Genomic DNA, 61,042 nt, shown 5'->3' on the forward strand with positions numbered 1-61,042 from the left:
CTATTTTTTGTGGTGCGTCTCCTGATGAATTTCACAAGATTTCTCATATGACCATAGCCAAAGAAGCTTGGGAGATTTTGGAGACTACATATGAAGGTACTAAGAAAGTGAAGGACACAAAACTCCAAATGCTTACCACCAAGTTTAAAGAGCTCAAGATGGGTGAAGATGAATCGTTTGATTCATTCTATGGGAAGCTTAACGAAATTGTCATTACTAAGCTCAATCTTGGTGAGAAGATTGAAGATACTAAGGTGGTGAGAAAAATCTTGAGGTCCTTTCCTGAAATCTTTAGAGCAAAAGTCACAGCCATAGAAGAGAGTAAAGACCTAGATGAGATCAAAATTTAGGAGCTGATTGGGTCTCTCCAAACATATAAGCTTGGACTACCTTCTCACAAAACGAGTAAATCGCTTGCTCTTAAAACCATCACCGAAAGAATGGATGATCCTTCCGAAGAAGATGGAATGGACAAGGAAGTAGCATATCTTGCGAAAAACTTCCGCAAATTTCTGAAAATGAAGAACAGTGGGAAACCATTCAACAGAGGAAAATTTTCATCTTCAAGAGGTGATAGGAAAGAGCTTACGAGGAAAGAAGGGAAGGATTTTCAATCTCCTTCAGACATTGTGTGTTTTGAATGCAATGGCCATAGGCATCTCAAGAAGGAGTGTCCAAATTTCTTGAGAGGGAAAGGCAAGGTGTATGCCACAACGCTAAGTGATATAGACTCTTCAAGTTCTGATTCTGAAGAGAGTTGTGACGGAGAAGGAAACTACTCTGTCTTCATAACCATTGCACATAGGGAGTCATCAGATGATTTGGGTTCGCTTGTGAAAGAACTTGGCAAATATTTTGATTTGGAGTCCATTGGGATTGTTGAAGAATCAAAGGCTGAACAAGAAGAAGATACATCTAGTCTTCAAAAGAATTACGCCTTGCTTCTTGAGAAATCAGGTGAGTATACCAAGGTAGCAAAGGCAGCTGTGAAGAAGATGAAGAGAGCCGAAGAAGACTACAAAAGTTTGCTGGTAAGATACAAGGAGGCAAAGTGTGAGATTGAAGCATTTAATGGTGAGCTATTAGAAGCTTACACAAAAGTGAGGTTTCTTGAGCAAGAGGTAGTGCAAGCTCATGCCAAGGTAGATAGAGTCTCCTCCAGAAAACTGGAAGACATTATTTCATCTCAAAAACATGCCTCAGATAAGTCTAGTTTAGGATACACTAGAGGAAGTAGCTCGTCAGCCAAGGTCACCAAAGAAGTGAAGTTTGTGACGGCTAAGGAGATGACTGTGGAAAGGTCCAGTCCTGAGAAAATTAAGGCTGAGAAGAAGAAGAATGTGGCTGATCAACAGATGATAAATAAGTCTCGTAATAAATCAGAATCCAAATATGGTGCTAGAGGGAGATCAGTTCCAAGATCACAACAGGGTCCGAGAACGGAATATGTTTGTCACTATTGTGGATTGCAAGGACATACCAGACTCAACAGTCAAAAGCTGAGAGCAGACAACAATGCAAGTGCACCTCGGTTATGAGGAAGAAGAAATGACATAAGGTCTTGGGGTGGTTAGCAACCAAGAAGTCAAAACCGTGATCCAAGAATGATGGACGTGATGAAGATGATCGGTGCCTTCACTAATTGCCTCGAAAGCTTCACATGAAGGTTTGACAGTCCCAACTCTCGTATCCGATCTGTCAAGGATATCACCCCAAATGCACGTGACGTGTGGGTGACAAAGGGTACTCATGCATAAGCATTACAATATGTCCATGCATCAATACTTCCCATGTTTGTGAATATGCTTGGTTGTGTGCTTCTTACCAGTTTTTTTTTTTTTTTTTTCTTCGCTTCAAATGTTTTTTACATTTTTTTGCTATTATTTTTATCAATCTTTTACTACTTTTGTGTCAAAAATTCAAAAACACATAAAAAGTAGAAAATCCAAAAAGTTTGATTGACTTTGTTGAGTTTTGTCTCATAGCATGTTTTGCCTTGTACCTTTGTACTAATGGCTTTGTGCATTTAACAAGCTTAACTTGTCTCTCATGCACTCATATCATTGTGAAAGAAATTTTGAAATCTATGTGACTGTTGTAAATAGATCTTCAACCCTGTCATGAATGACTAGTGAATAGTTTTGTTAATCTTGAGACTTGCATAGACTCATGCCTATATATCTTCCCACTTTTTATTTTTATGCTTAAAAGAGCTCTCTAAATGTAAATCTCCAAATGAAAAGAGATATAGAGCTGCAAAACTCTGTCGCACATACTAGTATTTGACTAGGAAAAAGGGAAAGCGACCAAAATAAAATGTTTGATGCCCAAAAAGCCAAAGGCTAACTCATCAATTAAAATATCAAAAATTTCAAGCATCTATCTCAAAAAGAGATTTTCTTTGCTCAAAAAGTGCAAATGATATGTTGAATATGGAGCCAAATGAAAAGTTACAAAGAATTGTTATCAAGTGCTTGTGGGAGGTCATATATGCATATTTCTATAATTGAGATAGGTCACATTATCTAGTGCTAGTTGTATATGTCTTGATTGAATTGATCATTGAAGCTTTACATTAGACTAAGGACTATCTCATTTTTTATATCCACACACAACAAACAAGAATATGTTCAATGAATGCCATATTCATTTGTGTGATTGTACTTGATTAAATGTGTTTTCACAAGCCCAATCTTTGTTGATCAAACACAAAAAGATTTTTGAGTGTTTTAGTTTGTTTTTGGAAAGTATTTTGTTTTACAAAAATGTCAAAATTTTCAAAAATAGTGTTGTCCTGTTTTGGCGACTCAGTCACAAGTAGGTCCAATCGCATGCTCTAGTTACGAAGCTCACTCCGAGAGTTTTTGCGAGTCACTGGCGGGTTAGCACCCCAGTCGCGAAAAAGATTTAGAAAATTTTTCAAAATCTGAGTTGTTGTTTGTTTCGCGGCTCAGTGTGGCGACTTGTTCATGGGTGGAAGGTCCAGTCGCGAGGGACATACAGAGATTTTCGTGGCTCATCTCGCGACTTCCTCGCGGGTAGATCTTCCAGTCGCGAAAAACACTTATAAATTTCTTAAGAATCTTTGTTTCACAGTATTTCGCAGCTTACCTTGGCGACTTACTAGCGACTTGTTCCAGTCGCGAAAAACGCATGTTTTGCATTTTAAAGTCAGTTTTCAAAAACTTTTCAATTTTTTCCTCGAATTTCAGTGACTGTTCATTGTCTTCTTCATTTCTCTCACTCAAACACTCCGTGTCTCACTAAAAAAGATTCCATTTTTTCATTATGTCTTCATCAAATATCAAGAAAAAGGTATGGGTCTTCTTTCCCTCATTTCAAATTTCTTATTTTGAGTATCTTTTTCCTGAAAATGAGTATGTGTTGTTGTTATTATGCTCTGTGAAATGTTGGGTTCGAACTTTTTTGTCTAAATATGCTGGGTTTGTTGACTGGGTTCTTGTTACCAATGTTTTGTTCAGTGTGGCTTCATATGATGTTTTAACTTATCTGAGTATTCTTACCGTGGTTGACTCTATCTGTGCATATCACTTTCATGATATTGTGTTGAAGTACTTGTTGCCTGTGACACATTGCTACTCATTTTTTGTCAGATTGTGTTATAATGCCTATTACTCTATGTATATTAGGCATCTGTTCCTTGTTTCATATGTTTCTGATCTTTGAAAATGCTTATTCTGTCTCTTTATTGATTTAGTTTCTCTGATTCTATGCCTTCTAAATCTGGTTAATCTATGCTCTCTCACCTTTTTCTAGATCTAATAAAATGAGTGGGTTGTGGATTTGGCACTTTGATGTGTGTTCACTCTTTTACAAATGTCTCGACGATCCTCCAAAGGAAAAGAGGTTATGAAAAAAGAGGGAACATCACCTGTTGCAAAAAGAACACGTTCTTCATCACAACCATCTACTGAACTCAATGTTGAGCTGTTCTGAACTCCTCAGCATCTTGATGCCTACTCAAGCATCTTTGACTAGGGAACTCCTATAGTGGAACGGGAGGTCAGATTTGATACCTTGGAAACCAAGTTTGTCCCTCAGATCTTCGAGGCAAAAGATTGGGCAGAATTATTTGGAAATTTTGTTGATCCTATGTTGGAACTAGTGAAGGAGTGTTTCGCCAATACAGTTGATCTTGAAACTGAACTACACTATCTGGTCAGAGGAACGAAGTTCATCGTTAGTCCAGACACCATATCCGAACTTCTCAAAATCACTCGACCTACGAATGCCGACCTAACTCCTTATGATGATCGCGCTCCAGTGATTCAGGACATTCTCCAAGTTCTTGGTCCTGACCATGACATCTCCAGTGTCGACACATCCATAAGTACTACCAAGTTTTCACCTGAGTTGACAACTATGAAGCTGATTATGTTTTCCAACCTTTATCCGTTGACTAACACGATGTATATCAACCTTGGAAGGGCTTAATTTCTATGTGATCTTATCACAGGCACCACCATTGACATCTATGCCCATATTTTTCATATCATAAGGAAGACAGCAACCCAAACAGTAGCATGAGGGTGTCTTCCATTCTGCAGTCTTGTTATGAAATTCATTCTAAGTGAAGGTGTCACTCCTCCTTCAATTGGGAACATGATTGCTCGTCCTTGACCAATCTCTATGTTCACTTTACAAGCCAGCAGAAGTCATTCATCCAAAACTCCAAAGTGTGCACATCTCTTTCCTACGACTTCTTCTGCTCCTGAGCCAGATTCACCTGTACATGCCACCCATGTTTCACAGCAACCCAGCCCTACACAAGCACAGTCTGCCCCTTAGCCTAATAGGTTGGATATGCTCTTTGAGAACCTTTACAAGCATCTTGGGGAAGTAGAAAAGACTCTCAGTGATGGCCAGAGGGAGCAGTCAGAGAGATTGGTAGTCATGCGAGACCAGATCGATGTTTTGGCCGCTCAAGTTGATGGCATTTTCACCAAGTTGCAACAGTGACCCTTTGGCCATTTCGGTCAAAAAGGGGGAGAATTTTTGTTGGGCCAACACTTGAGGGGGAGTGCTTATTTAAGGGGGAGTTTCATAATCCCTATTTTTTGGTTATAGTTGTGTTACCTTGGGTTGATTAACTATTGTTGTTTTTATTGGTTTAAACTCATAACTCCTGAATGTTTGGTTTACATTTCTACTGTTGATATTATTCAGCTGCATATGTTCTGTTCTGATAAGATGGTTTGTACCTATGTTGCTTATGTAAGCTTTAAGGGTTTGTTTATGCACTCCTGTAGGCTTTTGTGGTTTGCGCCATGCTTTATGCAACTTTTCTGCTTTGTTAAATCAGTACTTCTAATCTAATGCTATGCATTCCTTTTCAAGTACTATCACTCTTGTGCCTGTGTAGGAGTTTTTCTAGATGCACATACTTTCTGATTTGTGCATTGGTTGAGTGTTTGTCATTCAAGTGATTTGCCTTGAGTTAGTCAACTTGAATGTCCGGATGTCCATTCCAAGTGTGAACGAGCATAGTGATCACTTGGTTATAATGATTGCATGTTTTGGTCTTGCCATGGTTTATTGCTTTATTCCATTGTGCTTGATCACATTATGCTTGCTCCATTTGCATTACAAGTTTTTCTGCATACAATGAACTTATTGTATTGTTATGTTTCAAGAGTTCTTGTTCTTATGGTTCTAAAGCTTCACAGATTCTAGAGTTAGGTGTGAGTGAGTTCTCCAACTGTTCCCAACTCATGCGTTAAGCCTAGAGTTTGTTTTAGGGTTTTGTCACGGAATAGCCAAAGGGGGAGATTGTAAGGTTGAAATTTATCAACCATCTTGTTGGCTTTATTCCATGCCAATTTACTTGTAATTTAAGCACTTAGTAACCTTGTATTTAGGTGGGATCATTGTAAGGGTAGTATGTGAGAAGATGTGAAGAAAAGCTCAAGTATGTGTAAGAGGGCAGAGTTTCGCAGCTAGGACTCGTGGCTAACTCGCGGCTTGTAAGCCATCAAATGCTGGCACGTGAGATGGACACAGGGAAGCTGAAGGGTCGCACCAGCTGTCGCACTATAGGACAAAAGTTCCAGGCTGGCTAGGCCGTTACGTCATGACTTGAACTCGCGACTTGGACAAGCCGCAAAGTCAAGCCGCCAATCAGCCCTGTTTGGCGAAAACTGACTCTTCGTATTTCAAACACACACCACTATATATAGACCCTTATACCCACTAAATTGATAGAGCTTCTAGAGAGAATTTTTGTGAGAGAAACCCTAGAGAAAAATAAGATTGCCTCATCCCCAATCTTTACCTTAGAGACTCTTTAAATTCCTCTACTCTTTTCCTCTCCATTGTCACATCCTTGAGAGGTCATTGACCAAATCCTTATCTCACCACACCCACGTCTGTGAGAAGGTTCATTTGGTGCTAAGGGAAGTAGTTTGGAAGGAACCAATATACATTGGTTAATGCTATGGTATAGTAGCGGAATCCGAGAAGCTAAAGAAGAAATAGGTTCGGCATAACCTCGTTGGAGTAAGAAGCTTGGAGGGCTTAGGTACTTGGATAGATTAGACTTGAAGGGTCTTCTACTGTTCATGTATCCTAACTACATTCTTTATGGATTATTTACCGCTTAGAGGGTGGCGGAGAGGTTTTACGCCGAGGACTTCGGTTTCCTCTTCGATAACACATCGTGTGTTGTCCGTGTGTTTGCATCTTTCCTTCCTTTATCTTTGCCTTATATTTACTACTGTGGATGTGTTTATATTTGGCTTAGATTGTTTATCAATTCTGTTGTAAGCTTGTTATCATGCTCTTCACATTAACTGTTTGATATAAAGCTTGAATTGGTAATTTTGTAATTGGGGGTCCAAACGTTCAAAGGTGTTTTACACATTTTTGAACTTTCAAGGATAAATATCCCGTTAATAAGAATGACAAGATTAAAATCCAAATTTAAGTGATAAAAATTCTAAGTTTAAATCACAAAGATAAAAATCCCGTCAATAAGAATGACGAGATTAAAATCCAAAGTCAAGTGGTAAAAACTTAGAGTTTAAATCACAAGGATAAAAATCCCATCAATAAGAATGACGAGATTAAAATCCAAATTTAAGTGATAAAAACTCTAAGTTTAAATCACAAAGATAAAAATCCAGTCAATAAGAATGATGAGATTAAAATCCAAAATCAATTGATAAAAACTTAAAGTTTAAATCATAAGGATAAAAATCTCGTCAATAAGAATGACGAGATTGAAATCCAAATTTAAGTGATAACAACTCTAAGTTTAAATCACAAGGATGAAAGTTCCGTCAATAAGAATGACGAAATTATAATCCAAATTTCGATAAAAACCTTAAGTTTAAATCGCAAGTATAAGAGATCTCACTACTGTGATTGGCAAGGTTAAATATTGACTTAAGCAATAAAAGCTACACATGTGAGTCATGAGAGCAAAAATCTCATCAAAGCTAACTAGAAAAATGCAAAGTCCAAAACGAAAGAACAAATACTCCGTCAACACAAACAAGAATCAGATTGATGAAGACAAACATAGTTTATGAGAAACTTCAGAAATGTCATCAATAGAGGGTAATTCTAAACATAAAAGTTATAAGCAGTTTGTAAGACGGCCCCAAAACCAAGGGGAAAGCCGTCATCAAAAATATAAAACCCCAAAACAAGGGGGTAACCATTGTTTTCCGAATGAAAGAGAAAAGAAGAAAATGATGACAAATTAAGAAGGAAGAGCAGAGGATTCACTATCAGTTACTTTATCTTTTTCTGGAACGTCAGACTCATCCTTCTCTAATCCCTTAGACTCGTCCTCAAGAATCTCAGTATCAATCTTCTCAAAGTCTAAGTTGGAAAAGTTTACCACTGCGCTGTGATGCTTCATCGTCCATCTCCACAAAAGCTCAAACCCTTTGAAGTACTGTATGAATTGAAGATCTGAAAATTCTTCTGACTCTTTTAAATTCTTGATGACCTTGACTCTTTCCTTGTCAGTCTTCAAGAGAGCTGCCTAAATTTCTTCATCTTTCTGGACTACCAAAGCCTTCTCCACTCGAAGGGCTTTAGTTAACTCCTTTATCTTCTGGTTTGCCTCATTCTTCTCATTCATAGTAGTGATTAAATCCTTCTTTAATTGAGAGCATTCAACCTCCACAGATTTCGCCTTCGATGTGGCCACAATGACCTTCTCCTCTATGTTCAGATAATCTGTGGTAATGCGCAACGATTCCCCAAGGACCTAATTGGAGTAATCAGAAAAAAGAAAAAGTTTCACTCACATACAAGACAAAACCCAAGAGCATCAATAAAGAAGCAAAGCTGCTTACTTGCACTAATTTGTGTATATGACGACTGACGAGCTCATGAGAGGGGATAGACGACAAATCCTTAAGCTCATCATTAGTGATAACATTGTGCGCCCGACCCAAGGCAATAATAGGGTCATCCCACACACTCACCCCAATCTTGCTCTTCCCTTTTGGGCAAGTAATTGGGGGAGTTATAGTAGTCACCTCCAGCGATGGGGGTTGGAGAAGGAGGAGCTACATTAACAGTTGTAGAAGGGGTAGCATCAACCTTTTCATCACCAAACTTCCTTTTCTTTGAATCAGATGTCAACTTGGCCAAAGGTTCGTTCTTTAGGTCCTTAATACGGGCATATTTATCTTTACTATATCTAGTTGCCATTTTTTTTTTCTTTTTTTTTTTTTTTTTTAAAAAGTCAAAGGGCAACCAAGGCCAAGCAGATCACACACGAAGTCAAGGAAAGCGACGAAATTGAAAAGGTTAAGGACAAACAAGATCTTACTCTTTTCCTCTCAACGAATCTTCTCCAACACGTATGTCGAAGGTTCCGGACCTAAGCAGCAGGCGTATAACTAACGAGGATCAACAAAATCGTCCACTTTACGAGCGTAAGCAAGCATAACATGAACACGATAATGGTACTAGTCTTCTAAGTCGGGTCAATCAAGCACTACCAAAAAAAAAATCATCATACGAAGAACCCAAACAATGAAAAGAAGCAAAGAAGAACGACGGAGATACGCACAAGGGCTGGGATTTCCCATTTTTGCAGTAATTTGGGGACATCTCCCCAGAAGTTGTCAGACAGAGTTTCCCAACCCTTACCTGAGACAAAGAAATATCGAGATTTCCAATCACGAAAAGAAGAGGGAAAACCCTTAACTACCCTAGATTTTCTATCCCACAGCAGGAGTTCAAAATAGCCATAGTGGGTCAAAGATTTTAAATGATACAAATACAAAAACTCATTCAGGGTTATCATCTCCCCGTCACAGGCATACAACCAAATAGACATGCAACTAATAATCGTCTTCCAAGCATTGGGAACGAGTTGACCTGGAGCGATCTGAAACTCGTCCAACACTTGCATAATGAAGGGATGAATAGGAAAACGAAGACCGCACAAGAAGTCAGCCTCATAAAAATACACTTCATCATGGGAGAAATTACAAGCCTTCTCACCCAAACAAGGTAATCTGATGGAAGTCCCTTTAGGGAACTGAAATCTCTTTCTATAACCCTTCAAATGGCTTTCTTTGAGGGAACAAGACTCACAAAGGGCATGTAAAGGCTGTGAGGTTGAAGTTGAAGACAATTTAGAGATAGTGGTGTCAATGACTTGGTTTAAAGACTCAACATTGGAAGACAAACCTGTCTCCAATTCACTGGACCTGACATCACCCATCCTATACTCAACAGGGTCCATCTCTAAGTGATACCTAACTAAAGATTGATGGATTAGGGGATAGAGAGTGAGCAAAATGGGCCTAAGAGCAGAACTACGAGACACAAATAAACCTAAATGGGGACGCCGACCAGAAGAATGCTCAAGGAAGACTCCCAACCTGGCAAAGAAAAAAGAGACCCAGGGGCACCTTTGACTGAGATGCTCAAAACCAACCATTAAAATGAAAAGTAAAGAAACCTTACCAAAGATTTTGAAGATGAAGACCACTTGGCGCTTCGAAATGCAGGCAAAATAGGGCGAAGGTAGGGGAACGGTTTTCTCTAAAAAGGAAAACCCAAAATTAAAGCACGCCAAAACCGATGTAGCTTCTCATGCACCCCTAATCAAGGACCAACACGTGCCTATTTCCTGAAGGAGCAGTCACTTCACATTTAAACCAAAATCATGGATTTCAAAAATTGCAAAAAAACTAAATTGTTGCGTCCAGTCACATTCCTATGATCATCCAAACCCATGACAACCACAGAATGGGAGGGCAACTAACAAATATCCTTGATAGGTCATCTGTAATAGCGACGATCACAACTGCGTCCTTTGTAGAGACAATCATAAGGGCAAGACCCTGTCAACATGATTGGCAAGGCATGCATGTGCACATTGATAGCACAAATAAATGCCAGCTGGGCAGTTAGCAATCCATAACTACACCGAAACAATTATGAAAGTAGTAACGGCACAACAGTCATCCGTTGTGCCTTAATTGAGACTATCATTGCCTATTAAATGCAACGGTCAGGAGAAAAACGCTCAACCCAGCATTTAACAAACATAATTGCACCAACCTAAAGAAAGCTATGAAAGGTGAACCTAGCACTAAGGAAGGGTAAGTAAAAAAATTTACAAGAGAAAGTTTATCCTAGAGTGCGTAATCTGACTTAAGCATCGGAGTATTTTAATCTGGCCTCATGCTGGTGAAGACGCTCTTTTGTTTTCTTCTTGTCTTGACAACAGGTCTCGAGGATCATCCATCACACTAACAAGGAACATTCGAGGATCGTCCATCACACTAACAAGGAACATACTGACGAGACATATTTTCGACTCTATCAAACATAATATCAAAAAACTGAACCAAACACACCCTAAATTATACGCACTCAATAGTCACCACAACACATCACTTTCTTTCAACCAAATGACAAGCATTGTAGGCACAATCATGCATTCCACAATTCTTTTGACTTTTATTTTTGCTTTTGGAATATAAACACTGGTCCCTATCAAAATGGAAAAATATCACGTCTCTTTTTTCTTGCTTTTGGAATTGCCCTTGGCCCCTTTGGTCACGTCGTGTCTGCTAAAAAGCATGACTGAATACTATATGCGAGAATTATCGTTATACATTTGCTATCTTTTTCTCTCTCTCCCTTTCTTTTACCTGTATTTATTTAAAAACAGTTTATTTAATATTTTATTGAAAAAATAGTAAAATATATTTGTGCTTTAAAATTTTTGAAAAAGTGAAAAATATATAATAATATTTTGCTAATAATATAGTAAAATATACTTTTGCTTTGAAATTTTAAAAAAGTAAAAAATATATTTTAAAAAATAAGATTTTAAAAAGTTATATATAAAAATTAAATTTACAAGGTAAAAAAGAGAATAGTTTATATGATTTTTCTCAAGCTAATACTGTTGCCACATTGATGCGTTGCGGAACAAATTATTCCACAAATTATGGGACCTGCATAGCTCTTTTTCTCAGTCACAGTCCATATGCTTAAAGAACGTCAGCAAGTATTAAAACACTCAATTATAAGGTCGTCAGCAATGACTTCATGCTAGACTTCAAGTCCTTTTTCTTTTCTTTTACGAGGCGGGGGAGTCGAGGTCTTCATTTGCAGAAAAAGTCATTAATCCTATGTATCTTTTTTCATTTTTTCTTTTTTTATGACTAATCAATCCTATGTTGTACACTTATAATTCTTGTTTATACATTCAGCAACAAAAGAAAAAAGGGTTAATTGTAGAAATACACCTTACAGAAGTATGGGGTCATTGTATTTTGCTATCTAAAAAATGCTAATATACTCCAAACAGATATTTAAAATCCTAAACCGTGTTTTTCTGAAGAAAAAAATCCTAAACCGTGCTTTTTTACAGCTTAATCACTTTTAAGCTAAACTAACAATTTAATCTAATATAAATTATTAGTCAATTTACATAAAAACAATAACTAAGCTATAACAAGCATAATATATAAAGGAAATATGAAAATAAGGGAAAAGTATGCAAACCAAAGATAAACATAAAAAGATTAACATCAAGAAGTGTTGAGGAAAACTCAAATCTCAAAGCAGAAAAACCTCTCTCCCAACCATATTGTTGGAAATCTCCACTAGACAATATAGTTGCAGTACATAGGACACAATGAATCTTCCAAGCCCATAAACCTAGTGTACTTGAACCTTCTAAACTCCAGCTAGCAAACAGCCTTACCGAGTCCTTTCTCTTTCTAATTTAATAGAGACCCTGTGTATTGGCGAAATCATAAAATAAATTGGATTTTGAATGTGGTTTCCTAAATTTCCAAAAACTTCATTCATAGTTCACAAGGCATTGTGTATTGGTGTGAAATGAAGGGAATACAAATCTCAATTAAAGATTGGAAGAGATGGAAAAGAGATGTAGAGTGTTTTTGCTCAAAAACTAAAAGCTCTCTCTCTTTTATTAAAAATGTGGCCCCTTGGATATTCAATTTATGTTCTAGAGTTTGCTATAACGCTTATCTAAAGGCCCAACCATACACAACAGCCCATAGTGTGTGTATTGGTAGAATTATAGTGGATAGAAAAAGTTCAGAGAACAAAGTACACTAATTGTGGAACTCGTGACCTTGTCGTGGCCAGGCTAGTCGTGAGATGATCACGACTTGCCTAATTAGCACTCTAATCCTGGCTTTTTGTCACGTGTCATTCATGTTTAGATCAGGTCGCCTGATGTCATAAGATAACTTTGAATGTAGCTTTCACAAAAGTAAAGGGAATCAAGTACAATCTACCTCATATACAATTAAGTCCCGAAAAGATATATTAAAATAATTAAACAAAATACATACAAATTTGTCACTAAATAAAGTCAATTAACATAGACTTTTCACTATCTAAACTCTAAGAACTTGCAATCAAGACCTTAAATAATAAAATTGATTAAATAGGGGTATGAAGGAATTGTTCTCATCCAAATTATAATTGATATGAGCGTCGTTAAGGTATTAAGTTGTTGTCTAAAAACAAAAGTTCTCTTGTTGGTTTATGATGTCTTTATTGATGTCTTTGGGTTAATTGATGATCTTTATAAATTATATTAACTACTTAAGAAATCTTCTCAATATGTTTGGTACAATAGCAGGAGAAACTATGTATTGAAACCTAGATGCATGAAGGGAGATAAATAGTTAATTCATCGTAATGCATTTGCATTAATTGAGAGTAATGTATATATTGTTTAGCTTTGACCATATAGACTATATGACAGAATTGGAGTTATTTTAGCATGTTGCAGACAAGTTCATTCTGTTAAAACGTACCGTTTACTCTCTCTTTTTCCCCTTTTAATTCAATTAAGCTAATAAAAGGAAAGGATAGACATCTGGCAGACTGGCACATAGACAAAGGAAGATGCATCGCTAGAGACAATGTTTAGTAAGTCAGATAATTCATGCTACTTGAAATTCTACTTTCAGAGATTGAGGCAGACCATCGAAGGCCCTGCATAGGTGAGAAATCATGTTTCCTGGAGTTGTCATATTTTAAAGAGAATTAGATATCCGACTTTAAACTTCTTTGAGAGTCATGCAAATAAATTCAACTTTTAAACTAAAAAAATAGAAAAAACTGATATCGTGTGAAAATTTTGGAAAATAACTTGCACATATGCCTTTTTAACTAATATCGTGACTTTAAGTCACGATTTTATTCTAAAACGTGCGCATATGTTTGTTTCAAGTTTGTATGTATTTAGTGTGTAAACACACCTGACACCCCATAAGAATTCACCCTGAATCGTGTGAAAATTGAACAGGCGTTGTCGGTTAAAAGTCCGCGTCTCATTGCTGCCAAACTAAACTTTGACCCTCATCAGTGAGAATATCAATTACATGGCATGGTATTATTTTTTATATCAATAAAAGAACAATTTTTAAAATGTTAATGGATTCCAACTTAATAAAGACTACCTATATCAAAAGTATCCGAATGACACTGTTGTCAGTGTTGTGTAGACTTTAATTTTTGCGACATACTGCTTTGATTGAAAAAGTCTTCGGTATTTTGAACGTTTTTAAAAATATAGTGAATAATGTTTAAAGCTCTAGATTTATAGACTATGAACAATAAATTTTAGATTTTTTTATTTTAAAAAAATTCAAATTTTAACTTATATTAAGGGTGTATTTGTTTGGAGGTTAAATGAAATAGATGGAAAACTTTAAAGAGAAAGAAAAAAGAAAAAAAAAAAAAATTTTTTGGAGCGTGTTTGGTTGGGTAGAGAATAAGAAAAATAAATTGTGAGATCTAAATGTTTTCTCCCCGGGCCTACCAAAAAGTTTTCTCTCTAAAATATTGAGAAAACTAAAAGGAGAATATAGGGCTATTTAATGGATGAAAATGCTCATGTACACTAGCACAAGAGCAATTCATCCAATTACTCTCTTCTTCTTCTTCTTCTTCTTCTTTCTTTTTCTTTTTTTTTTTTTTCTTTTTTCTTTTTCCTTTCCTGAATATTGCCTTTTCTTTTTTTTCTCTTTTTTAATTTCTTGGGCTGTGATAGTTGTTGTTTTTTTTTTTTTTTAAACTAGACATGATTTTTATTTTTTAATAAATTGGGTGATGGCTTTTTTTTTTGTCACTTTTTTTGTTTTAATTAGCCAACATTTTTTAACAAGAGTATATGAGTAAATTTATACAACCTTACATTTTTCATCCCTTCACTTTTCCACTCCCAACCAAACAAAAATGTGAGAAATTAAAATATTTTCTATCCTCTCACTTTTCCATCTTCCCACTATTTACTATCCTTCCACTTTTCTGCACCTCCAACCAAATACAAAAGAATTTTATGGGACATAGAAAGCTCTACATGTTCTTGCGAGCAGACGCCCTCTTTTATTTTCTTTTTTTTTTTCTTTTCCAAAAAATACTTTATTGCTCCTAACACTGTGTTTGGTTGGGGTGATTTTAGGGAGGATTGAAAACATAAGGAGGAAAAGTGGGTGGAAAACAGTGTTTTTCACTGTTTGGCAAAAGAAGGAAAACATTGAGGATGGAAAACCCGAGAGAAAATTTTCTCTCCTGGGCCCACAAATCTCATCCTCCCAAATCGGGAGGAAAATTTTGGGGAGAAAAGTGGACTTATGGAATTTTTACACAAATGCCCTCTAGAATCAAGTTTAAAAAAAAAAAAAAAAAAAAAAAAAAAAAAAAAAAAAAAAAAAGAGAGAGAGAGCGCTGGAGAATGAGAGTTGCGCTTATTAGTGCTGGAAGCTTAGAATGTTCTTGAATAAGGGAGAAAAAGCAAATAAAAGAAGGGGATAGAGATAAGGACAACGTGTGGAGGAGAAAAACAAACAAATAAACAAACAAACAAACGTATTGATGAAATGAAGGCTAAGAAAGGACAAATAATATAAAGAATAAAAAATTTTGAAAAATGTTATCACAATATTTTCATAATAAATGTTAAGTAACAAATTGTTATTAGTTAATATTGGTGAGTAAAAAAATAATTTCGATAGTGGGTTCAAATTAGAATTAGTAACAACTTTCCACATAAATTTTGTTGTGAAAGTATTGCGAAAAATATTGTAAACATAACACTTCTCACTGAAAAATATAATTGTTGGTAAATTTTATATTATTTAATGAGTATAAATAAATCTATTTCTTACCTATTATATAACAATGGTATAATAGTCAATTTATATAAACTACATTTTCTATCCTTTCACTTTTCTTTTTAACCAAACAAAAGAGTTTTCTACCCTCTCACTTTTACATCCCTCCAACCAAACACACACGAGAAAACTAAATATTTTCTATCCTCTAACTTTTCCATTCTCTCACTAATTTTTCATCTTCTCAATTTTCCACTCCTCCATCCAAACGGACCCTAAAGCTATTTTTGGATTGTGTTAAACGAGCTCCAAATTGAATTGAAAAGGTAAACTTAGTAATTTAGCACGAGCTTCTCAATAATTCTATCACTATTCGGGATAACATAGGATCCTCTAATTCCTATTCCTTATGCCTCTCTCTCTCTCTCTCTCTCTCTCGATTTTGGCCAATAATTGATCACCCAAGCGACCCATGTATACACCTACATTCAGTGCCAGCTAATCTCCTCAAAGAGGTACTTGCCTTCTATAAAGTTGGCCATTCTAGACTGTCTATAGCACAAATTAAGAGAGTCTAAATTTTACAAAAGAACAGAGACACTGAAAAAGGCAAAACCATGGCTTTACATAGACTGCTTTTGCACCAACAATTGCTACTTTTGTTGATAATTTTTGCAGTAAGAGTAGCATCTCAATCCAATTCGAACTGTGTAAGGAAGTGTGGAAATGTTGAAATCCCCTACCCGTTTGGAACAAGCGTGCCTAATTGCTCCCTTGATGAATCTTTTCTTATCTCTTGTGACAACATATCTGGGACTCCAAAACCATTTCTGTCCCATGGTTACATAGAAATCCTCAACATATCACTGAATGATGGTGAGCTGCTAGTTTCAACCCCTTTAACCCGTTATTGTTCCAACAATCGTTCTCAACAGAGCATATGGTCAAAGTTTCCCATCTCAGATAGGAAGAACAAATTCATTGCTGTTGGTTGTGGCATTATTGCGTATGTTAGAGATTCATCGGGTATCTATGCGAGTGCATGCATATCAAGCTGTGTCAGAAGTAATAGCAGTGTGAATAACAGCAGGCCTTGCTCTGGCTGTTGTGAGACTACTGTCCCACCAGGAGTAGTGGAATTTACAGTGGACACTATGTTCAATTTTGGCAATTCATGTGTTTTCAGTTTTGTAGTGGAAAAAAAGGCATTTAACTTCAGCTCTTCAGATCTTCAAAATTTACGAAGTAGATCAACTGTTCCCGTGGTGCTCGATTGGGCAATTGCAAATAAAACATGCGAAGATGCTAGAAATTCAACAGACTATGCATGTAGGGCAGAAAAAAGTGAATGTCACAATTCAACTAACGGTTTGGGGTATCTTTGCAAGTGCTCCTCAGGTTTTGAAGGGAACGCATACGACTTCGATCATGGTTGCAAAGGTACTAGCTAATATATATTGGTTTTGGTTTTTTTTTAGAAGAGTTTCAACTTGTGGTTTTGTGTTTGGTTGATAAGTATGAAATTAATTGAAAATATAAAAGTTGGTTCTAAAATTCGTGACTGCATCAATTGATTAATTAGGATATATTATTATTAATTAGGATATACATACATACATACATACATATATATATAGTTCAATTATAGTTAAATTTAGGTAAAACTCTATTAGCTAAGTTTTAAAAAGTTTAAAATTTTACTCCAACTAAAATTATTTTTTTTTTTTTTTTAAATTCAAGAATTTTAAAATGAAATTTAAAATTTATTTCAATTATTTTGAACAATTATAATTTTGTATTTTAATATAGTAAAATTTACACATTGCTTACCATATGGCAAGTGGTTCAATATATTTTTTCATTTTGGTAATTTAATTTAGATGAAACTCTATTAAAGTTTCAAATGGTTCACTAAAGTTTCGATAATATTTTCGAAATATATTTTTATATTATATAAAAAATTTAATTAATTTGTGCTATTTTAATATAATAAAATTTACAGATATATGTTTCCATTTCGATAATTTATCTTTTATTTCTTTAATCTCATTTTAATTTTGGTTTGTTATAAATTTTGAAATACTTTTCTTTATTTTGGATATTAGAGTGAAATTTTGGATTTTGATGTGATTTGGTTTTTTCATTTTGATTTTGAATCATGTTTATTAGATTTTGTGTCAAAGTGTTTGTTTCATTTTTCCCCCCTTAATTTATAAAATTTTTGATATGCAACATGTTTTTTGGTTATAGATTGAAAAAGTTTGGCTTTTAAGAAAGTTTGTTTTGGGTAATAATTATAATTTTCAAATGTACTTTGATGACGCACTTAATTCCGTAATTAAATATTGTTTGGGAATGAGTATTTATCTCTTTCTCTTTTAGAGTTCTTGAGAAAAAAAAAAATTTCATATTGATAATAGAGAAAATAATTTTAGTTATAATGTATATATAAGTGTTAACTTTAAGGAAAAAAAAATTATACATCACAGAGGTTCGCGACTAGTGTGTATAAAACTGAAAGCATTTGAATTTTTTGATTGAATTTATAATAGTTTGTCACATCATCTTTTAATTTTTTATAATTTTACATATCATTATTCTGATATACATTTTTAATTAAGTGTTGAATTTTATTTTATATTTAAGTACTAACACATCAGAATCTTGTCACATCATATTTTTAAAAAATATTATATTATATAGTTTCATAAAAACATAATCATAATAAAAACATATTAACAAAAAAGAGAAAAAGTTGATAATATTCCCAATTCTCCATGCATAACACTAGTTATTGACTAACTATGAATATTGCAATTTGTTAAAAGTATGTGGTTAATTGATTACATTAACTATATCCCAATAATTTAATTTTTTGAGACAATTAACTATTTAATATTGTATCAGAATAAGGAGCAATATTTTCCATTTCTTCCCTAAAGAAAAACCTAAATGAGCACAAAGGTTGTTCATGCTCTGATACATGGTCTGCAACTGTGTTTCAGATATTAATGAATGCGAAAGATCAAATCCATGCAACCACAAATGCAATAACTTTGAAGGCGGTTACAATTGCACTTGTCCGAAGGGGTACGAACTAATCTTCGAAGGGAACCGAACAGTAAAAACAGGCTGTCATCGCATCCCTGGCAACCAACTTATTAAGACATCTATCATTGCACTGTGTAAGTATAATAGTATATATAAGAATTGTACTATTATTATTATTTTATTATTATTGTTATTATTATTATTATTATTAACTTACCCTCAAATTTAGATTAATACGAATCTGATTCAATACATTTCGAAAGTGATTAATTTGGTTTCTAAAATTAACTTAGTTTCTAAAAAAAAAAAAAAACCTAGTTCCTAAACATTTGTTAGTCATTTTTTTATTCTCTATCTTAAGGACTAAGGTAATGAATTTACTCTTATACTGTTGTTATTATTATTATTATTAGTATTATTAACAGAATACTCAATTTTATATAGTCAAACTCATCCTTCAACTTTTAAAATAAATTCAATTTTATGCATATAAGTTGTTTTAGTTAAAAGATAAATTGGAAATCAATTAATTAAAAATTGAGATAATATAAAAGAAACAAATTGAAACTGACAAAAAGTATAATTTGGCCAACAAAATATCGATCCTTTTTTTTTTCTCTCTCTCTCTCTCTACTTTCCCATGCTCTCTCACTTTTTCTTTCTGATAACGCACTATGACTACATGTCACTTTCTTTCAAGTTTCAACCAAAGGAGAAACACAGACTTCCCTAGTCCCTACCAGCTACAATACCCGACAATATGTCACTTATCGCTTCTTTAAACAAAACAACATATTTACACAAGTCAGAGTCTCTTATGTATCGATCCAAAGATTCCGAACGGAGAAATATCACGAAACTTTTTTATTTCTTATCATGGATTGCCATTGCCCGTTGGCCTCTTTCTCTGGTCACGTAACTCACGTTGTCTGCTGGACCCCAGAATCATAGTTATCAACTCTCTATTTTTTTTTTTTTTTTAAAGTAAAGTTATACTCTGCTATGTAATGATTTAATCTACCCTAAAACATTCTATATGATTTTCCTCAGCCAGGCCATTAAATAAATAAAGAAAACTTTTAAGAATGAATGAAGTGTAAGAGCATGCCATTGCAAATTATATCATATTTTATCCTCTAAAAAGATACTCTATCTCTTATAACCTTGATTTTGAAACTCGGACAGTTTAATAAACTAAAAAAATGAGAGTTTGAAGTTTTTGAGGTTAGATCGAAGTTCAACTGAAGTCAAACTGTAACATGTTATTTAAATTTTTAATATATTTAATACTTAAATTGATTTATATTTATTAATTTTTCATTCCTAACCAATAAGATATGCGTGGCCCAATAGTTTATATGCAGGACATGTTATTTCACTTACTGAGAGGAGGTTCAAGTCCTGCTAGCAGATCTGGGTTCTTATAGAACCAGTTCCTAGTTAACCACTGCCTCATTGCCCATCACCCACCACCACCAACATAAAACCCACAAATGACCAACAAAACCCAAGCTACTGCCACTAATCCAACAACATCACTGAAATCAGAACCACCAAAATCAAAAACCACTTGGAACCACTGAAACCCAGATAGATGCCCAGATAATGATGCTCTAACAGAAATATTTTATATTTCCATGAGAATATCTGGGTAGAGTGAGAAATGATGTAAATGCAAATGTCCCAAATTTTACTCACCAGACATAGTCGTTAGTGTGAAAAATGACTTAGATCTCTATGTTAGAGGGGATTAGGAGGTTTCAACTAAATTAAATGTTGAGATTCAAGTAATAGTTCAATAATAATTATATCTTTTATTGTGTTTTATCTATGTGGTTATAAACACCAATATTGAAATTCAGGGCTTTAACGTTTAAAACTCTTTATTTCAAATGAATATGATGAATGATGATGATATTCATAATATTAACAGTGATTAAATAAATTTTAGCACTAGATTAAATTAATTGAGTTCATGAAAATACAAAACTTTTGTATTATGTCCTTTGACATCATCTCTTACAATTTTTTTTTTTCAATCGGTTACCTAAATGAGGTATCAACTTCAAAGCATTTTATCTTATAATTTGTCAAACGCTCTAAAAGCTAAAACTATTTTTAGTTATTTATTTGTTATTAAAAATAAATAAATAAACCTTAAACTCTACTATCAAACAGACCCTTAATGTTAGACTTGAGATTTGGTTTTTTGTTTTTCAATTGACTTGGTGAGGAGTTGAGGTCTTCACCGACAGATGTTATCAATCCGATGTTCTTCTTCTTGTTTATTATGTTTTTTTTTTCCCCCTATTTTTTTGAATTCACTGTAATAGACTATGCAAAAATAAGATATTTTGAAGAAAATAAGAAATTTAGACATTCAAAAAAAAAGTTCCTGCATTTCGTTATATAAACGATACTTTTGATTCTCAACTAGCTAGGTTCGCTATCCAAACAAGTTCAAAAACCATACGGATTACCTGTTAATACTTGCTTGTGGGAGGTCCAATCTTTGATATATATGCCATGAGTTTTTTGAAGAAAAAATTATGCATTCTTAGCTTCGCTAATGTCTTCTTCATAATTAACAAAGGAACTCAACGTGGTTTTATAAAAGGATGTCAATTCAAAACCTGGTTCACCAGTTCTCTTTCAATTGTATATTTTTAATTTTGATATAATTTGTCATTACCAGATTTGAGAGCCGCTCATAGTGGAGTATATGTTTTTGTGGCAGTAGTTAACTATTATAATTCCAATCTTGATTGCGTCTTCATATGATACGTATGTTAAATATACTTCTCTACTGTATCAAAATTTGTGCCATTACAGAGACAGTGGTATTAACAAATTTAAAGAAGTTAAAATGTTCTACTTGGTGAAAATGCACGTTTGAATATGTGCAGGTGTCAGCGTAAGCCTCTTAATATTGCTTTTGGGAGGTTCTTGGATATATTGGGGTCTAAAAAGAAGAAAGAACCTGAAGCTCAAAGAAAAATTCTTCCAGAAAAATGGTGGTTTATTGTTGAAACAACAAGTCTCTAATCACGAAAGTTCTATGACAACCAAAATCTTTACAGCAGAAGAGTTAAAAAAGGCCACCAACAACTACGACGAGAGTAGAGTCCTTGGCCATGGAGGCTATGGAACAGTATATAAAGGAATATTATCTGATAACAAAGTTGTTGCCATTAAGAAGTCTAAAATTGGTGATCAGAGTCAAATTGAGCAATTCATAAATGAAGTGATTGTGCTTACCCAAATTAACCATAGGAATGTGGTTAAGTTGTTTGGTTGTTGTCTAGAAACAGAAGTGCCTTTACTTGTTTATGAATTCATCACAAACGGAACTCTTTGTGACCACATACATGATAAAGGCCGATCATCCTTACTTTCATGGGAAAAACGTTTGAAGATTGCTACAGAAACTGCTGAAGCACTTGCATATTTGCATTCTGCAACTTCTATGCCAATTATACATAGAGATATTAAAACTGCAAATATATTGTTAGATGATAACTATACTGCAAAAGTAGCTGACTTTGGAGCTTCAAGGCTAGTTCCTCTTGATCAAACACAATTGACCACTTTGGTGCAAGGAACTTTGGGGTATTTGGACCCAGAATACTTACAAACTAGCAATCTAACAGAAAAAAGCGATGTCTATAGTTTTGGTGTTGTTATGGCAGAGCTACTGACAGGTAAGAAGGCACTTTCTTTTGATAGGCCTGAAATTGATAGAAATTTAGCAACATCCTTTGTTTCCGCCGTAAAAGAGGACCGCTTACTTCAAATTGTTGAAGTTCACATTGTTAATGATGGTAATATTGAGCAACTAAAGGAAGTTGCTAATCTTGCAAAAAGGTGCCTAAGGTTGAGAGGGGATGATAGGCCTTCTATGAAAGTGGTGGCAGGGGAGCTGGAGAGATTGAAAAAAATGGAAAAAAAGCCGTCGGAAAACACTGATGTCTATGCGAGCAAGACTGAATACTTGCTCAGTGCAACTAGTCAGTCTTTCGATATTGATGTTGGCACCGGTGGTTCTACCAGTACAACTGCTGAATATGATAGCATGAATGACCAGTTACTGAAACTAGTGGATAATGGGAGATAATTACTTGCTCCTTGGTAATATATTGGTATCGATTGACAATCGAATTTGACATGGTGCTATGATGGGCAAAATAATTTCCAAGTAAGCAATCAACTAACAATCTTGGAAGTTAAAAATTGTTTCGAAAGTTTGACTCCATTTGGGTCTGTCTTGAAATAATATTTGTATTTATCAAATACTATCGTGTGTGTATTGTCAACTGTATTTGTCTTGTAAATTATATTTTGAATATTGGAAGATGTAATTAAGAGTGTGATTGTATTTAAGTTTATATATATGATGAAGATGTAGGAGTCCGACCAAGATCAAGTCTTTTGTATTGATTTCTTATTGATTGTGATCATTTGGTTTAGTGTAGTTTCCATTTATCTATTTCTTTCTATTGCTAAACCAGTAAACCTATGAGTTTTCTAATTCTCTCTTCCTCCTTCTTTCACAGACATTATAGTTATTGATATATCTCTTTTGGATGCCAATAATTAGTTGGACTTAAGACTAGATGATCGAAGTGGAAGTGCAAATGAACTTTTTTGTATGACACTAAATTGCTTTTGAACATGTTTTAAACTAGTACTTATTGTTCAGGAGGTACACTTTTTTACCCCTACTTAATTTTATTATGTTAATGAGGTTGAAAATAACTAGAATATGGCAAATTATCAGTTACCCCAATAGTTTTAATGTTTTAAATGCACTATAAACTAACGCTATAAAATGAGTTCCAATTAATTCAACTAATAAAATTTATTGTCATCTAATAAAAAATATGAGGATCAAATTAATCATGCCTACACTAAAAATTAATTAATATTTTAAAAAAATTATTATATAATAGAAAAAAAAAAACATATATTTAATTAATATTCTAACAGTATACGGAAAAGGGAACGTGCTTGCCAAAGTCAATTTTGTTGACTTTTTTTCTAAATAACAATAAATATTAAAAATTTTAGTTAGTTGTCATGGTGGAAAAGGAAGTTGAAAAGTAGTATCTCGAGTATCTAAAACTCGAGTTCCAAGATAAAACTCAAGTTTTTAAGTCTCAATTTGTAAGCAGATGGGTTTGACGTGGAAAAAAAATCCAAGAGAAAATCGAGTTTTAAAAGACTCGAGTTCAATAAATTACAAGAAAACGCCGCTATAGGGTTTTAAAATGTCACTATAAGACTTAAAAATGCCACTATAGGGCTCTCTGAAATTTTGCATGGAACTCAAGTCTTAAAGACTCGAGATCTATATGGCATTTTCAGTCCAAGTCATCTAGCCAACACTCGCAAAGCGAGTCTTTGGGACTCGAGTTTTAATATGGATCTCGAGTTTCTAAAACTCGAGATACTATTTTTCTTAAAACTTTGAAACGTTGCCCAACTTACTACATTGAATCTCTATTAACTCATACTCTGCAAATTCCCTCCAATTTTGTTGGATATGATCTTAAAAAAAATTTAAAACCCAAGGGCCTTGCACGAAGGAGGATTGGTGGCAGTAAAGCCCACCAGTTCTTCTCCTTCCTTAGGCAACAGATAGGCCCACCTGTGACTTACCGAGTTACGAGACCAAAGGGATGAAAAATCCCTTCAACTATCCTCTTTCCTTCTTGACGTAAATCACATTCTAATCATTGCTATATTTAATTTTTAATCCTCCTGAATCCTGATAAGATGAATAATATTACGTACATAACATTTTCATAATAGTTTCACAATAAATCTTAGGTAATAAGTTAGTTAGTTAAAAAATAATGTCAATAGTAGACTCAAATTATAACTAATAATAACTTAACATTTAAAACTTGTTGTAAAAATATTATAAGTATAGTATCACTCAGATAAAATTATAATTTCCAAACCCTCTGAAATAGTAACATTTCAATTTGGAGATTCTTCAATTGAAAGCACGCCTTGATTCAAGCCACGGCTGAAAACATAAGTCAATTTTTTCTTTTGTTATATGTGCACGGATTTTCCAAATAACATTAGCCTTAAAGATGAAAATAAATACAACTCTCATTTTTTTTTCTTTGCTTTTCATCATCAAGCTACTGTTTAGGCATCCAATGATGAGTTTATGACTTTGTTGGTGAGTGCTATGACCGCCTGAGCCCACGAATGCCAACTTACACTTAGGGTCTGTTTGGATAGCACTTATTGTTGCTGAAAGTTGATAAAAACTGATTGTTGCTGAAAACACTGTAGCAAAATAATTTTTAAATGTGTGAATAGTATTGTGGGACCTACTTTTAATATTTTTTAATTGTAAACAGTACATGAACAGTACGTGAACAGTATACATACTGTTCATGCACAGTGATTTTTGTCTCCAAATAGTCAACAAGTCCGGCTTGAGAACAAAAAAAAAAAAAAAACCACAAAACGCAACTCTACAATGAGTGAGAAGAAGTGGTATCCAAACCCTCTCTTAAATTTGGGAATACATCACTAAGAGCATTCACATCAGCTCTTCTAAATTTTCTGTCTATTTTATACGAAAAAACCTCATCTTTTTATTTTACACTATCACTTTTACAAAACACCCACATCAGTTTATTTATTTTACAAGATATTTCAATAAAATATTCATTCGTCTCCATTTTTTTTTTATTTCCCTCAACTGCTATCCCTATATACGCGCGGTATCTCTCTCTCTCTCTCTCTCTCTCTCTCTCTCTCTCTCTCAAAAACTACAACCCAGATCAATTCTTCACCAGGTCCTTACTTCACCGGCCGAGCCAGAACCTTTCTTCACCGGCCGATCCACAATCGAAGCTCTGGCAACCCAGATCGCGTTTCACCCGCTGATCCACGAACCAAGCTCCACGACCCAGATCCTTTCTTCACCGGCCGATCCACGAACCAAGCTCCACAAGCACCGATCTATCTCTCTGTTGGTTTGTCTATGTGGGTTTGTTTGTGTGTGGGTGTGTTTGTGTGGATATGTTTGTGTTTGGGTGTATTTGTGTGCATTTGAGGAAAAGATGATGAGTTTCTGAGGTAGTTGTGCATCGGAGAAGAAAGAGAAAAATTGATGCGAACGGAAATCATTAAAATAATAAATACACGAGCTATAGTACCCATGTATATTTACACGGGTACTGTAGCTCATAGAAATATATACATAATTTTACACATTTTTACACCCACTGATGTGGATGATTTTTTACTCAAAATGTGTAAAATTTGCACTGTAGATCTATTTTAGAAGAGTTTAGCTGATCTGATGTGAATGTTCTAACTCAGGATTAAGACGGGGAATAAAGTCGTATAAAAAAAGAAAAAAAAAAAAAAGAAAAGACGGAGATAGAATAAAGTCATGTCAATCACACTCTTGACAAGTGAGATTCAATGTTCCATAAAAGAACTAAGCACGTAGAGGTAGATTGTCATGCGGTCAGAGATAAGATACAAGACAACATTGACAGGTTGTTCTATACACCAACAGATTCTCAGTTAGCAGATTTTCTTACAAAAGCACTTAGTTCTCAACAACTTTTTTCTCTACTTTCCAAGATGAGCATTGTAAACATTCAGAGTACTAGTTCTCATCTTGAGGGGAGTGTCAAAGTTCTAAAGATCAAAAAGGGAAGAAAAGAAAAGAAGAAGCTGAAGATCAACACAGCAGTTAAACGACAGAAGAGTTAGCTAAATTGCAAGTAGTTTAAGTAGTCTAATTATTCACGTATAAAACACACATGGCTTTATCACGTGTTGTAACTAACTTAGCATATGGTTTGGAAAAAGAGAGGGAAAGTTAGTTTTTCTGTTTTCTTAGTGTATATAACAGAGATGCTTGTATAGATTCATTATTGCAACATACAATAGAAGAAAATTCCCAAAACTCTTTATTTTCTCTATAATTTTCTGTAAGAATTCTTACAAAGGCTAGTAAATTTGTGAAAATAATCAGCTATGGAGAGGTTCTCTTTCTTTAAGGAGGCAAGCTGATATCAAATCTGCATAGTTGGAGCATTTTTTTTTTTCTTTCAAAGAAACATATTGCATTTTACATTCAATTATTATATAGGCGAGATATTTTATAAATAATGTAATGTGTGGCTAGAATTTATTTCTAATGTTCCTTACAAACAATTTATCCTCTATATATCTTAAATGTCCTAAAAAAAAGAAGCATATATAAGTAAATTCACCATTTATCTAAGGAAAAAAAATACAAGACTTTTAATAACATAAGAAAAATGTAATTTTATCAAGAACCTACTAACCTCATTATAAAAATGTGACATAATTGTCAATGAAGCAATTCCTCTTTTTACACAAACCTCTACTCCCAAAGCATCACCAAAGTGAACGAAAATGATCGAAGTGGACTGAAATGAATTAAAGTGGACCGAAATTGGCTAAATGGACCAAAGTGGACTGAAATGTACCAAATTAACTGAAATGGAACGAAACACTACACTGATATGGCTCAATAGGATGCATTAATAATAAATACTACACTTTAGCTTTTAGATATTATATTGAATCACAATAACGTTTTTTGAATGAGATGAGATGAGTGCAATTAGGACGATTTGGTCTTGTAGGTACCGTTTTGTGAAGGTATGATTGAGGATATATGGCATTGGTTTCACTATTTGATTGAATGGTGATAACCTGTTGTGGACTCGGGTTTGAACTATCAACAAATCCATAAAGATGTTGATCCTTTGGTTATGGAACACTAGCGCTTTCCACCAGAGATAATTGTCTCTTGTGAACTAAATAGTTATCAAATGGTGTATGAAGGTGATGGTTGTGAATGAAGTGTTAAGAAGATTTTGTCAGAATCAATCATGTTGACTGAAGTAGATGAGGAGGAGGCCATTTTGGTTGAGACAGATATTTGTCAGTTTGGCTCTGATAGCGTGTAAAGTTTACTACTACTGAATTGAACTTTCCACCTCACTTTAACATGGTGAAGGAATACATCATTGGATTACTTAGAGGCTGTTGATAGGTATGTACAAAACGTGTAAGAATCCAAATTACAATCAACTGCCATCACCTAAGATGAATTTCATCTACTGTAGCTCATCAGAATATATTTTGATGAGATTTATCACTTCCGTCACTTCCTGGTCTATCTTCCAGCTTTATATTGGCATGATTATCGTACAACATACTTGTCAAGGTCATGATGTAACAAAAACTTTTGGAAACACATCATAGGTGTTGGGCATCAGTTTTCCACAAATTCATATTATTATTACATATTGCTATGCTCTTATGAGAGTTTGGAAAATTGTAACTACCGCAAGAAATCCGATATAGATAATCTAAAACACTACAGGGACACAAAAAGGTGGGAAAATGAAATTCAAGACAGTACACTTTGTTAACTATTATATCATTATTTTTTGAGGAAAATAAAGATTCTAAGAGACATTACATTGAAGAATAATAATGATTATCACCATGGTAAGGTGATTTAGTTTCATCATTTCGAGCAATGTCTCTCAAGGAAGGAGAAGTAAATCGATTAAAATCTGGCTGTTTTATCCTCCCCATCCTGAAATTATCTTCTGTAAACTGGTTCTGTTCATGAGGACTCCAATTCAACTATCTTTACAAGAGACTATACTATACCCGCTGACCAAGTGAAACAAATCTACAGGAGTGTGAGTCTGTTGATGATAAGCACATCAGATCGATTCAAAATCGCTGTAAAAGGCTAGTATACAAAACTCTGCATGCTTCCTTCTCATCAGTGCAACTCTAAAATTGCGTTTCTTACAACTAAGAGTGAAGTGCCGAATTTGAGTTCTTCAAATCACAACTAGACCTTTCCATCTGATGAAGGAAGGTTTCTGTTGGCCTTCAAGGCTTTGGAAGATGATTTAGATAGAGAATTGGTGCCTTTGGAGGGAGAGGAGGAAGGGCATGGGAGCTTCTTAGGTAGAAATATTATCAAACGCAATGTGTTATACCATGTTGTGTATGCTAGAGTGAATGCGGAAGAGGAAGCATAGAATAGGTACATCAAGAACACGAGGGTTACGTGGTTCAGCCTTGACGGCCTACATCCACGGAGGAATCCCTTAAGGGCTACATCTTTATTGTGTAGGAGTGTAGTACAATAACCTGTGTTACAATGAACCCTAACATGAGTATATATAGGCGACTAAACCCTAGACTACTAGTACAAGTAGGACTGGGCTTGGGCCTATTACATTGGGCTAATATATGTCTAATATATATCTCTAACAGATGAGCTTTATCACTTCTGTCACTTCCTGGTCTATCTTCCAGCTTTATATTGGCATGATTATCCTACAACATACTTGTCAAGGTCATGATGTAACAAAAAATTTTGGAAACACATCATAGGTGTTGGGCATCAGTTTTCCACAAATTCATATTATTATTACATATTGCTATGCTCTTATGAGAGTTTGGAAAATCGTAACTACCGCTAGAAATCCGATATAGATCATCTAAAACATTACAGGGACACAAAAAGGTGGGAAAATGAAAATCAAGACAGTACACTTTTGTTAACTATTATATCATTATTTTTTGAGGAAAATACAGATTCTAAGAGACATTACATTGAAGAATAATAATGATTATCACCATGGTAAGGTGATTTAGTTTCATCATTTCGAGCAATGTCTCTCAAGGAAGGAGAAGTAAATCGATTAAAATCTGGCTGTTTTATCCTCCCCATCCTGAAATTATCTTCTGTAAACTGGTTCTGTTCATGAGGACTCCAATTCAACTATCTTTACAAGAGACTATACTATACCCGCTGACCAAGTGAAACAAATCTACAGGAGTGTGAGTCTGTTGATGATAAGCACATCAGATCGATTCAAAATCGCTGTAAAAGGCTAGTATACAAAACTCTGCATGCTTCCTTCTCATCAGTGCAACTCTAAAATTGCGTTTCTTACAACTAAGAGTGAAGTGCCGAATTTGAGTTCTTCAAATCACAACTAGACCTTTCCATCTGATGAAGGAAGGTTTCTGTTGGCCTTCAAGGCTTTGGAAGATGATTTAGATAGAGAATTGGTGCCTTTGGAGGGAGAGGAGGAAGGGCATGGGAGCTTCTTAGGTAGCATCTGTTCCCAGTATTCCTTAGGCAATCTTGATGCTTCTGAAAGAACAATGAAAGCAAGAAGAGTAAAGAGCAAGCACTTGTGCCTCCAAGAACCTAACATGTTGAATACTCAGGAAATGAACAGAGCTCTGCTTTAACTTTCAAAGCTTGCAGCTTTAGATAGACTGTTGCAGCAGACATGTTGAGTAATGTATGGAGACTGCCAACTTGTGTGTTTGAGAAAAGATGACTTAATGGCAGACAATGGGGTATTTGATAATGCTAATCTTTTGAGCAGCTCATGTTGTTGCTCTCATTGTCTAATATAGAAATAGGATCTGTGTGTGTGAGATTGAGGAATTTGAGGGAGTTTAATATTTCGTACCCCAAATTGGTTGAGTACTACTACAATTGTTTAATCTTCTGTCTGGTAAGAAATCTTTGCTGTCAGACTTATTCAAGCAATATAATTAGTAATGCCACTTAGACAATATGTGACATTAATGAAACAGTATTTTACCATTTTGGTTTGCACTTTTTTGTAAGCATACATATTCCCTATATATAATGCATGCCATGAGATCGATTTCATGTCGCGCATGAAAATACAAAGCATTGGTTAGCATGCTCATAATATGTTTAGTATCAGAGTTTTTAAAACTCAATCAAAATCGCCTTGAAGCTATGTCTGAGTCTCGAAATATACAAGGTTAATCATTTCAATACATTGCAAATGCATCCTCTTTGGTTTTACATGACTGCATTGAATCCTGCATTGGTAAATATCCACTTCTACGCTAGAATTGATGAAGCATGTGTCAATAATAAAAAATGTTCCCTAAAGCCCTATAAGCCTTCAGTTTAGAAAATAGAAACCCCACCTAACTCTGGTATTATTATTATCTCTCAATCATGCAAACATGAGGAGAGTACCTTTTTCACTAATTTTAGATAGTTCAAAAGCCAAGCAAGCCTCAGTAAGAAAAGGTTTAAAGGAGTCGAAAGAAGCATCTAGGCACTTTTGTATGCTATTTTGCGAACAAAGAAATGCTTTTACCTCAAAAGAATAATGGTCATCACTTACCAGCATTGTCACTGGGAAATCAATTAATACTTTGTGTAAAGACCATTGATCGGGGCACCCCAAAGCTAAGTAGAGTCAGTGAAGCAACAAAATTTAATTAAGATACAAGGTATATGGTCCTTTTCTCTTCTTCAGGAAAAACATAGGTCAGTTATAATAGACAAAATCAAAACCCCCGCTCTCTTACAACATATTAAAAAAAAAAAAATTACTTCTGAATTTATTCATGAAGGACTTATAGTTCAATTGACATATTTTCCTTTTGTTTGTTTCCAACAAAGATATCCAAGGATCAAATCTCCCTCCCAACTTAAGATGTAAGAAATAATAATTAAATCAATCCTTGAGAATATTTATTCTACCCCTGAAGAAGATCAAACCAGAATTTAGCCATTGAAAATGATATAACATTACCATGCTGTCAAAAGGGGCTATTTGAGCTTTTTCAATATATTAAAGAAGAAGCCTGCTGCACCAAACTTTGAAGTGCTCGTGAGCTCACAATTTTTAATTGCAGTAAGCTGAAGGAATGTCGGATGAAAGACTATATTTAACATTTGTGCGGGCTAATCTGGGACAAAAGGAGTTGGAATGTGTACAATGCACTTCTTTCTTAAAGTGGTAGGGTCCATTCTTGCTCAAAGTGCTCCATGTCTTACTAACTACTAATTCAGTAATCAAAATGCTTTAATGTCCATATAAAATATTTAATCTTAAACTGAAAAATGTAGAGTTAATTTGTCATCTGCCCCTAGTTTGAATTCTCAGTTATGCATTGCTGTTCTAGAACTCGACCACACAAAAAACTAATTTTTATCTTTTTTTCAAGTGGATCTATGAGAAAGCTCCCATTAAAGTCTTCAATTATATTAGAATGTTTGAGAAACAACATTTTCACCTTTTAAAAACATCTTACGCTTATTGTGATGTAGAATCTGTTATGCCTCAACTTGTACTCTTATGTCCTTGCATCAGAGCTAGTGATCATCATTAACTAGAACAATTCTTGTACTATTTATCTCAATGCACATGCTCTTGTGATTTCAATATTCATGGAATCTTGTGCAAGCCACACAAGTGTTGAAATAACAAGAACAGATGCATGCATACAACCCAACTATCCTAGAATTTGTAACACTAAAGGAACCTGCAGTAAGACTTTGCTCTGTAAATTTTCTTGCACAGGAAAAAACTGTGCTGTTCTAGGTTAAAGAACTGAATGTCTAAGCAGTTTACTTCTTCCCAAAAAATTATAGAATCCTCTCAATTCATTTGAAATAGGAATAACCTATTTTACAGTTAAGATTTTATTTCTTAAATCTAACATTTTATTAATTACCACTTTTTAATGAAGTAGTGCTAGGTAAATATTTATATTTGTAACATTTAATTTAAACCAAGAAAAAATCCATTTCAAATGGAAATATTTACTTTCCACCAAAAGTCACTACTGTCTCCATCAACAAGTCCCTTGGTCCACCTAGGATCTTCCAAAATCAAGGACTCAAAATGAACAAGTACAATTATTCCAACATTCCAAGTAACAGAGACAAGGTAAAGGATGAGAATGATGGGGAAGTTGTGAATGAAGTAATTTAAGATTATTTTGTCAGCCTGGGTATGGGAATGCTCACTTAATAAAAATATAAGATATGCTCATATCTTCCTTGAAAGTCTTGCTGTCGGAAAATTTTACACGGGCTCATACACCATAATTATGTGCACAACTGCTACATTATCAAAGGTGGGATTGTTCTGCTAAGAAATTGACATTGGCTACATTCGTAGTATATATTAAAATAAAGTTAGATAGGCCTGCACAGTACACGTATGACTATGCTTATGCTGCAAGACCTTATAAAAATAAAATTATATTAAAAAAATCGATAGTGTCAACAATGGGTAAGAGAGACTAGAATCCTTGTTCTTCTCATAAAGAAAAGCAAGAAATCCTACTAAGCTGCGAGACTTTGGGTGTCCTTAATACACATTTAAGAAAATTGAAAAACAACTTCAAGTTAAAGCTGTAATTCCAAGTTTCAACATTAAAGCTCTTCGATGTACTATTCTAGGTTTTTGAAAGAAAATGTCAGAGAGTCCAAACGCTATATAATTATTTTGTAACGTGATGTATATTTAAATTTATTCACAAACTTTTATTGAAGAAAATATATTATGATTAACTTGTTTATATATGTATATATTATGATTAACTGTTTTTGAAAGAAATATACTGGATTGAAATCATGTGCAATATCTAAGGTATTGCATCTAATGCAATTCTTATTAATGGTTGAAATTGATTGTTGCAAAAAGTAATTTTTAATCTTAAAAAGTTAAGTAAAAAGTAAAAAGTTTTTTTTTTTTTACTAGAATCCTTGTTCTTCTCATAAAGAAAAGCAAGAAATCCTACTAAGCTGCGAGACTTTGGGTGTCCTTAATACACATTTAAGAAAATTGAAAAACAACTTCAAGTTAAAGCTGTAATTCCAAGTTTCAACATTAAAGCTCTTCGATGTACTATTCTAGGTTTTTGAAAGAAAATGACAGAGTCCAAACGCTATATAATTATTTTGTAACGTGATGTATATTAAAACTTATTCACAAACTTTTATTGAAGAAAATATATTATGATTAACTTTTTTTATATATGTATATATTATGATTAACTGTTTTTGAAAGAAATATACTAGATTGAAATCACGTGCAATATCTAGGGTATTGCACCTAATGCAATTTCTATTAATGGTTGAAATTGATTGTTGCAAAAAGCAATTTTTAATCTCAACCATTGATTAAAAAATTTAAGTAAAAAGTAAAAAGTTTTTTTTTTTTTTTGAGAGATGGTAGGGTGAATTGCACCCGGTGCAATACCGGATCTTAATCCAAATATACTCACTTAGCAAATAGATATTTTAATAATTAACAATTTTCAATTCCTATTAATGGTTGAAATTGATTGTTGCAAAAAGTAATTTTCAATCTCAACCATTGATTAAAAAAGTTAAGAAAAAAAAAGTAAAAATTAAAAAAGTAAAAAGTAAAAAGTAAAAAAAAAAAAAATTTGTGAGAGACGGTAGGGTGAATTGCACCCAGTGCAATACCCTAAGTATTTTAATAATTAACAATTTTCGATTATTTAAAAGCCATAAGGAGGAGAAATTATATAGTCTTCTGGTAGACCACGCCACTTGTCTACCATTCCACTAAAAGACTTCCACTTGTTTAAAATTGCTGAGTCAGTAATCAGTTTCCTCCATAAAGAGACACAGTAGCAAAAATCTAAAACACATATTATAGATAGTATAGATAATGATTTGACACGAGAAATGCTACCTCTATAACCTTTTGTGGAAGGTTGTGGACCTAGCATTTCTCTTTGAAATAAATATTAATTCTTTTTATTTTTTTAATTTGACACTCAATGCCCACCTACTTTTAGAGGGATGGAGAGTTAATAATAATAATAACAAAATGAATCTTAGCATTTTTTATTAAAGTATGAAAATACAAAACATTTTTATTAAGTCATCTCTTGTCATTTCTCACATTTAAAAACTTCTTATCTATATTCCTCAACCCAAAAACAAAAACAAAAAAACAAAACAAAACAAAACAAAACAAAACTTTTTTTTTTTTTTTTTTTTTTCATAAACAAAAACTTCTTATCTATATGGTAACCAATAACCAAATTATAGGGATAACAATTTTAAAACACTTTATCACTGTAATTTGCCAAACATAATAAATACTAACTTCGCCTTTGGCATTATTATAGAAAGTAAAGTTTTAAAGCTTCGGCTATAACGATAGAGTTTTAGAAATTGAGCTTTTGGGATATAAAGCTTTAATGGAAAAGCTCTTTAGGGTTTTGAGTGTTTGGCAAAGTATGGTGAATAAGTGGATGATTGGTTAGGGTATTTGCAGTCCTTGAGGAGAAGTTTGTAACGGTAAAATGAGGGAGTGTCTTTCTTTCTCTCTCTCTCTCTTGAAATAAAATTAAATAATTTTTATTGTATATGTCAGCTTTAAAAAAAATATATATATATATATATATATCAAACATACAATTATGTTTTTTCACATTTTAAACTATGTTATTTGCAATATGATACCAAACACATTTTTTGCATTATGAATACTTTAAACACATTTTTACAATACTTTTTAAAGAACAAAGTTTAGTTACAAAATTGGTTGTAGCCTTAGGCTACAAACTCACTTAATAAAATAAATATTACTGCATATTTTGAAAATCTAACCGTTGAATTACATGTGTCAATCGGATATCATTTACTATATAATTTATAATCTTATATTTTATGCATAATTTTCAATTACAAAAACTTGCAATTTAAAATTTTATTGATGACATAGCTATTAATCTTCAATTTTCTTGAAATTTTGCAAGCATGGAGGATATAAGAAGAAGATGCAATCCAATGGTGGATTTGTCAAAATTCACCTCCAATAAAGAGATATTGAGTTAGTTGTAATCTAAAGCTACAATCGATTTTTTAGCTAAACTTTGTCCCTTTTTAAATCATAATTTTCAGATTATTTTGAACAACGACGCTTGAAATCTACTACTAAACAGGCCCTAATACTTTTAAGTTGTAGAGTTATAAAATATGAATAATGAGTTGTATAATTTTTCCCCACCCTCCTAAAAACTCCAAATTTAAGCTTTAGCCTTCAAGTTGTTTTCAGCTTAAAGGACACCACCCACCCTCCTAAAGCAATTTTTTAGTGGCTTTCTACACATTGCAATTTATTTTCGGCTACTTTTCGGTACAAAAAGCACTGTATGGCTCTGCAACGGAGTGAACGGACCCCTAAGCTTGGCCTTAAAAGTCGTTTTCAGCTTTAAGAATCCCCTTAAAATTTAACCCCCACCCCTCTCCCCATAAAGCACTTTTCAATCACTCCAAAGAAAAACTAGTAGAATCCCCTAAATCTCTTGCACTTAAAAAACTCTTTATCACAAAAACTCTACTTAGATCTACTTTCTATTATTTTGAAAATTTCAGAAAAGAGAGCTTTAACCCCCCCTTAAAGCATTTTTAGACCATTAAAAACCCTAAATCCCTTTCAATTAAAGTTCTTTATCGCAAAAACTCAACAACTAAAATTCTACTTTGCTCTACTTTAATACCAAACAAACCCATGAGTATATTGAAGTGGACCCCGACCTACACAAATGAGAAGGCTCTATGTTCAAGAACTGAAGGGATCTAAGCTGCAGAGTCCAAACAACGCTAAATTTTCTTGTATAACATTAAATTTGATTCTCATCAAAAGAAAATTCAGCCGATTTGGTTTTGGCACCCACATTTAGCTTCAACACATGATAGTTATCAAATTCTGGCACACCTATTTTGCCAATGAAAAAAGCAACTAAAATAGAGAATAGGTTGATTTCAGATGCCACAGCAATCTTAGGACAAGACGAAGATGCAAAGTCTTTGGGGATATATAATCCACAAAATGGTATTTAAGAACCCAGAAAATTTTTAACAAGGAACATTATGAAATTTTTCTTACTTTTTACTTTTATGACATAAAACCAAACCTCACCAAAGCTCCCCTTTGGACCCATCCTTGGGGATTAAATCCAGGATACATGACCTCAGATGCCAAACCATGTATCAAGTAATCTAAGAAAATTCCTAGCGAGGATTCAAAACCAAGATGTTTGGGTCAACAGCTCATCTCAAGCCTCCCAACACAATGCTGCACCCTGACGAGTGCAGATTTTGTATTAATACCAATCTATTGAATGCAAATCATCTATACCATTTTTTATATCCCATTCTATATTCTACTAATCACTACTTACCATGTATATGATTACTTTTCATTTTAAACTTTAGTTATTCTATACGAAAGTAAAATAAAAACATAGCAAGTAGTGATCAGTTTCTAAAACACGTGCCTCATAACCATTAAAAAGTATTAAATTTTCATTTATATCAAAGATAATATGCAGATATCAAAAATTAAGGTCCGATCTTGTCTATAATTGACGAAGGAATAAATAGAGTAAATATAGTAAAGTACATTACTGGGACTAAAAGAATAATCAACCGTATATATATAATTTACATCTAAATATAGAACTGCAGGTATGGCCTCATTGACTTAAAAAGCTTGAGGACGAATAATAATACCTAAATGGGCTAGAGTGCTAGTAGTATCAGCACCACAGCAGCCTTGGACAGACTAAACTTAAGTATCATGCTTAAGAAATAGCTGACTTAATTGTTTCGACCTCCGCGGGACGCCACATTGTCTTCCGGGCACAGAGCAATCCCTCCTTGTCATTTGAATAAATTAATCTTATTTCCCACTGTAAAGATTTGGCCATGTTCTCAACTTCACGTATGGTTTCAACACTGTCCCGTACGATCAGCTTTCCTTCTGGCCTGAGGATCCTATCAACTTCTGCAACCACTGCCTTTAAGTTGCACCTGTGACCAGATAATTATAAACACATTGAGTGCGTTTGGACTCAGCGTTTTGCTGAGTCCACGTTTCACGTTTTGCAATTTTTCTTTTTTTTTTTCTTTTTTCCCGGAAAGTGAACAGTAAAATCACATGATTTTACTGTTCATGAGACAAAAAACACTGTTCATGTACTGTTTGACACTGTTCACGCACTAAAAAATATTAAAAATAAGTCCCACGGTATTATTTACACATTTAAAAATTATTTTACTACAGTATTTTCAGTTTTCAGTTTTCAGTTTCAGCAACAATAAGTTCAATCCAAACTCACCCATTAAGTCAAACTAATCATTGGAGGTTAGTGCTGAGGACTAAAACAGCAAGAAATGTAACATATAAGATAACAAACCTCTTTTTGAGACCGGAGAAGAGATGATCTGCATGGAGAAGATCATAGGATCTGGGGTAGGTATTAAATGATTCGCACCAGTCGTGATATATTCCAAATAAACCACGCTCATATATTATTGGGAGTGTGTCTGGAGAGTCAATTGGGACTACATTCATTACCCACACTTTCAAGTTTTTTAGTGCCGCAGCAAACCTAAAAGAAGCATCCATTATATAAATTATAAAGAACTAATCAAAAAGATACAGAAAACAAAAGGAAAATGAGCCTCGCTTAGCTCCTTACGACATAAGAAAAAGGGAATGTTAAGGCAGTGCCAGGAAATTTTCTCAAGGGGGTGAAAACATTTTTGTGTCATTTTTAGATTTATTACCAAATGTAAAAGAAGATTAATGGAAAATTTCAAAAGCTAGTGGGGGCCATGGCCCCACTTGACCCCCCCTAGCTCCGCCTACTTATCATTAACCCAACAATAATCACATTTTGCTCAAATTAATGAGAGATGATCAGATATTTAGTACCAAAAGGATATCTACCCATTTTCAAGGGCCTGCCAAGGTTTTTTTTTTTTTTTTTTTTTTTTAAAGTTAAATATGCAACAGAGAATATGCTATTTTTTTTTTTTTTTTTTTTTTAATTGATAAGTTAAATATGCAACAGAGAGTAGGCTTCAAACGGAATAGAATGACAAAAAATACATGTGTCACACCTAACTACTTTGTTGAGGATCCATAACTGACCCCAAAATTTTGAAACCAATGCTTGGTTGTTTTTGTATAAATTAAACATGCACCAAGTAGTTAGAATGCGGAAGAAGAATATATGTGACCCCAATAAATCTGTTGAGATACAACCCCATAGTTTGGGGATTAAGGCTTTGTTGTTGTTACACATGCCCCCCAATGGGTTTTGAATTTGTGACCTTACCCTCCACTATTCTTATAGGAGAAAAAGTGTCATTTGAGCTAGAGCTCATTAGCACCAACCATGGAAAGAAAGTATTCAAAAGCCAATGCGCTCTAACTCAACTATGTGAATGTGGTGCTAGGTTTAGGATGAGTTCATGGGAATAAGACCTACTATATTTGTGTGTAACTTACCAATCAGGGAAAAAAAAAGTACTAAAAAATGTAGGATTTCTTACCCTCCATATACAGCTCTCATGTCCATAACATTCCTCACGGAAGACCAGTCGATTCCCATCCCATTCAAATATGAGTGGGAGACAACATTTTTCCAGTGCTGGTAGTCAGCAGTGAAATCCTCCACAGCACCTTTGCCATAGACTCCAACTTGAGAATTAAGCCAATAAGGTGGCTTCTCCAACCTTTGTGGCCATTGCTCAGGCCACTGAGACCCTCGCTCTGATTTTTCAACTGGTACTTTGTGCATGCATGCTTGCAGTGGTACATTCCTGAACAAAAACACTCACAGAAACACTTAATGAAAATTTTCACTAATATCTGATCATAGTGAAGTCAAGAAATTCTGAAGCAGGTGAACTTGCTTAGAAGAAGATAAGTTATAAATAAAGATATTCATTTTTGAAGATAAAATTACACCCATGCTTCAGCTATTTCCTATTGTCATTTTTCTGTTTTTCCCATTACCAATACAAAGAAAATGCATATTTGTCGCACAATATGATGGACGCTTAATTCGAAAATCTGCAACTTCCAAAACTCCAGAACAGATGCAGAGAGTAAAGAATTCGAGGAAAAAAAAGAATTAAATCCAAAGATAGTTTTAATGAAGCATCTTCTTGGCACCTTTCATAAGCTACTTTGATTATTACAGAGTCTAGTATTAAGTTTCTTTAGGATAGAAAGTTGCTGGTTCATTTTTAATTGAGTTAATTTAGATTAAGTGCAATTTGGTAAATTCCAAATGTTCTAAAGTGGTCTGTCCTTGGCCGTACCAAAGGCCCATGAGTCTTATTTTGTCTTTTGAATCCTTTTCCTATGTGGTTTCGAAGTTCGTAAAACACTTTTGCTTTGCTATTAGTAATTAGTTTGAGTCTTTGTCTCTTCTTGGTAAAACTTTAGCAATATCCTAGATAAAGGCTTTATTGTAATAAATAAAATTGATAGTGATAATTTTAATAGAATTCCAACCACTTATTTAAGCTTTGAGAGTGTGATTGCCATCTCTTACCTGTGTGATTGTTTAGGAAAAGCTATTTTTTTTATTACTTGTTCTATAGCTTCTATCCACTGTTTTAACATCAAGCATATTCAAGATTCCATCCATCCATTCATTACCTAAACCCTCAAACATCAATTACTTATTCAAGAATCCTTCAAGATCTCATGAAGAAATAAAATTTAGTGGTAAATTCCTAAATAATTTTTATCAGAGCCCATTCAAGCTTTTGTCCTGCGTCACTATATTATCTCCATGTAAAGCTAATGAAAGAATATTAGTTTCCCTAAGAAACTGAAGGTTACTTCAAGGAAATAGAAACTCTCTTCTAAGGTGCACCATGATCTTATTTTACCTCACATAGGAAATTCAAGACTTCTTTAATTTGCATGCGTTAATACTTCTAAGACTAAAGCAGAAAATGATAGTCAGTAAAGCATCTCATATTTTGTGAACTCCTTGAGACAATGGCCTTTGAGCCAAATGGGGCTTCTACCCCCCTGAAGTATGGGGTGTCAGGTGAATAGGGTGGTTCAAATCCCATAGGGTATGTGAGTATGTACGTGAGTATTACCTAGTGAAAAGATAATTAAAACTGCTTTATAACAGTAACAAATGTCTTTAATCCCACTAAATGTGACAGATCTATCCTATATGGCTATCTATTAATGAACTTGTCAATTGGATTTGTGCACAGTAAACCTTACATTTTATAGCCCAATATTCAGTTAAGTGGCTATTTTAACTCATAACAGCCAATATTTGTACCAGACACCACTGATACCATCATTAAACCACTATATTAAACCATGGAGAAAGTAGAAAATACCAGGCTGCATTTGGGTCATCAGATTCTTTGCAGAGGGGAGGCTCATTTTTTGGTCTTTTGTCATAGCACTCATTGGAAGTTGGTTTCCTGTATATTGCTGCACCCACTTCATTCAATTTGTCCTTTTTAATCACCACCAGATCCCAGCACATTGACTTTGTTAGCTCAGACATTGCTGCCATCAATTACAACAAAAAGAAAAATGGAAGGGCATCTAAAAGTCAACTTCAAGTCCATTTTTTTTTAGAGGAAGCTAAATGAAAACAGTTCTACCTTTCCAAATGCCAGAATCTTCTGGATTCTTTCGATAAACCGGAGTGGCAGACCAGACAAAATAACCTCCAGGTCGCAAGACACGATTTAGCTCCAAGAGAAGTTTACCACCTGCAATGTACCTCAAATTTTATCTCTAACAAAAATTAACTGGGGGAAGTAGGAGGAGAGGAGGGATTGTGGAGAGGGGTAGAAGAGGATGTAAACATTACCTTCAACATGCCAAGGGACCCTACAGCGTGCACAGTGGACAACATCAAATACAGCCCCAGGGAAGGGAAGTCTTTTGGTGCCCATAACTGATGATATGGCTGGGATTCCTCGTTCAAGTGCAAATTGTACTTGAGCTTCATGCTCATCCTTGGGAGCAAATGACATTGCAAGAACATCTCTATCAAAAAGAAAACCTCCAAAGCTAGCCACTCCACACCCAACATCCAATAATACACGACTTCTTTTTCCCCATGCAATATCAGGAAGAGTCTGCATTGTCCATAGAAATATAATGAATTATACTTGTCAGAGAAGGAATAGAATCCCACAAGCAGATCATCCTTGCAAATCAGAATGCCAAACTAAAAATAATAATAAAAATATAGGAAAACTAAAGATAAGTAGATTGTGTTTGGAAAATTTTCTGGATAACAGAAGTATGATCATGTCAACATTATATAAAATTGGTGAAATGTGAATAAAGAACAGGACATGACATGACATGAATAGGGAAAATGAGGTTGATGATAAGCAAAAGTAGCAAGAACAGAAAATCAAGAGAAGAGACCAGCGCATTTGACAAATTCAACAGAAGCTTTGTTCGGTTAACAAAAATGGAAAATTCAAAATTAAGACAATCCTGGTAAGTTCAGAAGAGGACACAGAAGAACCTTCCAGCTTGTTCATCAAGAAATCAAGTAAATTTATGAGTCTTTTCACCAATCACAAAAGGAAAGGGGAAAAACTAATAATAACTACAGGAATATTCATTCTCCTTTTATTCATTCTGCTGTGATTCATTTACAGTCAAAAGCAGATCTGTACTTCCTGCAGTAGACCAGTGTATGCATAGAAATAAGAATTGCCCCAGTGAGCACTCACCACTCAGGTGCAGTGTAGAATAAAAGACATAGTTCCAGTTCATGTTTAATCCAGTCCTGAGCTTAGAGAACTGAACTAGTTTAAAATCAGCGAAAAACACGAAATCTTTTCACATGAAATGCAAATATAAATAGACAAAGGAAGGAGCATTTGGATATGTTGAAATGAGATACAAAAGTAGCTCATTCACAGTATATTAAAATGCTTTCTACTTCCCTGAACCTAATATTGTTGGTGCACCTATATAAGTACTAATATGAAATCAGAATAAACAAATCTGCTTTATTCACAGGATGGACAGAGTGGAACATATAAGTGACAAGGGCTCACTTTTTGAACAAAATCAATGTAATGAAGAGCGCCCTTCACGAACTGAGTTCCACCTCCAGGAAAAGTGAGGTATTCACCAGTAACTTTAACCCAATTTTGGTGCCCCTTAATCTCTGCAAGCTTGGTGTGGGGAACGTTATAATACCATATCTGCATAACACACCAGAAAAACAATATTCAACACCAAGTAAACTTTAAATAGTTTTTCATTGATCAACTAGATATTGGGTATACCTTTTCCCTGCTTTTAGGCCACTGAATTGGGATTTTATATCCTTTAGGTAGAGGAACAAGACAAGTGGGAGCTTCATCCGGACAGTGCCTCTCTCGATGCTCATAGTGGCCTGTACTTGGAAGCTTTCTAATTGCTTTCAAATTGTCGAGGCAAGGTATGTAGTCTGGCCCAGCAGTGACATTACAGACTTTCCAGCTATAGCCACTTTGGTCCTTAGTTATTGAAGCTAGTTGTGATTCCTTCTCATTCTGTGACTCTGTTGCTTGGGTTGAAAATGCCCCATTTTGAGTAGTAGCTTCATTCAATAGTTCTGACTGGGCACCAGCAGGGAAGATCTCAGGCTGATCAACTTTCTTCTCCTCAGTCAGATTACTTTCCTCTGTTTCCAATTTTTTCTCACCCTCAACCAACTCTGATTTATTATCATCAAATTCTGTCTGCTTAGCATCCATCACTTCACCAGCTCCTCCGTCTATTTCCCCATCTCCAGTTTTTCCCTCCCCATCATTTTCAACCTGTCTCTTAGGCTCCTCTTCAGACTCAGACTTATCATCAGAGTTCACCTTCACCCCTTCTTCCTGATTTTCCTCAGCTCTATTCCCAGACTCCCTCTCAACTATGTTTTGCTCATTCCCAGTGTTCCCATCTTCATTAGTTGAATCCTCCAGCAAATCATCTGAACTGCCCTTGAAATTCCTAGAACCATTTTCAGGTACCATTTGTTTCACCTCATTTCCAGTGTCCTCGGTAGCCAAGTCTGGATTTTGATCCGGAACAATGGATGACATTAAAGTCCAAATCGCAACTAAACAAAATGCAACAAACACCACTATAGATATAGTCGAACAGTAACTTGAAGACTTCCTCCCATCAATTCGGGAGTACTTTGCCTGAGCCATGTTTTCTAGGTGTAGACTTCCTTATGATATAGACCTGGAAGGGGCAATAACAAAATAAATAAATAAATAAGCAAACCCACAAAACAAACCTCCTGAAATTCAATTTCAACTTAGCTCTTTAATTGTTTCAAAATCCCCCCCCCCCCCAAAAAAAAAAAAAGAAACCGAAGCTCAACATAATTCTGATGGTTAGATCCAAGTACGCAGAACAACCAGTCTTACCAAAAAGACCAAGAATTTTTTTATCATAAATTTCAAGAATCCATCCAAATGTGAATCAATATAAGTTGTGTAAATACTATTTTTTTTTTTAAATGCTGAAACCTCATAGTGGAAAAGAAAACCACAGATTTGGTTCAAGATGGTAATATGCTAATGGATAAACAACTTCCATAGTATGACTAGTGAGATTCAAAACATAAATTGAAACAGTAAGAGGGAAGACTCCAAAGCAAAAATGCTCACAACTTTAACAAAAGAGAGCAATACCCATCAACGCAAGAATCAATCTTTCATAAAAATAAAATATAAAAAGACCAAACTTTTACCACCCAAGATCAGTACTTCAGAGCAAGCAAACAAAATCAGAAGCACAAAACATAAAGAAAAAGTTAAACCCAGAAAAGATCTCAAACACTATACTACTACAACACTCCAAATAGTTCAAGAAATATATGAAGCAAAATCAAAACAGAAATATAGTAGAGTAGGATTTGAAGTGTACCCTTTTTCCCTGAGAGTGATCTGAGTGAAGAAAAAATAAATTTAAGGATGTTGGGTCATTTTTATTGATCTATTTTATAGTAGAGAGTAGAGAGAGAGTTGGGTGCTTTGGCACTGAGAGAGTTATGAGAGCTTTCGTTTATCTTTGTCTTTAATTATTATTTTATTCCTTTTTTTGGAGTAAGATTTGCAAGAGTCAAAAAAGGAAACAGAAACAGTGTTGAAATATCATCAAGATGATATTATTATTATTGGTATTAGTAAAATAGTTATTTTATTATTGTGAGATCTGGTTTTTTTTTTTTTTTTTTTTTGAGAAACTGTGAGATCTGGTAGGCATGGGATATATGATGGGTCTTACTGTTAGCTTAGCTGGAAAAAGGGGATGAATTTAAGAGAGCATGAAGCAGCAAATCCGACAAAAAGCTAAAGCTGAAAAAACCTTTTTTCTTTCTTTTTTTTTTTTCTTTTTTTGCTTGGAGATTGAACTTCGAGCAACAGGTCACTGCAGAACCCAGGTACCAACTCGCCTTGACCAACTCGCCTTGATAGGCGGTGGTGTTTCAGCTAATTGGACAATGACTTGTTCATTACATGATTATCACTTCTTCTTTTTTTGTAAGGTTACGAGAATTATCATTTTAATTCACTTAAAAATTATGACTTCAATATATGATATTTACCCTTTTGTACCACTGTTATTATTATTGGAGTATCGTATAATATTTTTATCAAATTTTATTACTTATACTTTTATGAAATGTTGTGACAAAATAAAAGATAATGTCGGTTCATAGGATTGTTCTCATATACTCTATATTTCCATCACATAATTTATTAAATCATGTAATAAAAACAAAATAAAAAACAAGTTGCATGACTATTAAGAAAGTTACATAATTAAAAATAAACATTTATAGTTTTTTTTTTTTTTTTTAACCGTGATGGATTGAGAGGAACTTCCTTCCAAAGTAGTATATATGGTGTATTTCACTCCTACTCCAATTTGTATCTAAACTAAATGATAAAAAATTATCATTATAAAGTGAGTTAAAATTTTATCTCTTCAAATTAATTAATTAAAAATAAATAAAAATTCAGCATAAATTTTTCCTTGTTGGATGGTTTACTTATTAATTCATATGGCATCATTCTATCCAAATTTGAAACAGTATGCATGCTTAGTTCCAAATTGAATACTATTAAGTTTTAGGACCCCACCCCCCCCCCAAAAAAAAAATACTAGAGCTATTGTTACAGTATTTTACCCTAAGCATCAAATGTTGGCTAAGTTGTACTTAATTTACAAAACTCACACTTTTGTGGGATTTAGGATAGATTATGGTAGGCAATCTTATGGATTTTACCCCCAAAATTTTTTTATTAAGATACTAAATCCTGCACTCAAACCTAAAATTTCCTGCTTTTTATGGAAGGCACTTGTCAAATGAATAATTTTTTCTTAACTATTAATAAGATATGATATAATTGGTGATAGATTCAAACAAAAGTATTTTTTTAAAATTACAATAAATCAGGATAACAATTATGAAAAATATTGTGTAACATTAATACATTACCCATTTTATCAGTTGCCAAAAATAAAATGTAGACTTTTGACTTTGATGATGGATGCCAATTACTGTGCGACTGTGTGAGGTAGTAAGCAATTTAACGTGAACAGGAGTCTTGTTAGTTGTCAACTCACCTCCCTAACAATAGTGGAGCAAGGGTATATGTACAGTAAAAATGGATAACATTGGGAAATTTTCATTGGTTCTTATTTGAGTTATTATTAATATCTCTTTATTTTTTTATCTACCACTAAAATAATATAAACATTATAATAAAATAATATTTCATTCAACTACTAAAACACAACCACAATCAAAAGTAATGGTGGACAATGAGAGATACACGAAGAGGTCATAAGGAGAGAGACAAAAGCAATGTGAACATAAAATAAAAATAAAAAAATTTACTTTTCAACTACAGTGCATAGTTAAAAGTAGTTGTGCACTGTAACTATAGAGCCAAAAAATATAACTTTGTCCTCTACTATTACATGGTGCATTTTGATATTTAGTGGTGCTAAAAATAGCTATATAGCTATTTAGCGGTTAGCGCCACTATTATTTAACACCACTATTATTAATAGCTATTTAGCACCACTATCTTATTTGATTTATTATTAATATCACTTTATTTTTTTTATCTGCTACTAAAATAATATAAACATTATAATAAAATAATATTTCATTCAACTACCAAGACAGAACCACAATAAAAAGTAATGGTGGACATTGGGAGATACACGAAGAGGTAGTAAGAGAGAGACAAAAGCAATGTGAAAACAAAATAAAAAATAAAATAAAAATTTACCTTTTAGCTACAGTTCACAGTTAAAAGTAGTTATGCACTGTAACTATAGAACCAAAAAATATAGTCTTGCCTCCACTACTATATGGTACATGTTGATATTTAGTGGTACTAAAAATAGTGAATAATTATTTAGCACCAATATTGTTAGTGCTCTAACAACCCATCGCATTAATCCAATATCAAATTCTTTTTACCAATTTTTTTTTTTGTTTCTCTGAACTTTCTCACAATAATGGCTCACTAGTCAATACCGAGTCACCGACAGTAAAGGGAGGAAGCCAACGCGGGCACACTAAATGCGATGGCACATTGGCAATGTTATGAAGCACATGCAATTGCAATGCACAGAGTCGTTCATTCACCGACGCACAAAACGTCTTTTTCCTTTTCTCTCACTCAAAAAGTTAGTTTAAGGGTCAAATTGGGCAATCAAATAGGACGTGGTCACCGGACCCACATCAGCCAATTTGCATTTCCTTTTTTTTTTTCTTTGGGTTGGCCAATTTGCATTTCTATTTTCTAGTAGTAGTGGTGGACTTGATACTCATGTATGGTAGATAATCATTCTCCGGTGACGATGATGACGATGTGAAAGAAGGCCTCAAATGAAATCTCAATGTTATTTTATGGCCAGGTAAGGTTAAAGACTACTTTACTATTTGTCGATGACATCTTTCTTTTCTTTTTTTTTTTTTTGAGAAGAATTTGTCGATGACATCTGGAATCTAGATCTAGGCAACAAAGAATGATACAATTAATTACAACCTTAGATTCAAGGAATATTGTAGTATAGAACAACACAAAATAGTACAAGTAGAGTAACGTGACTGGTGCTCTTGAGAACGCCTAATTAATATGATGATTGTGATTCACTCAACGTGGATTTGACACATCAAAAAAAAAAAAAACGTGGATTTGACCAATACAATTAGATTTTGAGTTATGCTAAATTAAAATACTAAAATCAATACATTTTTTAAAATTTTAATATAAAAAACTTATAAATTGGTGTGTTCAAAATATTATTAGCACCACTTTTTTTTTATTAGTACATATAAAATTTTATTAGTACCACTAATAATATTGCTCACAAAATATTATTAGTACCACTTAAATAATATATAATAAATGAATGTATATATAGATTACTAGTCGTTAATTCATACTATGCATAAGAACTTACTATTTGTGAGGTGGACTAAAATAATTTTATAAAATCTTAAATTAAATAAAAAAACTGCACCATTGCATGATTTACTCTTGTATGACTTCAATTTGTGTTACAATTTGATGAAGAAGTCATTGCTTAAATGTGTAATGGCTTACAAAAAGTTTGTCAGACGGTTTCAAATATTGCAAAAAAATAACTTAAAAATTCAAATATTAAAACTTTTGAAAGACCAAAAAATATTAAAGAATCAAATGATTCACTGTTTAAAAATTATTGAAACAAAACAAAATATATATATGACTAAATAATAGAGAAATATAAAAGAAAAATGGGTTACATTCAAAAAAATAATCCATGGCTATTGTAAGAACGCGTTTGGATCTTTGGGCCCAAGGAATGATTGGATCTGATGAAGAACAGAATCAGTAGGCTGCACAACTCGGCTTTGATGGGCTGAAAGTGGTAGTGAAGGCCTGAAAGATAAACAAAATATCAAAGGAGACCGGGGTGGACCGGCCTAAGACCCTCCGATGACTAAGTTAGTATCTTCTCTTGAATGGAGTTCTAACTGTATTGGGAGTAAAAATCTCAGAATTTCATACCTTTGTTTAGTTCAGACCGATCGGAAACTTTGGGGCGGTTTATTGGTTCAATAACTTCCCCCAAATTTGTGGAATTCGGACATAACTTCCTCAACGGCTAGAGAAATCATAACCGCCGCTGGAAGTTACATACTCGGGAGGAATTGGCGGCAATGAACACAGGTTGATTAACCGCTCTAGAATTTGCTAAGTGTTGCATGGTCGTCCATGTGCAATGCCTATGGACGACTCTTTGTTATGTCGTTGTGTGGTCGTCCATGTGCAATGCACATGGACGACTCTTTCGACTTGATTACGAGTTTTATTCAATTGGTAAATACTCAGGGACGACATCTCTGGACGAATCCGAGATGGCCTGGTTGTTTGGCTAACTGGTCATTATGGACGACTCCTCTGGATGAACCATAGATGTAATTTTTTGTTATCCCATCAGTTGCCCCCTTGTCCATGGTGTCGTCCAAGGATATTGTGGGGATTTAATTTTCTTTTCACAGCCACATGTCATGATTTCATTGGTTGACCCTTCATGCTCATTGCGTTTTTCAAAGCGATAGTCACGTGGCATGATTACACTGGTTGACGTCGCTTCGTTGACCTGCGTCTGGGCCCTATAAATAGGTACATTCTCTTTCCTGCCCTTCATTTTTCTCACAATCTCCCTTCTGCCATCTCGTCCAAGTGTCTCGTCTAGCTCTTCATCCTAGTCCTCAGGTATTTCTTCTTCCTTCCTTAGGTTTTTTGTCTCTCAATCTTTATTTTAAGCATGTCTTCATCTAGTAGTATGGAGAGGGAAATAGATGAGTATCAGGACACTTCCTCTGGAAGCTATGAGAGTGGTGAGGGAAGTACAAGCTACAGTAGTTCCTCGGACGAGCAATACTCGTCTGGGGTTCCTGGCATTCCCCTTGAGGAACTCTAGGAAATGCAACGCAGGATGGCATCTGGATCTGGGCTAGCTCGTCCAGGGAGCCACCTAGCGTTTCCCAAGACGAGGATGAAGAAGAGAATGTCATATATAGTTGTGCTCCTGAGGTAACGTCCACTTTAGACGCCCCAAAGTTGAAAACTCTTGTAGATAGATATCAGATTCCTGCTGAATTTAACCCTCGTCTACCTAAGGAAGGAGAGTGGTGTTGTTCTCCCTCTTCTAGTTTAGGAGTTTATACTTCGTATCTTTTAGCAGGTCTTAGGTTCCCCCTGAATTCTTTTTGTAGAGGTCTTCTCCATAGGTTGGGTATTGGACCTAATCAGCTCAACCCTAATGAATGGAGGACGATAGTAGCCATGCAAGTGCTATGGCATGAGGCGTTGGAAGGGAATTGTCCTATCACAGTGGACGAATTCCTTTACTGTTATAAGCCCTCAGAGATAAAGAAGTCTGCTAGTTTCTATCAGTTCTCGTCTAGGGGATCGTATTATAGTTTAATTAAGGGTCGTAGCTCGTCTAACAGGCTATGGAAAAAGGAATTTTTCATTATTTCTGGAAATTGGGCTGGGGACCCAGCTGATGTGGGTAATGCCCCCTTCCCACCTTTTACTAGCCCTCTAGGTCGCCTTCGTCCTGAGGGTATGTTTCCTTCCATTTTTATTTCATTTTTCTTAAAGAAAATTTCCACTCTTGGTCGTCTAATTCCATTTTTTATTGATGTAGCTGTTGCTCGTCCACGTTTGGACAAATTTTACTTGGACCGGATCGACCAAGTACGTGCCTTCCCTGGGAGAACCTTCCACGATCTAGTTACTTTTAGTAGTCTAGCCACGTGGAGACTTGGCCTAGAACCTACCGCCGAGAATTTAGGTCACGAGGAAACCACTCAACGAAGTAAGTGTCGTCCATCCCTCTTTACTTCTTTCTATTCTTCTTTTTTTTTTTCTTTTTTTTTTTCTTTTTTTTAACTGATTTTCCTCGTCATAGGAATAATTACAATGAGAGAAAATAAGGAAAAAATAGTAACCAGTGGGGACGAGGATGCTCCCGTGCCTCTTGTCGTCTAGAAAACTACCGTCCAGGCTGGGAAGAGAAAACCTAAGAAAATTTCAAGTGTTGTGGACCTGGACGACCTTCCCAGTCGTCGAGGCTCCAAAAAACAAAAGACCACTCAGACTTCTCTTCCCAAGGTCCCCAAATTTACTCCTCCGATGGTGAATCTGGACAACCCTCCTACCGACGTGGAGCCCGTCCAGATAATTCATCCTGTTCAGACAAATCCTACTCCCCCTCCAGCTAAGACTCCTCAAAAGTCTCATCCGTTAGAGCAATTAGATCGTCCTTCTAACTTGGTGCTAGACGAGGGGTATGCATGGAGGACATTCAAAGGAATCGTCACTGACAATGAAGTTAACCAATGTTACAACATGTCAATGAAGGAATTTGAACGTTCTGGCATCCATGACCTCTTTAAGGTAGGACCTTAATTTGTCCTTGTGTGCCTTTTCTTCTCCTTTTTTTTTTTTTAATTTATATATAGAATCTCTAACTCTCCTTCGTCCATGCACAGGTATGTCAAAGTTTTATACAGTGATGTGCCAGGCCAAGGAACTTGTTAAGAAGGCCAAGACGGCAAAAGAGAAGGCTAAGGAGCTGAGTAATGAAATTTTGTTGAAAAAGGGGGAGGTGATTAGGCTGACTGATGAAGTCAACCGTTTGCTAGCATGTGAGACGAAGTTAAAGGAAGAGGTGGAAGAACGCAAAGCAGATGGTGTCGAGAAGGACACTCGTATTGCTTACTTGGAGGGAGAAGTTTCAGGGTTTGCTTCGTCCTTGGAGAAAGCACGCGAGGAAGCCATTTTAGCCTTCAAGAAATCTGACGAGTTTAAGAATCGTCTAGACAGTCACTATGCTGCTGGCTATGAGGACTTCTGTGCTGATGCCAAAGAAGTCTTCCCTGATCTAAACTTTGACTCCTTCAAGCTTCCTCTTGCTACAGAGAGTTCCTTGCTAGCGACGAGTTCTGAGGACGTCAATGTGGTGGACGATGCTAATAACGAGGTGACACAAGACAATCCAAAGAATGCTCCCAGTGGTCAATCCAAGTGATTTCATCTTTCCTTTAGAAAGTTTATATTTTAATTTTATTTGGAGGTGCCCAGTGTTTTGGGCTTTTACTTATTTCTAGAATTTATTCAAGTACAATTTCTTCGTCCAAGTTTATGGATGAGTTTTATGAATAAGCACTCATTACTCTTTAAGAGTTTTTGGATGGTGGTTGTCTACCCTTTGAATTTTATGAATGCTTTTCCTTTTCATTGTTCATTGTGTTTGAATATTCCTTAAGCTTTGTAAACAAATTTCATTTATATCGTCCATACCATTTTTGTTGTTGTGGGATTTTCCCTTTTATGGAGGTTTTATCTCGTCTTGAACATATGGACGAATTCCTTCCTGTATAACATCATGAAATGTTCATTTTCAAGTAATGTTCGTCCATGAATGATGTCTTTTTGCCAGATTTAATCATTGCTCAAATTTAGGATGATTATTTACTCGTCCTTAATAAAATTTTCCCAACAAATGCTCATCCATGGGCTGGATTGTTAAGTTGGTTAGATTCGTCTATGGGCCTGTGGTGTTTTCACATGCACATTGTTCGTCCATAGTGTAGACGATTGCATTTCAGGTTTGTCTCGTCTTGAGCTTAGACGGACATACCTTGTTTATTTTTCTTGCTTTATCCTTATCTAAAGGAAAGCTTTTAGACGATACTTTCTTGCGTCCAAGGATTTTACTCGTCTTTGGCCTTTCGCCTTCTGTGGATCATTTTGAATCATAGAAAATGGAGGATTTCCATACAATCATACATATACTTAAAACACATCATATATATATTCAGAAATCCATACTATGTAATCATTCGTCTACAATCATGGCACACGCTTGAGAGCTTGTGCTTTTAGGGAATTAAAAATACATAATACAACATAACTTCGTCCATGAGCAGCATAAAATACTTATTCACTTAAAACACAATAGTAATAAGCACATACTGGAAAATAATATTTAAACACATTACTTCAAACGTCCAAGGATCTCGTCCATCTCATGGCTCGTCCATGATCACCCTTCATTGATAGTACCTCCTTAGGTGTTCAACGTTCCACGGGTGCTTTAACTTTCGTCCATCCAGGGCTTCCAAATAGTAGAATCCTTGTCTCTTGGAGTTGATAACTCTGTAAGGTCTTTCCCGGTTTGGTCCTAGCTTCCCATGGGCCGGGTTTTTGGTGGCCAAAGAAACCCTTTTAAGGACGAGATCTCCAACGCTGAAGTGCCTGGGTTTTACCATGGCATCATGTTGCTTCGCCATGAGATTTTTGTACCTTGCTGTTCTTTGTTCTGCGTCCATTCTTACCTTGTCTATGAGATCGAGGTTAAGATGAAGCTATTCGTTGTTTTCCTCATCCTGATACTTCATCACCCTATGACTGGCTATATGCACTTCTGTAGGTATGACTGCTTCGCTCCCATAAGCCAGTTTGAAAGGAGTCTTTCCTGTGGGAGTTCTCACTATTGTTCTGTAAGCTCACAAAACACCTGGTAACTCATCCGACCATATTCCCTTTACCCCATCCAGCCGAATCTTGATGATTTTCAACAAGGATCGGTTTGCTATTTATAGGGCCTAGACGCAGGTCAACGAAGCGATGTCAACCAGTGTAATCATGACACGTGACTGTTGCTTTGAAAAACGCAATGAGCATGAAGGGTCAACCAATGAAATCATGACACGTGGCTGTGAAAAGAAAATTAAATCCCCACAATATCCTTGGACGACACCATGAAACTGTAAGCTCACAAAACACCTGGTAACTCATCCGACCATATTCCCTTTACCCCATCCAGCCGAATCTTGATGATTTTCAACAAGGATCGGTTTGCTATTTATAGGGCCTAGACGCAGGTCAACGAAGCGATGTCAACCAGTGTAATCATGACACGTGACTGTTGCTTTGAAAAACGCAATGAGCATGAAGGGTCAACCAATGAAATCATGACACGTGGCTGTGAAAAGAAAATTAAATCCCCACAATATCCTTGGACGACACCATGAACAAGGGGGCAACTGATGGGATAACAAAAAATTACATCTATGGTTCGTCCAGAGGAGTCATCCATAATGACCAGTTAGCCAAACGACCAGGCCATCTTGGATTCGTCCAAAGATGTCGTCCCTGAGTATTTACCAATTGAATAAAACTCGTAATCAAGTCGAAAGAGTCGTCCATGTGCAATAGCATTACACATGGACGACCACACGACGGCATAACAAAGGGTCGTCCATAGGCATTGCACATGGACGACCATGCAACACTTAGCAAATTCTAGAGCGGTTAATCAACCTGTGTTCATCGCCGCCAATTCCTCCCGAGTATGTAACTTCCAGTGGCGGTTATGATTTCTCTAGCCGTTGAGGAAGTTATGTCCGGATTCCACAAATTTGGAGGAAGTTATTGAACCAATAAACTGCCCCAAAGTTCCCTATATAAGGATCGGTCTGAACTAAACAAAGGTAGGAAATTCTAAGATTTTTACTCCCAATACAGTTAGAACTCCATTCGAGAGAAGATACTAACTTAGTCATCGGAGGGTCTTAGGCCGGTCCACCCCGGTCTCCTTTGATATTTTGTTTATCTTTCAGGCCTTCGCTACCACTTTTAGCCCATCAAAGCTGAGTTGTGCAGCCTACTGATTCTATTCTTCATCAGGATCCAAGACCAATAAACCCAATACAATGAAATTGTAGAGAATGGATTGAAAAATTAGGTTTTAATGAATGAGATAACAGTTAGAATGAATTTTAAAAGATAATCAAACAGAAAAGGACGGGAGTTATCTAAATAAATCTATCCTCAGCACAATCCGAGGAGGTATTTTCTAGTATATATTGATTGAAAATGGTTACAAATATGGTTCAAGCTGCTACAGTACTTTCTCTTACAAATTTCTGATCCTCCATTCTCCAGGGGTCCCTTACATTATATATCTCCCTTTTAATGATCTTGGCCCTCCATGTGTTGATCATCCAAGCCACTACTTAAGTGCCTGACCCATCGGACACCTTCTCTGACCCTCTGTGAGTTAGGATAGTCAAGACAGGCATTGTTCAAGGGTTTTCTCTACATAAATGCGGCTAGAAAGTTACTTGCAGACCATTCAATGCGGTGGTATCAGCTTTTCCTTAGATATTTCTGAGATTCCATCCCTCTTATACATTTATAATACACATCCCTATCAATAGAACCTCCTGGAAGGTCACTTTGAATGATATGATATACCTTGATCTGTGCTTTGTTCGTCCGAGGAGATACAACTCCTCGGACCACCTTCCCAGCTTTTCTGTTTACATCTTACGTATGGGATTCGAAGCTTAACCCCCTCACTACTGTTTATCTGTCCTCAGACCAATTAACGTCATCGGCCAAGGCCCAAGACCCAATATACAATTTTGGGCCCTTATCCTTACAACTATAACTATTGAAATGAATCAAAAGATTCAAAGTCTACAAATTAGAGATGATATATGTGTGTGTGTGTGTGTGTGTGTGTGTGTGTGTGTGTGTGTGTGTGACTACACAAATTCAAAGATATATAAATAAAGAATAAGTTACTGAAACAATTCAAAAAATATATGGCCATTCAAAAGAGAAATATAAGAAAAAGAAAAAAGTACACAAACCTATAAAAAAATAAGTTTTAAATTTTAACGGGTCTAAACTTTAAACAAACCTTATTTGCATGTGGCCCATGCTAAAAAATGTTGAGCAGGAGCCCACATTGAAATAATGAAAGCCACACCTCCTTTTAATATATCGTATATAAGCTTTCTGCCGAAGAAATTAACATATTTTCATATCGTAAGGTGAAGTAAAGACATATGCAGTAGCAACAACCTTTAATTTCAATTATTGCAAACTTTTTTATCTTGTAAAAAACAACTAAAGAGAGTTTGGTGGTTCATGTATGAAAATTACTTTTTAAAAAATACATGAAAAACCATTATATATATATATATATATATATATATTAACAATCTAAAGGAGAAGAAAATAACAGAAGAAGAGCTCATACCTCTATTCGGCTTAAAAAAAAATATTGGGGTTTTCACTGCTTTTATAGTGTTCATGATTAACCCCGCAAATTTGGAGATAAATTATCAACGTTTGAGTTTGAGTTTAAGTTAAACTTGTTTGAGAGATAGAGTTTCACTCCTTGTTAAGTTTAGACTAAATAAAAATAATTTTGTTTTAAAAAAAATGATAATGATGAATTTGAGTTTAAGTTGAACTTTTTTTTTTTTTTTCAAAGAAGATAAGTTAGACTTGTTAGAGAGATGGAGTTTCACTCATTGTTAAGTTTTTTTTTTTTTTTTTTAAATATATAAATATGATACATACATATATATATATATATATATATTAGTACAATAGTACCACTTAAATATTAACTCAATTGATTAAAAAAAACCTTGTTTTCGAATAAAAATTTAAAATTTGAAATAAAAAAATAAATCATCATAAAACAAATATCATAAGTTTAAATTCTATCATATCTCTCTTTTATCCATTAAAGAAGTTATGTTTAAAGAAACTAAACAAACTTAACGTAGATAAATTATTTAGTCCCCCACTAGAGAACCTTATCAGTAATGCCAAGTGATCATTCTATTCAATAATATAACACCATGTGTTTAATTAAATTGAATAAATAATCTTTATCACAATTTTAATCACCATCCAAATAAATAATAAATTTGTAAAAACTAAAAATAAAACTTCACCATCAACTCCTCTTCCTATCTCTGATACCAATAGTCCTCTAAAAATAAAAAAATCACAACAACACCAACATTTTACAAAATTGCTGATTTAAACTAATGAAGCAGCAATCAATAACTAATTTGACGAAATTAATAATTGACAACTTTCTTAACTTTAAAAAGGAGGTATGCAAGGTTTCTCTCTGCCTAAGGAGTTAGTGCTCTCTGTCTAATTTCCTTGACATTGTAGAAGTGGTGTCGCTTCCGTGAAGGTGTGGATAGTTCCCTCGGAATAGTAAGACTATTCCTAGGCTTGTTGGGTTCTCTTTTAGGTGATTGGGAAACAGTTGAGGTGTAAGTACTATGGACGATTTGTCTCATTCTTGGAACCGGCTTACTCTCTCCGAGAGAGAAGGGCTAGGGTGTAGTCTCACACACAAGGAAAGTGTTACGGAGTTTTCAATTGTATCGAAATTTTTGACAAGAAGAGCTATCAATGTGGAGGTCATAGCTAGAACATTCACACCATTATGGAGAGCTAGGAACGGCTTCAAAATCAAGAAGTTTGGCGATCATAAAATTCTGTTCATGTTTGATAACAAGGGGGATGTGGATTGGATTCTCAGTAGTGAACCATGGAGCTTCGATAAGCACCTGGTAGTTATGTAGCGATACGAAGGCGATAAACCTCTACATGAAATCAGTTTTGAGAGGACGACCCTCTGGGTGCAAGTTCATGGACTTCCATTTAAGTATATGACTTTGGAGGCGAGAATCAAAATCTGTGAAGTCATAGGTAAAGTGATTAGGCCAACAGAGACAAGATTTTTTGATGCCGATAACTTTATATGCATCCAAGTGTCAATTGATTTAGCCTTGCCATTGTGCCGTGGTTGCCTTATATCACTAAATGATGGGAAAGAAATATGGGTCCCTTTCAAATACAAAAGATTGCCTAATATCTGTTATTGGTGTGGGAGGTTGACTCATGATGACAGAGATTGCGATCCCAGGATTAAGAGCAAAGGGACTTTGAAAACTGAACAGAGGGAGTTTGACCTACATCTAAGAGCTCCACCATTTGTCCCACCTAAGAGGAGTGTTATCACCATTCGTGGGTATTATGCTGAGAGGAAGAAGTCAAGCTCTACCACCTCAGCAAACCAAAACTCAGACCAGCCACCATAGCAAGGTAGAGAAACAAGGCCGAAGCAAACACGTAGTGAAGATGAACATTACATGGACCAATTTAATGCCCCATCAATGTGTAGCGGTATTTTAGGAATTAAGATTTCGGCTGAAACATAAAGTAATCAATCATATCCAGCTCACCTTGTGATTGTAGTGGATTTTAAAAGTCATGATGATTGTAGGGGCCTTTCTTGTTGTGCGTTGGGCTGGGCTGCCTGCTGCGGTAGTGGGTCGAGTATTCTGAGTAAGGGAGCTGAGACCGGTCCAACTAGAACTCAACTTAGGCCGGCTTGTACGCAAACGTTGAGTCCAAGTCCAAGGGAAGACGCTGCGAAGTAGGCTTATCCTTTGTTCCTGCCGCAGGAACTTTTCTCCAGTTTCTGCTACAGGATAGACTTTTCTGCCGTAGAAAGAACTATTCTCCAGTTCTGCCACAGGTCTAACTTTTCTACTGTGCAACGAAACTCTCTGCTATGCAATGAAGCTGCCTGCTGTGCAATAAAACTTCCTGACGTAAAGCCTTGTGCAATAGAGCTATCTGCCGTGCTTTAAAGCTTTCTGCCGTGCTTTAAAGCTTCCTGTCGTGCTTTAAAGCTTCTTGCCGTAAAGCCTTGTGCAATAGAGCTGTCTGCCGTGCTTTAAAGCCTTCTACAATGTAAATGACCACTCTTCGTTTTTACTACAGAAACACTTTTCTACTTCCTGTGCATAAACAAATCTAAAACCCAAAGAAAATACCCATCAAACAAATGTTAGTTTAAATGGGTTAACATATTCTCAAATACATACACACATATATGAGTATATATACTTATACGTATTCACATATACATATATAAAATGTATTTTTCCAGAACATGAGAAACAGGGTATATGTATATATATACTTACGGCAGGATAATGGTTAGTTTGTGTCAAAAGCAAAATACGTAATAACAAATAGAGAAGAAAGCTTTGGTAGAAAAGGTTTAACACGGTAAATATAATAAAAAGGTGCTACGGCAGAATAACAGGTACAACAAGTAAAGACACCGCAGCAGGACAACTGATGCGGCAGACGTGATAAAAACGTGCTACGGCAGGATGACTAAATACGGTAGATATAAGTTATAATGAGAGAAATCCAATATATTTGCAATCACAATTAAGTATTAAATCTGCCCATAGAATAAGTAAACTAAGAAGGAACCCAAACTCCAACTTCAACAACTTTATCATGGGCTCTTGCCGTAAAAGTTGTTCATTTTGGAGAATAGGCCTAAATGGCTACTAGTTATTACTTTTGAAAATTTCAAAGAGTGGGTTTGCTAAGAGGGAGGGAAAAGATGGTCTATTGATGCATGCCCCTATTCCTGCTGCATTTTCTCTTTTCTTTTTCTTTCTTTCTTTCTTTCTTTCCCCTCTGGGTGTTTTTCTTCTTCCCCTGTTTTTCACTCTTTCCCCTGTTTTTTCCTCTACCTCGGTCTCCTCCCTGGTCCCCCTTTTTTCTGCCATGGTTACCTCCCTTTTATAGTGAGCTAATTCAATGGAATTTCTCCCTTTTACCCTTAGGGCTTCACCAACTGTTTTTTGTTTGTTGTGAGCATCCTTTCAAGATTACCCATCCACCCATTGGTTGCCCCTGTCATTGCTCAGAATACGTTAGCTGCACCATTACTTATTCCACGACAAAATTTCATTTTTGGTTGTTCCTGCTGCATACCTCTACCTCACTACCTAGCTCTATGGCATGCATCAGTGGTCCCAACCATTTATTACTTCTTTTGGGTAAGATATCATCCCAGCAAGATATGTTCCCAAAAGAGGTTATGGCAGGAAACCAAATATAGACCCCCTTTTCCCCTACCACCAAACCACGCCCTCTGAATCTCTTTGACTATGGGCCCACCTCCCTTGTATTGGCTGGGTACAGGTTGGTGGTGTCCCGGCCCTTCTGTTCTTGCTCCATTGTCTTTTGTTTTTGTCTCCCACGCCATTCCTGCCGTAGCAGATTAGTTCTGTTTCATCTGCTGCGTGTTTTTGTCTTATTTCTTCATGCGTTTCCTGCTGCATTTGTCATTTCCTTTAGTTTGACTCTTCCTTCACGCAATTCCTACTGCTAACACTTCTTGCTGCTCCTTGTTTCCTTTCATCGTTCCTTTTCATATCAATTCTCACGCCTATCTTTTTTATACAAAAGGATTTGGGCCTTTGTGGGCCAAATAATGTTAATTGGATCAAAAGGGCGTTGGACCCAATTTATCTTCATCTGCCGAAGCCATCCTGCCAAAGAACTGTATCCTGCAGCAGACTTGTATCCTGCGGCAAACTTGTATTTTGTGGCAGATGGCTTTCACTTGCACTTCTTTCTTTGGACCCTTCTTGTTCTTTGGTCTTCTTGGTGGGCCTTTGGGCCTTGCTCTTCATTGGGCTTTCTTCCTCATAAGCCTTTGGGTACAGATTTGCAAAAATGGGCATCAACAATGGTGAAACAGTACTAAAAGATATTGATGAAGAATTATGTAGGGGAAAAGAGTGTAATTCTGCAACAGAGGTGTTAAGGGACTCTTCCTCACGTGCAAACTCAAGTGATCCTAGTCTGCAACTTACAAAGTCGCGTGCAAATTAGGATTTGCCTAAGGTTTTATAGCCACATGAGAATGCATGCAGTCTCTCTAGCTAGACACATAGAAACAAATTGAATTTTTCAGGTAGTTCAATTCAGATGCAGAAAATTTCGAGTTAGAAAAGAATTGCCGATGAATTTGAGTATCAACTTGAGTTTCATTCCAAACATCTTCAAGGTTCTTATGTTGATAATTAGACAACTTTTTTATTAGTGGAGGCTAGAAGTCAACCCCACCAACAACAATGAGTTGCTTAGCATGGAACTGTTATGGGCTTGGGAACTTGCGTATAGGAAGAGAGCTCGTGGAATTGATATGGGCAAAAGATCTCACTATAGTGTTTTTAGTTGAGACACTTACAAACGAAGCAAGGCTAGAATTCATTCAGAATAGTATTAATTTTGATCATAGATGGGTGGTCCCTAAGGTGGGGCGCAGTGGTGGTTTGGTTCTTTATTGGAAATCATTAACCAATTTGACTGTAGAAAGGTCAAGCAAAAATTTCATTGATGCTGTTATTGACAAAGGATTAGAGAGTGAATGGCGTTTAATGGGTTTCAATGGCAAACCTAATACAGCAAGACGAAATGAAGCATGGGATAAACTCAAGAGTTTGATTTCGAGACCGGAGATGCCATGGCTATGATGTGGTGACTTTAATGAAATTGTTAGACATGATGAGAAATTGGGAGGAGCAACTCGATCCCATAATCAGATGCAGCAGTTTAGAAATGTTATTGATGAGTGTGGCTTTATGGATTTGGGCTTTGAAGGTCCAAAATATACTTAGAGTAGGCATTTCGAAAATGGTAATTCAATATGGGAACGACTTGGTAGATGTTTGGCTACTAATAGTTGGTTTTTGAATTTTCCAAGAACGAAGGTGTATCACTTGAGGTGCGATTCTTCATATTATAATCCAATCCACATTGTTTTCTCGGGCATTGATCCCCTTACCCAAAAAAAATTGTTCCGTTTTAAGGAGATGTGGTTGTCAAGTACAGGGTGTGAGGAAGTGGTTCAAGCAGCATGGACTAGTGGTGATGATTTCGGGTCTAA

General features: G+C 35.1%; 2 protein-coding genes across 2 annotated transcripts; one reads left to right on the forward strand and one right to left on the reverse strand.

Annotated features, from left to right (window-relative positions):
- Positions 1–16,076: 16,076 nt before the first annotated feature.
- LOC112000841 (putative wall-associated receptor kinase-like 16) lies at positions 16,077–23,093 on the forward strand. Its single transcript, XM_024033011.2, has 3 exons — positions 16,077–17,051; positions 18,617–18,796; positions 21,569–23,093. Exons 1-3 carry the CDS (start codon positions 16,229–16,231, stop codon positions 22,774–22,776), a joined length of 2,211 nt encoding a protein of 736 aa, XP_023888779.2. The 5' UTR covers positions 16,077–16,228; the 3' UTR covers positions 22,777–23,093.
- Positions 23,094–36,886: 13,793 nt separating this feature from the next.
- LOC112030808 (probable methyltransferase PMT25) lies at positions 36,887–44,540 on the reverse strand. Its single transcript, XM_065781629.1, has 9 exons — positions 44,282–44,540; positions 42,658–43,591; positions 42,424–42,573; positions 41,211–41,481; positions 40,999–41,109; positions 40,726–40,900; positions 38,899–39,168; positions 37,755–37,949; positions 36,887–37,368 (listed from the first exon to the last, which is right to left on the reverse strand). Exons 2-9 carry the CDS (start codon positions 43,555–43,557, stop codon positions 37,140–37,142), a joined length of 2,301 nt encoding a protein of 766 aa, XP_065637701.1. The 5' UTR covers positions 43,558–43,591; positions 44,282–44,540; the 3' UTR covers positions 36,887–37,139.
- Positions 44,541–61,042: the final 16,502 nt, after the last annotated feature.

Source organism: Quercus suber, unplaced genomic scaffold (assembly GCF_002906115.3).
Source record: "Quercus suber isolate HL8 unplaced genomic scaffold, Cork oak 2.0 scaffold_273, whole genome shotgun sequence".
Classification (NCBI taxonomy): Eukaryota; Viridiplantae; Streptophyta; class Magnoliopsida; order Fagales; family Fagaceae; genus Quercus; species Quercus suber.

Coding starts and splice junctions, on each gene's coding strand:
- LOC112030808 (XM_065781629.1), bottom strand. CDS start 43,557: ATGGCTCAGGCAAAGTACTCCCGAATTGATGGGAGGAAGTCTTCAAGT. Junction 42,574..42,657: donor GGCCTAAAAGCAGGGAAAAG/GTATACCCAATA, acceptor TGTGTTATGCAG/ATATGGTATTATAACGTTCC. Junction 41,482..42,423: donor ACATTGATTTTGTTCAAAAA/GTGAGCCCTTGT, acceptor TGGACAATGCAG/ACTCTTCCTGATATTGCATG.
- LOC112000841 (XM_024033011.2), top strand. CDS start 16,229: ATGGCTTTACATAGACTGCTTTTGCACCAACAATTGCTACTTTTGTTG. Junction 17,052..18,616: donor CTTCGATCATGGTTGCAAAG/GTACTAGCTAAT, acceptor ACTGTGTTTCAG/ATATTAATGAATGCGAAAGA. Junction 18,797..21,568: donor GACATCTATCATTGCACTGT/GTAAGTATAATA, acceptor GAATATGTGCAG/GTGTCAGCGTAAGCCTCTTA.